The sequence below is a fragment of the Cydia strobilella genome, chromosome 23, assembly GCF_947568885.1.
Source record: "Cydia strobilella chromosome 23, ilCydStro3.1, whole genome shotgun sequence".
Classification (NCBI taxonomy): Eukaryota; Metazoa; Arthropoda; class Insecta; order Lepidoptera; family Tortricidae; genus Cydia; species Cydia strobilella.
Genome location: NC_086063.1, coordinates 7,603,528 through 7,667,652, shown reverse-complemented (window position 1 = coordinate 7,667,652; position 64,125 = coordinate 7,603,528). Strand labels below are relative to the sequence as shown.

Here is a 64,125-nt window from a genome sequence, read left to right as displayed (position 1 = left end):
CTCTATAGGAATGCTAGTTATATTGAATGTTGAATTTGTTTGATGTTTTCGCTGATCTAAATATTAAACACCTATATTATTACAAACCGATTAGTTTCAATCAAACTACACATTAGGCTTAGAACGCACTGCGGTTTTTTTGCTTGCGGTTTCAGTCTAATTTCTTGCGGTTTCAGTCTTTTAAGTGCGTGCGCTTATAAAGCATGCCGTACGTCACATGTTTGCGGTTGCGGAACTGCTTTTGAAAAAACCGGCCAATTGCGAGTCGGACTCGCGCACGGAGGGTTCCGTACCATTACGCAAAAAACGGCAAAAAAAATCACGTTTGTTGTATGGGAGCCCCAATTAAATATTTATTTTATTTCGTTTTTAGTATTTGTTGTTATAGCGGCAACAGAAATACATCATCTGTGAAAATTTCAACTATCTAGCTATCACGGTTGATGACATACAGCCTGGTAACAGACGGACAGATAGACGGACAGACAGACAGCGGAGTCGTAGTAATAGGGTCCCGTTTTTACCCTTTGGGTACGGAACCCTAAAAACCGCAGTGCGTTCTAAGCCATAGACCCATAATGACCCATATACCCTTACCCTTAACAAGCACTAACTATTCTGTAACTTACCCATTTATTTTTAGAGCACCATTGTCATTTGGTTTTACTCCATCATTACCGTTTGTATTTACCAGTTAGGTAGGGGAGACCGAGGTGAGTTGTGATTTTTTGGAACCTATTAACAGTTAGCGAGCTCGCAACAGTGCGCGTTTGTTAGCTAGTAACTTGAACTAACAAACGCGCGCTATTGCGAGCTTGTTATTAGCTATTAGTTAATAGATTCCGAAAAATCGACGATGTCACAACTCTCCTCTGTCACAACTCACCTCGGTCTCCCCTACCTACGTAAAGGGTAACGTCGTTTCAGCATCTTATTACTGGGTACGCGCATTTTCTGCGTTTAATCATAGAAAAAGTAATAGTAGTAGTACAGAAAGAAAACTTCCTACAAAACCGAAGTTTGACAGCGGTTCAGGGTCGAATCATGCTGTCCCTTTCTAATATATGGCACTATCCCTTTCGGCTATTTAGGGTTGTCAAAATTCAAGTCATTATCTTATCTGTGGTCGTGCACGCAGGGACGTCAAGTTGTGACAACCCTAATAATTACTCCGAGCAATGCTGAGCCGAACGGAGCCGAGTTTGCCCGAAGCGAGGAGTTTCGCACCCCTGGTTTAGTATGGTAATGTAATTGACAGATTTCCATATGATGTCGTCTGAATGAATTGACAGTTGTTTCATTACCGTTCGTTCTGAATACGTAAAGTGCGGCATTCGAACATAAAAAATATGATAATGCGAGTTTGGGAACAAAATTTGTTTATATAGGGTATTTATTATTTAATTATTTGTTTTGTGTTTTTTGAATAATTGCCAGTTTACCATTATGATGAAGATTTGATAATAATTTTGATTTACTATCAGTTCATCTCACTTGCAATAATATAAGTTTCTAAAAGCTTTATATTCGTAAACAGATACTCTTGAATCAATACGATTTTATTCTAATTGTAGAAGAACTCACCCTCTTTAAGCGTTAATTTAATTACACAAAACCCTTAAAAACCTGTTTATATTTTGACGCAAGAGAAAACGCCACTTTTAAGTGGTTCGGTGCTTTTTAAAGTACCGAACCTTGTCAAAAACACATCATTTAATAAAAGAAAAACGCCCGTCAAAAATTACCAGCAATAAAAAAGAACGTGTATTTCGAATTTCGAATCTCGTTAAAAATTCTAACGCATTTGAAGCACTCGTCACTTTTACGAGTAACGTCCGTGCGTTCGTTTAAAAATTTGAAATGGAACGCGACGTGGAAGTGGAATCGGGACACGTGGGTAACATGTATCTGCCTACTGTGACAGGATTGCTAGGTTAAATTTATTGTAATTATTGTATACAGGATGAAAAAATTAATGGACCCTGGAGGGAAAGTGCCTTAAAACTTTAAGCTAGCTCATTTTACTTAAAGAAAACATTTTTTTAGACAAATATATATAACCACAAACAAATTTTAGAAATAGCTAAAATTAGAATTAAACTAGGGAACAAATCAAATTATGTTATGAAATATTTTTTAATTTGTGTTTTTTTAAGTAGTCACACTATACTCGGAACTTGTGATTTGGAACTTTGGACAGACAAGAACATTTTTGATCGCGGGAAAGTCTGGTGAAGATGGTTCAACATTTCTCACAATCCTAGCTATCCTCCCAAATACATCCACGTCTAGCCATCAGGGGAGCGATCGGTAACCTAGCAACGCCGCACAGAGCAACCATTGGTTCAGATTAATTTAATTGGCGCGGTAATCGATGCGGTCAAAGGTTGACGACTCCTGCTGATTTGAATTTGGAGTTGGGAAAATCGTTTGCTAATCAAATGCTTTTGAATTCGAATTTTGTAGGTAATTGAAAATCACAACAGGAAATTCGCTTTTGCTGAAAAATCGGTAAGAACATCGAAAACCCAAAAATCGTACATAGATATTCATTATTATGTAACAGTATTATCTTTTGAAAATGTACCTATTTATGCATTTTATAGTCATAAAATTAGACGTAGTATGTAATACCATTTTAAATTACGAAAATCTGGGGCCCGTTTCTCAAAAGCTTGTAACTTGTAATACAAGCGGATGTCACTTTTTGACAGCTTTTGTTAGAAAGGGACTTCCACTTGTATTACAAGCTACAAGCTTTTGAGAAACGGGCCCCTGTTGTCACAAGTCACGATTTAGATGAAATATAGTACTAATATTTGAATCCTGAGAAAATTTGTTTTCTTTTTAGTTTCTACGTGGTACTTGCATTTAGTAATTTTAGTAAAAAAAACGATTGGTAGCTAAGCTATGCATTGTACCAAAATCCCAATTTCAAACAGTCCTTTATGAACCGAAAGTTCGAAAGCGATCTACTAGAGTGAGATGGTAATACCTATCAATATCAAGTTCTTGCTCTAGCACACTGTTGTCCCTTTGTTGTATGTAAGGTTGATAAAACTGTTTTGCCAAACCGCCGAAACGAGATCTAGTTTTTACAGTTAAAATATTTTTTTGTACTCTGCATCCTTGCCAGACATTGCGTCGCCACGGCTCCCCCGCCCGTACCACGAGACGCACCATGAACCTCGGCACCCTTTGGAAAGCAATAGATTTATGAAATGAACTTATCTTTTAGTAGGATATCATAATACCGGCCACACCCCGTACCACGACACGCGTCACGTCTAAGTCTGACCCGGCGCACCCTCTAAAAAACAAGAGAATGATGATAAGAATTTATCTGTTACGTGAGAATGCGTATATCGCAGTACCAGCCACACCCCGTACCACGAAACGGGCCGCAAACCCCGACAACCTCCACAGCCAATTGGAGCAATGAAAGAATGCGTCACGTATAAATAGGGATATCATAGTACCGGTCACACTCTGTACCACGCGCTCCAATCTCGCCATACTCTGGACTGGACAGACTAGAATATACGAATTGATGAAACAAACTTAGACACCACATAATAATATGTAGAAATATGGTACGAAGTGAAAGTGTTTTTTTATACGTCATAATTTCATAGAAGTTTTACGTTTAAAATAACGCACTGCGTGTGCTATCAAAATTGTTACACTTATCTTGGTCTAACTCTAGGTACTTTATCTTAAGGGGCCCACTGACTATCAGTCCGCCGGACGATATCGGCCTGTCAGTTGTTCGGAACTGTCAAATTTTTGTTCTAACTGACAGGCCGTTATCGTCCGGCGGACTGATAGTCAGTGGGCCCCTTTAGGCCCTTTATGGAATGTCTCACTTTAGGACTAGCGGCAGAAGTTTAAACTAATTTTACTACATAAGATTCTACGCATAAAAAAAGCACCAAATACAAAATGAATATGGGGATATTGGGGATATAGTGGTACAGACATACCTCCCCTATACGCTATACCCCTATACCGCGTACCACGAAATGCAAACATTATCTTCCTAACCTCGATGAAAGAACATTGTGCGTAAAATCTATCGCTATCGGAGTTTAGTGGTACAGGGCAGACGGGTAAACATACTTTTGTTACTTGAAGCGAAAGATGATAAATTTTATTACTATGTAATGTAAGTTTTTATGTGGTTTATTCTTTAAGTAATTAATTTGGTAGAGAGGAAATTCATAATCCTTAAAAGCTTTTGGCTCTTAACCGACTAACGAAATATGGAGGGTGTTTTTTTTATCAGAATTTCAAAAAAAGTACCTTTTAGCTATATGTATGACCACAGAATAAGTAATAGTATTATCATACAGGACGACCACGCACCGCCCCGCCCCGATTCGAATTACCTCGCCCCTCGACACCAGATTGATGGCCGTTTGCCGGCCGCTCAGTACTGTTTTTAAGAAACTTACTCACACAATGACGCAGGCCGCGTGTACAGACGTGCCGTTCACACATAGAAACGCAAGTGATTATTGATGTATAACGTGTCCGCCCTGTGGTTTGACTGTTGAGTCAACCTGGTGGCCATGGAGACTATATAAAGGAGCCAAATCTCTATGTATGAAAAGTGTCCATCAAAAGACAGTAATTAGGCGGCGCCACCATACACCGAAATACTACCAAAAACAACCTACGTAATTTGGTCGGGTTATTTGTTGCCTTATATGGTTCATGTTATACTCATGTCCCAGAGCCTAACTAGCGCCACCGGAGAGATTAGGAACTATTATTTAAAGCTGAAAGCAGTCACTTTTGCAACAATTCTGCCATAAGAGATTGGCATCCTTTCTATACCATCCATACTGGTGGCTAACAGTTGCGTGGTAGTATAAGAATGTCACATAGTCTGAAAATTATATGAACTTACAAATGTTAATATAGTTGCCATGGCATGCGCTGACATTACGTTTAGCTACAACGCAATTATTACGTAGTAAACTTATACCCACATGCAATTATAGCTACAGACAATTTTTATTAATAGAACATGCGTACAGATATGTCCTTCAGATGTGTCTGTCCGACAAATATGTCCATGTATGGCATAAAATAAGACACAGATAGTTCCTGCCATACATTAACAGACATAGATCTGACTGACATATCTTCACCCCGCAAAACTAGGCGACTTCTTGAAACAAAAACGTAACTTTTAAAACTGACATATCCGATCCATATCGTATTTTTAGCAAATTATTGACGTATCTTAAAGTTCGAATCAGGCCGTAAGGGTTAGAAAAACATCCTGTATGTACATCCCTAGACATTACATTTCGCTATAAATCAAGTGTGAATCATATTTCCAATATTAATAATAATTTATAGTGTAATTTTTATCCTGTAATAAATAAATCTAAATCTAAATCTAATAAAATAAAACATCACCAAGCTACTATCTCTTAAAGGGGCCCACTCACTATCAGTCCGCCGGACGATATCGGCCTGTCAGTTAGAACAAAAATTGGACAGTTCCGAACAACTGACAGGCAGATATCGTCCGGCGGACTGATAGTCAGTGGGCCCCTTTACGGTTCAAAAGATACAGCCTTTAATCTCTCAAGTGGACAATTCAGTGAAACATGAGTGATTTCCTCCTTTGATTTATTAACGGACTAGCAAAGAAAGGATCATGTTTTTGCACAAAATACAAGTAGGGTAGACCGAGGCGAATCGGATCACAGGGTGAATCAGATCAGACTAAAAGACGTTAACTAACATATTGCTTATGACTGACGTCGCAAGCTAAGAGAAGAGATGTTCGGTGCTATGTCAGTGCGCTCATATTAATGCAATATTTCAAATATTAACGGATTTTAAATTTAATCCAATTTGCCCTGTGATCCGATTCGCCTGGGTCTACTATAAGCGAACGATCCCAATTTAGAATCTTGAGCTTATTGAGGTCATTAGAAAATAAAAAAAACATTTAATAACTAATAGGAATATATAGTTTGTCAAAAGACTGTTTCATTTCAAACATAGACAGAAAGAATCATACTATATTTGTCTTACACTAGTAGTAGCACCCAGAAGAAAAGGATGAGTATAGTTTTTTTTTGTTCTTATTTACTGACAATTTCGTTAGACCAACTATAATACCTATGGTTTTTTTATTTATTAAGCTGTTAAGAAAAATGTAACCTACTTTTTTTAAGTTATAATTAGGCGTAAACAGATTATGATATGTATATTTATAATAGGAATTATCTACAAAATACGAAAAGACTATTTTCTAAGAGCAAAATTCAGTATACCTATAATTCAAATATTAATTATTTTACCATGATACTGATTGGATGTTTTCACGGCTGATATACGATTTCAGGAATTATACCCTTGATTGCATTAAAATTGGAAATATCTATATCTATATCTGTCGGTGTGTCCATTGAAGATATACAGGGTGGCTAAAAATAAGTGCATTCCCGTTGCCAGGGAGGTTTTGGGATTATACTGAGCAACTTTTACTATGGCAACAACCCCGAAATCGCGAAAAAAAAATTGGCTGTTTCATACATTTTGGCTGGTCCGTTTTCTATGAAATGAAATAAATATTCTTTAATTCAGACCATGTCCATATACAATTAAATTACATGTAAAATTAATATTAAATTATATAATAAATTTCATTTGTTAGTAGCAGTATTAAGCCTTACAACTAAGGGAGGGTACATTTTTTTTTCACGATTTCGGGGTTGGTCCCATAGTAAAAGTTGCTCAGTATAATCTCAAAACCTCCCTGGCAACGGGAATGCACTTATTTTTTTAGCCACTCTATAATTAGGTCCTTTATGATTTGAAATAAGTTAAAAACCAAAAAACACAAAAAGGGATAAGTTCGCCTTTGTACATCTTATTATTTGTACCATGTAATTTTTAATGTGTATATTTGTACAATAAAGAGTTTACTACTACTAAAACCTCCTTGTGGCTCTGTGAGCAAATATCCATGGCTCCGCCATTTTGAAAAAAATCCAGCGGTGTCAGCATGGTTCCATTTTTATTGCCTGTCACTATGCCTGTCACTTTCGCACTTGCATACTTGTTAGAACGTGGCAGGCATGGTGACAGGTGATAAAAATGCGACCGTGCTACGGCCGCAGAAACTTAATAGGCAAATTTTTTTAACGAACCTGCTCACCAAATTTCAAGTGAATCGGTTGAGAAATACGACATGTAGAGAACATCCGGACATACGAAAGTTTACCCAAGCTGAAACGGAGACCTTCGCTTTCGCTCGGTCAACTATAAAAATTACGACAGTCTTTTATGTTCTGTATATGTGTTTGTTCGCAATCCCACTCACCCTGTATATCCAATACACATTAACAAGTAATACACAGAGCAATATAGACAAAAGCAATACTCGTAAAAGATAAGATAAAGGCCAATGACCTCCGTCGCAGCGTAGAGGCGTAGCACAGTCTACGCACGTAGCGTAGCGAGGTCAAGAGCCAAGAGTAACTTGAAGGCATGTTCAGATTGTTAAAACTCAACTTGGTTATACAGGGTGGCCAACTTGGAGGTATACAACTTTTTTTTGTCGCCATTTTGTTTTGGCGGTAAATAATTATGACAGTTGTTGCATGAAAATTACTTTGTGTAGATACGGCAAATTTGTTATGAAGCGTTATACTATAACTGCCGGCCTTAAATACTATATTTAACAAGGAATACTAAATATTTTTTATTTTTCATAGAAAAAAAATTACAAAACTAAAGTGTATACCTGTTATATGGCCATCCTGTACTTAGGTCCACATGAACTCTAAGTGTAAGGCCTGAGTGGACGCTCGAAGCGGAGCGTTCGGCGGGGCGTGCAGCGTGGCGTCGGGCTCACAAGTGATGTGAGCAGCGTGCACTAAGGCCGCTCCTATACGTTTGCATTTGTTTAACATGCACGCCGCACGCCCCGCCCCGCTGCACGCTGAACTCGAGCGTCCACTCAGGCCTTACACTTAGTATGTACTAGAAATAAAGTAGAATTTTACTAATGCTGTAATTCCGTAATGCGACATGCTAATGACAGACCAAAAAATTAGAAGCGATAGAATAAAAGTATCACTTTAAAAACCGTGTTACATACACAACATTTTCTGTTATAATTCTTAATTCTTCCTTACAATACGTACAAATTTTCTTTACAATAGGATCATCCACAATTCTGTTCGTCTAAATGAATCAATGTTTTATTTTATTTTTGTGCTAATAAATATTTCTTATTCTTATTCTTATCCTGAAAAGTACACGGCCCATTTTTCCTATTAGTAAATTATTGGCTGACGGCATATTCATTATTATTTATTATTTATTGAATGTCGTCTATTTAAAACTAGGCCGAATTTATTTTACAAAACAAGCCATGTGAAAAACTTGTATGTGATAATGTCTTTAATTGAATTACCGAAAGCAATTATAAGGTTTATGTTTCGATAATTGATCTAACATGGCATTTCAGATTATCGACTTATTAAATAAAACTGAATTGTAAAGAAAATTACTCATTTCAAAATTATCGTAGACATTAATTAATTAGGGTTCTCAAATGTTTGTACAACCCTAGAGAACGCGTTAGGACGGGGCATCATATCGTGACCTTGAGCTGTCAAATATCAGTTTTGTTAGACAGTGAGACTTCTATCCTAAGTATAATTATTTATTCGGTGCTATTGAATGGATATTTAGTATTTTCGCTTTGTGTGGTAGGGCACAGCACAGCGAATGTCATTTCTGACCTAGATCAGAGCCTTAGTTTTTCGCCTTTATTTCAGTCTTTGGAGTGCCCTGTAGCCCGAACGATTTTAATAACTTTGTGACGAATATATTTATTGTTTCCTTTTTTCATTTCTTTTATTGCTATTTATTTACAGAATTGCAAACCTTAAGTGGCAGTGGGCGGGGCACATTGCTCGCAGAACTGATGGCCGGTGGGGCCGGAGTGTTCTGGAGTGGCGTCCGCGTACCGGAAGACGAACTGCCGGTAGGCCTCCAACGAGATGGAGTGACGACCTGGTGAAGGTCGCGGGAATTCGGTGGTTGCGAGTGGCACAGGATCGGTCGGAGTGGCGAGCCTTGGGGGAGGCCTATGTCCAGCAGTGGACGTCTATCGGCTGATATGATGATGATGATGATGATATTTATTTACTGGCATGGCTAACCATCAGACTAGACTATCTAAATCAATTTCTATCGTATATTACAGCCCATGTCACTATTGAATATCATCAGATCAAATCACGGAACCCCTCTTCCAAACCTCCGGCTTGACTAATCCACACACGCTATCAAATTATACCCAATTTCATACTTGTACCCGCTAACTATATAAGCTATGGCACGGAATACAGACACAGATCGTGCAATATGAAGTGCTTCATCTTCTTCGTGTGGCTAGCTGTGGCACTGGCGCTGCCAGCGGTAAGTTTTTTATCGGTTTTTGCTAGGGATGTGCACTTCGTGCATATTAACCGGTTTTTAATTTAAATTAGTAGCGGCTTGAAGTGGTTTATGAGTAACTATCGCGGTAACCGATACTATTGTGGTCGTTTTACTTAATTTTATACTTAATATAAATAAAATTTTATATGCATAAAATTAAAATATGAAAAAAAAAACAACAAATTGTATTATTTTTAAAACCTCAAACCAAAACTTGTAAAAAAAAAAAAAATAAATAAATAAATAAACGTTTATTCAAAGATCTTACTTACAACTAAATACCTATTTTCTTCTGCCAAACCACACAGTGGTTTGTTGGCAGACGAAAGGAATAGGGTTGGTGTAGGAATGATTTGTCATGAAAATTTCTACACTACAACTAAAAAAATCCTTTCTTTCTAGCCAAAACCAGATGATGACCATGACCACAATAACCCGGTAATAATCCTTAACATCATTACAAACTAAAATCCGTCTGTCTACACGCTTATAGCTACATTGTTAAAACTTGTGCCAGGTGTTTTATTAAGTAAGTCTTGGTGCTGTTAAGGATCTCCACCACCCCTAGTCTTCATATAATGATGTTTACTGTCAAAAGGTCAAAATTTCAGTAACCAAAAAGACTCCTGTATTTTGGCCCTTCATGCAACAAAACGAAAAAAAATGTATTATGCCAGATATGGTGCAGTACATATACATGTACTTTCAGGCGTATTCGAATTTGAGTTAGTCGTTCTGTTTCCGATATGATACTGATCTGTTAGTAACAAAATGACGTTTTTGGCTCAAGAAATTTCACTTTTATAATATAAAGTTAATATATTAACATTACATCAAATCGCGCATCGACATGTAGATAAATATGACTTTAATTTAAAATTCATCACAATTATCATAATTACGCAAACAGATTAATGTTAAATAATTAATATTTTCTTTAAATCATTATAAGCTTTTTTTGGTTGACTCGCTAGTGATATAAAAATCTATTTTATTTCGTTTTAGCAAAACCAGAACCAACCTGATAGTGTGAGTTATGTTTTGTAACAACTATTGACAAAAAATAAGTAATGTTGCTGTAAATTTGACAGATAAAGTAGGTGGCGTCGTCTATATCCCTGTTCATTGTGCTATCTCTAGGTCGTCAAGTAGCGTGTGACAATCCAATAAGTACCTAAACGACGCCATACCGTACAGTGTCATCTTTTACATCTGTCAAATTTCCTCCACTATTGTACGGATCTCAGTATCCCTTTCTGTATGCTGTTGATTTAATCTAAATATTTTAGCTGTTACTTAACCCTATTTTATTTATATCTCTTTAGGGCCCTCCACATTCATGCGCGAATCACGGCTCGAAGCCGCGAACGCGAGTGTGGAGTCGATTTCCCTGATTAGCGAACTAGACTCCACACTCGCGTTCGCGGCATCGTGCCGCGATTCGCGCACGAGTGTGAAGGGGGCTTTTTATCTATTCTAGCAGAATGATTCTGTTCCTTTTTTTACCAGTTCTGTTATTATTATTATTGATACGAAACGTCAGATACGTAAGTCCCGGCCGAAACCCTCCTATAATTACACTTACAATGATTCTGGTCAACTTTACTGCCCCACCTGCGATAGAGTTTTTAAAAATAAGTTCGGCTTTGCCAGCCATGTCAGAGCCCACGCTCGTAATTAGCTAGGGTCGCCGTTGCCGATTACGGCATGGAGCTATATATATAATAAGCTATGTTTATAAATAATAAACATTTTTACTAAACAATCGTATGATATAATTTTCAGCGCCGTAGTATGGTAAATACTTTTACCGATCTATTATTATGTTTAATTGCGTATTTGTTATTACATTAGCCTTACGAGATTCTAAAAATAGTGGACGACAGCTTCTCCAAACGTATTTCCCATTCTTCTCTTCAAAAATTGACATTTTGACAAAAGTTTTTATACGATATGATGTATTTTAACAAAAGCTATGCCCCTTCGTATGGCTTTTCGTTTCAGATTTTTTGAATATCATAAAAGTTAGGAGCGAAAAATAATTCCGTACACATTTTTAAATGCTCCTAACTCTAATAATAATTAAAAATTGAATAAATTAAACAAAGGGGCATAGCTGTGGGTTATTTACATTTAACTGTTTAAAAATATTTTCTACAATGTTAATATTCAGGAAGGAAAATGGGACAGGGCAAATGGGACTGCAGTTGTCCCCTTTCGTCTTAAGTACAATTGGCTAAGGCTCATAGTTGGGGCCGGTGGAAAAAATAGCATGTGAAAATGTTATTAATGTTATTATACAAATCTAATATTATTTTTCGTAGGTACCATTATTTAATTTGCAGAGATCAAGCGACAGGGAGGATGATGATGATGATAACTCGATTTATGAAGTAAGTATATCTTTGTAATTAATGGCCGCCTTTATGTCATGACACGATTTATCGGCACGACACACTCAGCGTGGGACCGAAGTGTATGAGATTATATGAAGTCGCTATTATACTATCGTCGACGATATCGTCCACGATTTACCGTTTACGTCCACGACAGTATAGAGGCGACTCCATACAATCTTAAACATTTTGGTCCCCCGCTGTGTCGTGACGACAAAATCGTGTCGTGACTCAAAGTGTAAAAGCTAAAAGAGGCCAATAGCAAATGAAACCGGTAAATATTTAAGTAGTATGAGAAATACCGGTAATTTAAATAAAAAACTTTACGGGTTTACATTTCCTAGTTATATTTTATACGTATTATGTCACCTAAAATTAATTTCGGCCTTACTCCGATTTAAATTATGGCTAAATTCTGTTCCCAAAAATATAAAATAAATTATCTAATAATTAATAGAGCTAAATAGTTTTAGTACAGCCCAGCTGGTTTTAGGCTCTTGAATCCTTATTTTTATAGAACAGATGAATAGCTTTTATTTATCTGCGTGTCTATGTATTTATTTTCCGTATGTCATTTATTGGTTTTAAATACGTCAACCTTACGAGTTGCTAAATGTAATAGGTCTCGTGCGTGCTGAATATATTTATACAGGATGGCTAAAAAACAAGTGCATTCCCGTTGCCAGGGAGTTTTTGGGATTATACTGAGTAACTTTTACTATGGGACTAACCGCGAAATCGCGAAAAAAATATTTACTCTTCCATAGAAAATGGACTAGCCAAAATGTATGAAACAGTCAAATTTGCCATTTTGCCATCCTGTATAGGTAATCTTTACAAACTTCATTCGTCTTTATAAAATATGATTACCCTTTTTACATAGCATTTAATTGTATTAGAAATATGGGAGGTCTAACAGCGACCGAGAAGATGATGATGACGACGACGATGACGAAGTAAGTCATTTATTATATTTAATTAAAAAGTTATTTCGTAGCCTGTATTCCCAATGACTAAGTAATCAACCAGTAATAGTCGTTATATGGAGCCAAATTTCTGCAATTAGAAAAAGTACCTATACCCTAATTTTACCGTAATGTATTATTTTTAACTGGCAAACTATGTAAAATAGTTTTCAAATATTTTTGCAATGAAATCAAAACATTCAGGCGTAGAACCGTAGCCATGACGCGACAGAACCATCTGGAAGATGTTTATGTTATTCGTTTTTAAAGTAAACTTAATAACAGTAATAACGAATAAAATCGTTATAGAAAAAAATACACGCAAAAAGTCAGCTTGCTCTAGTTCTGTACCAAGACCGATATATTAATTGGAAACAGTTTGTCAGGCTAGGAGGCCGATTCTGATTTAACAATCTATTAAGGCAGTGTTTTTCAACCTTTTTCATGACGCGACCCCCTTAGTATGTACAGTCGCCATCAGATATATCGGAGCGGCCGAGTTGCTCACAAATATCTGAACACGCCTCTATTGTCATGGCCAGGGGTCGGAAACCGGTATTTGCTCCATACAAAAATACCGTTATTATTACGTTCTTTTTCGTTCTTTTGTTTATAATTTCATTTTTAATGGGACATTTTAATAATGCAAAATTGTTTTCTAAATACGTGATTCCGTCCTACATAATGAGCATAGAATAATTCAAAATATTGGCCTATTTCAGGGTTTTTTTTTAAAACCGGTTCCGAGCCCTGGTCATGGCGCTAGGTGTGTGTTCAGATATTTTTGAGTCCCTCGGCCGCTCCGATATATCTGATGGCGACTGTACAAAATGTTTCGCTTATGTATTGCTTCATGACTGCCGGTAGAGGCTTCGCGAATGCTTCGCGACCAGGGGGTCGCGACCCACAGATTAAAAAACACTATATTATGCTTTTCTTGGGGCTCATTCAAAAATCACGTGATCGTTTATGGGGTGTGGTGGTCAAATATCACGAATGATAACATGGAGGTTGGGGGGAGGTGATCAAGAAGATATCACGTGTAATTTTTTTTAAACAGCGGGAAAGCCAAAAACAAAATTACTCAACACTTTTCTCATATCAAAATAATTCGCTCTTAGGCTATTTACCCAAATAAAAATTGGCCTTGACTAACACTAGGCCAAATTTGACAACATGATTTCTGGTCTGATTTAACAATCTATTAAGGTTTTCGTCATGTTTTGCTACGATCTTGAGTCCGAGTCCGGCCCTCATTAATTAATTTATTGTTATTTTCTAGTCACGATCAGACAGTACAGTGTTAAAATAATTAACATTGAAAACACTAGTATTAACATTAGGCAACCTGATTACACTATTATTGCGTGCACTGTGGTAGTTAAATTAGGACGTCTAGGTTTTTCCTTATTATATCTAAATTGATACCACCCAGAAATAAATAACACTTACCAATGCTGAACTTAGTTTGTTCTAACAGTTTTGAATGATTCACGGTTAGTTTCACTAGACTTATATCGACACCGTGAACAAGATGCATGTAACTGCGTCGAAATATCGGGAGCTCGAAAACAATACAAAAAGTAAACAGACTTACGGTCCATATAAGTCTTAGTTTGTTAGTTATAAAAAATCGTAATTGATGCCTATGCGTTTTTCCTTGTATCGTACATCTATGTATCCTTGTATCGTATGTAGGTATTTAAAGATACGAAGCCAAACAATAGGACTAGGCTATTTTTTACACAAGTACTTTTTTACAGAGTTACTCACGATCAAGCAGCAGCAAACGATCCCATAGCGATAGAGAAGATGACGATGAAAATTCAACCTATGAAGTAAGTTTTTATAGTTTGTCAAAGGACTGTCTCATTTCAGACATACAGAGAGAATCCATACTATCTTTGTCTTATACTAGTAGTAACACCCAAAAGAATAGGATGAGTATAGTTTTATTTGTTCTTATTTACTGACAACTTGGTTTGACCTTTTATAGTATTATTGCTACCTTTTTTCCGCGACATTCATTTATTTACTATCTTATCGTATACAAGCCAAATCCTGTATAAGCCGAAATTCACTATGAGTCATGTCATCAGGCACCTCGCTCGCACTTATTGGTGTATACAAGATGCACTGCGAACGTGTCATGTCACTCATGTCACAACAACTTAAAAACAAACTAATCATAAAATTTTAATACCACTTTTGGCCATAATATTCTTCAAATATCTTCACAGCCATTGTTCGTTTAATTAAACCCCTTCTCCAACAGTTCTTTAACCGGAGTTTAACACATTGACCGGCTTTTTCATCATATCAGCAACACGCGTCCACTATGTCCACCTGGTTTTCATACCCTCATCTCGATTCCCTGCACTTTTGACCCAAAATTTCGAATTAAAATAAAGTCCAGTCCGCGATAAAGCTTGTCAAAAGACTTTCGAAAAAAAAACTTATCTTAAGCAGTCTTGCATACAGCATTTAGCCATCATTTTAAAGTAAAGAAGGATTTTCAATGTCTGATAACAATAAAACGGCCCTCTTTAACTAATTTATTGTTATTTTCTAGTCACGATCAGACAGTAGCAGTTCTCATGTCGAAGTAAGTCAGTGTTAAACTAAATACCATTTAAAAGAGTAGTATTAACATTATTTGATTGTACAGTTGAAAATTTAAACCGGTTTATCATAAATTTATGTTCATAACCGGTTTTTCTACCAATATGTTTACAGTTACACTCAAGTGTGATTAAATCTGGTCAACTCTAGTCACATTGTACGATAAAACATGCCTGAAATGACATAATTGGTGACTAGACTATAATTGTAAAAGTTTTGACTGATTCACGGTTAATTTCACTAGACTTATATTGACAGGGATATAGACCGTGATTACCTTTTGTATTGTTTTTGAGCTCCCGATATTCACGGGATTAAGGATCACGGTCTATATCCGGGTCAATATAAGTAGTATAATTGTAAAATTACGAAGTAGTAAATGTAATGCCAAACTTGCAAGCGTTAACCAAAACCGGTGTTGTTTTACTAAAACCGGTAATTTTACAATCTTTTTCTACCGTTTCAGAGAAGTTACAAGGTATTTAATTTTTACGTACTTTTGCTTTAATATAAGTTTATGTGAAAAATAGGCATTCTATGCTATTTCTGCGGCTCTGCCCGCGAAAGATTCGTTCAGTTTCTATCAATTCTTTCTACCCCCAGGGCAATGAAAGTACTTAGTTTAGTACAAAGTCTCCTAAATTTTACTTGATTCCGCAGTTAAGTCGTGAATATGTAACAGACAGATTGAGTTATAATAGTATGGATTTGAATAAGGAATAATAATAATAAAGCATTTGTATTTCATTATAGTCGAGACAGCGCGTAGCTGAACTATCTTCTTATTTGGACTACCTCAATGATGTAAGTACCTACCTAGAGCCAGATACAGATTTAATAACTTATTATTTTGATACGACGAATTCCAATAAGTCGTACATAAAACGAACGCCAATCACTAAAACGGTCGTCAAGATCGTATCCAGTTCAAAAACAACAAATGTGCCACTCTCAATCAAAAGGGTACTTATTGTCGGTTGTCAGTAAGGCGCTATTTCCATTTAGCATTAATTTGAAATCAACCTTATCGACAAGCGATAATGTGGTACCTTTTGGTTGAAAACGTCACAAATTGTTAAATTAAAATCAACATCCTGTTATAACAACTCATATTATTTTTAATCTTAACTTATATACAGGGTGGCTAAAAAATAAGTGTATTTCCTTTGCCAGGAAGGTTTTGGGATTATACTGAGCAACTTTTACTTTGGGACCAATCACGAAATCGCGAAAAAAAATTACCCTCCCAGAAAATGGACCAGACAAAAAAAATGTATGAAACAGTCAAATTTTTTTCGCGATTTTGGGGTTGTTCCCATGGTAAAAGTTGCCGAGTATAATCCCAAAACCTCCCTAGCAACTGGAATGCACTTATTTTTTAGCCACCGTGTATTATAACAAAAAATTATCAGGAGTGAATAATATCTTTGAATTAAAAAAAAATTATTTCATGTATTTCGTTATGATAAATGTTTAATTTAATCATTTTTGTTTTCAGAAATACGAAGGCCAGGGTGTAAGTTATTTATTAGATTGAGTTGATTATTTTATAACATTCAAATCAGTGTTTACAATATTTTTATTTTTCAATAAGAGTATTTTTTGTCTTGGTCGTAAATATTCACTGTTTTTTTTTTCATACCTTGCAGGTTTTGAAAGTAGATTACGTAAGTGCCTAAACCCTAAATTTACTTTTGAAGCGTCAACTATTTCGTATCTCAAAAACATACGTATAAGTATAAATACTCAGATATTTTGTTTTTTTTTTTAACAGACCCCGTCATCAAAGAAGTTCAACGTAAGTGCAATGAAAACATTTCTTTTAAGAATTTTTCACGTTTATGAAATGACTTTTTTCTGATTTTTATATATGTGCCATTCTCAATCAAAAGGGTACTTATTGTCGGTTGTCAATAAGGCGCTATTTCCATATAGCATTAATTTGAAATCAACCTTATCGACAAGCGACAATGTGGTACCTTTTGGTTGAAAACGTCACATATAGTCGCGTCAAGCAGTTTTTAATATGAATTTCTAGTTTTTATAAAATTTAAAGACACAATAATATGTAACCCAAAGATTTGCACTTTTGTAAATAAACGTTCTTAGATATTTTGTATAAATAAATGGCACTTTTAAATACAACATAATGCAATCATATGGAATACTGTAGATACAAGATATTAAAATACTGTTTAAAAAGTTGGAGTTAAATAATCATTTAAAAGCCAGTAATTTTTACTTTCAGAAATTCACGAGAACCCACAACCTAGGGGTAAATATTTAAAATTACTTATATTAAAAAGTATTTTTGTAGCTTAACACACATTATAATATCTTTTAATAAAAACAATTGTCTTGTAAAATTATATAAGTAATTATTTTAAGTAAAAACCTTACTATATTACTCTTATAAAAGGCATATTAATCATGTGTATTTTGTTTGAATGAGTAACTCACGATGTGTGGAATGAGTAAATGGCATTATAAACAGTCCTGAAATGTCTGGATCTTATTAAAACGAATATACACGATAAGTTTTTGCAAGATAATAGTAATTTTAATGTTAAAAAACCATCGTAGTTTCAAAAAGTTTGTAATATACTCGTAGATTTAATGAGATAATATTTAATACTCATTCATTTATTTCTATTACAGTCTCTCCACTTCTCATATGTGAGTTATTAATTGTGAAATGTTTAATATATCAAAACATTAATTATTTCTCTATACATGAATCTGTGCTTTAATTATTTTTTTTTTTTTTTTTTCATTTTATTGGTTTCCTCGCACGTAAATTTAAATTGAATTGCGTAGCTTATGACATGCACAATAATGAAGAATATTTCAATAATTTCAACAGTATCCTCCGGATAAGGTATTCAAATATTAAAATATTATCAGTCTTGTCTTAGTAATAAATTATTTTAAGTAATAAATAAATAAACACACAATATTGGTTTGCTTCTAAATATTATTTATTAAAAGTTTACTATGATTATGAAAATAGTATTTCTTTCAGTCATACCGGGCGAATAACAACAAGGTGTGTAAAAATTGCTTAAGTACAGATTTAAACTGCCCTTCAATATACAAAAACCTAAAAGACATCCATTTTAGCAAAAGTGCTTAAAATTAAAATGTAGAAATAAAACTACAGCCTATTAAGCCTACCGGTAGAGCCCCTGATGGTTACAATTTGTAACTTTCAAAGCAGAAGGTCCCAGGTTCAATCCTGGTAAGAGTATTTATTTGATTATCAACAGAAACGTCACTTTTGACACTGACAGATCATATTCATAACATATCCAGATGAAATTCATTACCGGTCTTCCGGTTCGAGCGCCATCTTGATAGTTAGCATCGTGATTAATTACTTTGTTTTTTGCTTATTAATATTGTTTAAAGTGTAATATCGATAGCTTATTATACAGTAAACTAATGTGGTAGTGTGCAGTGAATGGAGAATTAATTTTGAAGCGCGTTTAACCACCATCTTGGAGTCAACGGCCGGTAGTCCACGTGCTTCTTGTAAAGACTAGCTATCGATTTACAAGAGCTAACAAATCACCGTACACTGTCTTGTACAACCGTACAATTTTTGTCGTTTGTAAACCTCTCAATACCTTGATACTGGCGAAATAGTCCCACTGGGCTGAAGCCATAATTTTAAAAGAAGAAGAAGAAGAAGAAATTCATTACCTGTTGTATAATCAGAATAAGCATCCTAATATATAATATAAGCTTAGGTACACAATCGGTTTTAGACCAAAACCGTTCATGTAAGCTATTTAATCTCAACAAGTCGTTCATACTTTACAGAATTATTTCGTCTATTCGCCAAGCGGAAATGTAAGTCCTACCACTCCTACCTGAATTCAGATAATCAATGATAAATTGATAATGAATGCCGTGTAGCATTAAGTCCGCCTTTTGTCACTGTATATTCTTACTGTGCAATAAAGTTTAAAAATAATAATAATGCATCATTCGTCTATTATCTAATAGACGTTAATCATGTTTTGAATTGTTTAATAAAAAAATATTTATTATAGTGATATAAATCAAACGTAGGTGATGCAGATGTGTAGAAATAAGTTAAAAAATTGTGACCTGATCTTATTACCAATAAATTATGTCTATGTCTATGTCTATGCATAGAATACGATTTTAGGGTTACGTACCCAAAGGGTAAAAACGGTACCCTATTACTAAGACTCCACTGTCCGTCTGTCTGTCTGTCACCAGGCTGTATCTCATGAACCGTGATAGCTAGACAGTTGAGACTTTCACAGATGATGTATTTCTGTTGCCGCTATAACAACAAATACTAAATATTTAAGTGGTGCTCTTATGCAGCAAACGTGATTTTTTGCCGTTTTTCCGTAATGGTACGAAACCCTTCGCGTGCGAGTCTGACTCGCACTTGGGCGGTTATTTAACTTTACAATGCATGTGCTCGAAAAGTGCGTTTTCTACGGAGCCATATCATGCGGAAAGTACTACTTTTCCGCACTAGTGCTTTTTGTTTTCAATTTTTTTTTTACAGTACATATGGTGCTACTTTCTCGCACTAGTGCGGCAAAGAGCACTTTTCCGCACTAGTGCTTTTTGTTTTCAATTTTTTAATAATTAAACTTATTTGCCATGATATGTTTTTTTATTTACTCGTACACCATTCTATGATACACGTGCGTAAAGATGATTTCCGCACTTGTTGCATAAATAGCTTTTATCATTCTGTTTTAGGTCCCCAGCAGCTACAGCTCAGGCTCGTTTAAATCAAAGTTCCAGGTTAATATTTATTTATTTAAACTTTATTGCACAAACTAAGAATAATGTAGTTTTAATTAGGGAATGCAAACCGGTTTTTAATTGTACGGGAAAACCGGTTTAAAACCGAAATTTCATACAAATAAAAAGCGGTTAAACAGGTAAAATATATAAAAATGTGTCAGTGACAACTTTAAATTATTTCTAGATACACATAAAAGTCCATATCGCATTATTAAATAGATTTGGAGATAATATTTAGACCAAGGCAAGTTGGCAGCGATTTTGATATCACAGACTGCGCAGGGGTTATTTAAACATCATAATTTCATAGAAGTTAGACGTTTCAAATAACACTTGCACAGTCTGGACTATCAAAATCGCTGTTAACTTAGCTTAGTCCTAACTCTAGTAGGTATACGGAGTTAGGTCTTAGTGTAGCTAGATCGTGTAGGCACTTTTAAAGTATACACAATACTCTTTAATTTCAGCCCTTCGACTCATATAAATCTGACGAGAGCTCATCATCAGAATATCAAGTATGTAAAAAAAAAAATTTTTCATTGTCTTCAGTCTCTGCAGTCCATTTTAGCTGGTAACGTGATATAGGATATTATTTAAGTTATAAGCTTTTTCTTTTGCTTGTACAATATAAAACTATTGAAAGAGTTCTCCCCGCTTAGGGTTACCAGACGTCATCTATTGTACCGTTTTATTTACATTAATCATTAATCCAAAACAAATTTAAACAATGTTAAAAAAATACAAATGAGATCAACTAACCTAATCAATAAGTTGGTTATTAATTAAAATATCTTAACTCAAACGAAACATCCGCAAATCAGGATTTTTGACAGTTTATTCAAAACTTGTATCTGGTAACCCTATCCCCGCTCAACCCCCGGTGCAAGGGTGGGCACTCTTCTTACTCACTCTCACTCGTTATGTTACCGCGTTGAATAGCAATGGACAGCCTTTGCACCAGGGATGACCCGGAGCGCGGATATAGTACTTACTGCCTATATAAATTAATAGTTTTCCCTTAAGCCCTATTTCAAATCGAACAACGATTTTAAGGTGCGTTAATGTATAGGAAAACGTAGTTAAAATTATTGAGAAAAGAGAGAATCTGACTCTGACCACACTCTGAAGCGTGAATATACTAATTTTACTATGGGGTCAACCCCGAAAACGTAAAAAAAATCTGTAAGTTCATACATTTCGGCGAATCATGTCAGTGTTTACTAACAGCTGATTTTTTTGGGGTTCCGTACCCTAAGGGTAAAAACGGGACCCTATTACTAAGATTTCGCTGTCCGTCTGTCTGTCTGTCTGTCACCAGGCTGTATCTCATGAACCGTGATAGCTAGACAGTTGAAATTTTCACAGATGATGTATTTTATGCTGCCGCTATAACAACAAATACTGAAAAGTACGGAACCCTCGGTGCGCGAGTCCGACTTTCACTTGGCCGGTTTTTTTGTGATTTCGGAGTGGGCTCAATAGTAAAAGTTACTCAGTATGACCTACATATTCACCCCTCAACCTGAAATCAACCTGTACATAATTTCATGATATACTTCATACCCAATATTCAAATTATGCAGGATAAACCGGTTTCAGAAACATTTAATAACCGGTTTTGAATTACATCCCTATGCAATGTTAATACATACTAACTAACTAGCTTGGTCTAACTTTAATAAGTTAGACCAAGCTAAGTTAGCAGCGATTTTGATAGCCCAGACTATGCACGGGCTATTTTAAACGTCATACTTCTTTAAAAAATGTTTGTTACTTGGTTAGAATTGTAATTTAGAGAATTAGTAATACAAATAAATAGTATATATTATAGTGAATAACATGTTTTGCCATACCCTTCCAGGGTCCATTATGTACCTAGTATGTAACATACTGCATGGTATGCAAATAAAGATCTCTATCTCTATCCCTAAATTATGACGTTTTAATAACACCTGTACAGTCTGGACTATCAAAATCGCTGCCAACTTAGCTTGGTCTACTCTACTGTCTAACCTAACCTAACCCATTATTTATTACTTTTTGCAGCCTTACTTTAACTCCTACAAATCAGATTACTCGGTATGTTTAACATTTTAATGAAAATAATTATTAATATTATAGGTAGATTTGGACCAAGCTAACTCTGCATGGCAGCAATGTTATTTTTTTATGAAAATATGTCGTTTGTAATGACACTGCCTCACTTTGTTCTATTCAAATGGGTCCACAGTTAGACAGAGTCTAAACAATATTCGTCATTAAGACGAGACCAGATCAAAGTGACTCGAAATATTATAGGTAGTAAAAATCTATTAAGAATAAATATTTATGTTACTTTATTGATTGACAAGAAAATAACAACTGCCGCAATTGTCACAAAACCTAATAAAACACCTTTGAATTTCAGCCCTACAAATCTTGGAAGCCTAGAAGCTTTAAGGTATGTTAAATTTTATAGTTTATTTATGCACCATATAGGGAGCGTGCATAAACTGTAGGGGCAGCACAGGAGACGTCAGATTTTTGGCGCGAGGCGTAAATGTGTAGTTTATGCTTCCAAAGTAGCCCACAAGATGGTAGCACTTGCGTTGGCGTGAAGTGTCAATGTACATATGATGTACATGTTTATGGTTCCGATTCAGGCCACAAGATGGCAGACCGTCCAACGCGCACAGTCCCTATACTCACCGTTTTGTTTGTCGATAATAACTTAAAGTGGCTTTGTGAGCTGTAGACCTCGCGATAAGCTTCATAAGCTCAAAAAATGTAAAACTAAAAATACTTCATATTGTCTTCGGTTACCGCGATAGTTACTCATGAAATAAAACTATGAAAACGGCTTTACAGCTGTAAAGAGTTCGAAACGTCGGGATGTATTATAAATTCAATATACGCGATATAATCCGTTTTCATAGTTTTAAAAATACGTCGTTGAGTCATTATCACAGCGAACTCACAATGGTCTTAATTGCCATACTGGCACTTAAATCCTTGCCAATATCCGCCATTTAGAACATTTTACAAAAAACGAAACGAGAGAAATACGATTTGCAGAGAACATCCGGCCGGACATACGAAAATTTGTTGCCCAAGCTGAAAAGGAGACATTGGACTACAATGTGTAAAAATCGTGAAAGTTAAAATTATTTTTTTTCTTTACTTCCAGAAATCCCTATTCAGCAAAAGCAACAGTCAGGACGACTTCGCGGATGACAGCAATTAAACAAATATTAATTAGTTAACAGACGGCGCTCAAGTACTCATGGATGCAGGAATTTTATTTAAATAGCAAATAAAATGCCAATAAAGGCGATGTTGCAGCAACCTTTGTGGTCTTTTTTTTTAACCTACGTTTTCTGCTAACGCATTCACTGCCAACGTTATTGTAGCGCTACGCTCGTAGCCGATCCCAGCGTTTTCCCGCTTTGTGTAGGAAAGCGACTACGAACACAGAACCCGCCGAGTGGGCTCCCGGGACTCAATGTGTTAAAAGAAGATAGTAAATCATGTTAACCAAATTAGACCATCGAACTTCAAAAGTTCTTGTATTAATGACCAGAAACACGCATGTGACACCTCTGGATTTTCCATTAGGTGACCATTAGGGAACCCTTTGCGTTTGTTTGTTCCCAAATGGAACTGACAAGTAAAACCACACATTATAAGGACATAAAAGATTGGTAACGTGCATATGACTCTCTTGGAGTTCCGAGCATCCATAAGATACGGTAACCGCTTATTATTCAGGTGGGGTGGGGGGGGTTACTTGTAGAGTAATGTAAAGTCGACTTGAATATTAAACTATCTTTGTCTTATCTTTGTCGGACCAATCTAACCCTCCAAGTGTGGGAATGTGACAACTTATAATGACACTCCTCTCTTTGTTATATTCAAATCGAAGCAATGTTAGTTTAGGCAGACTAAATTTAGACAGAGTAAAAGTAATTTAGTAAAGATAGGTCAGTTATCACATAACAGAGGCCTGCCCTGTAAAGACGAAAATGTTTAAAATAAATATCAGAAAAAAATTAATAAATAATCATTTTTTATCATATACTACCTATATAATAATATTTATATATTTATGATTTCTAAAACCATTACACTTTTCTGCCAAAATAGTCTTTTCCTCAAATTAATTTTAATAAAATTCTCTACGATAAAATTATTTTAAATATTTGATCCTTTCGTACTAAAATATTTTATTTATATAAAGATAGAAACCAACCTGGCTTACACCGGTTTCAACTCGGATCTAGACTCGACTTTAGCCCTAATATTCTATCACTTGTCACAGTTCCAAAATAGCAAGAGCTCCTTACTTCCATTGTACCACTGGAAGGTACCGCTGAATGGTATTTATATTGAGAACATTATATTATTTTAGTGCGATTTACATATTATATACTTCACGATTTTTACTCATTGCTATTCACAACGACGGGACTTAATCGCGTAAAATAAGTTTTAAATTTACCTCCGACGTTTCGAGGTCGGCTTTGTCCCCGTGGTCTCGGAGTCTCGGGTCTTCTCCGACACCACGGGGACAACGCCATTCTCGAAACGTCGGAGGTAAATTTAAAACCTCTTTTACTTTATCGTAAGTTTGTGTTTTGCTCATTGTATATAAAAAAATATTTAAAAATTAAATTTATGTTTCACAAGAAAATGATTAATAGGGGATATTACTACACAACAACACAACACAATGTTCTGCCACCAGCCACCAGAGTGCAGCACTAGCCTTTTTAGTAAACCATAGAGTAACTTATACATATTGTACCTTTAACAGGTTTTTAACAAGTTTTCAGAGATAATAAAATATGACATTGATGCATCAAGGCGGTTTGTTTACAGAGGACCTACCGGGAAAGGAAATGCTCGCGTTATCGCTCGAATATGCAAAGAGTGACAGAGATGTTAGATAACGAAATTTCGATTTTTTTGTTTCGCAGTAGACCCTTAGATTGTGGTAGTGGCGCCCCCTGCGCAGAGTTTCGCGTAATATTTCCTATTTACAAATTCTTTTCGGTTAATCGGTAATAAAGTAATTTACCGGTTTATTACATTTACGCGCACGTCACTAAACCGATGTCAAAACGTCAAATGCAAACGAAACGTCAACTACGTCAAGTGTTCGTTGTTGATCGCTTGTTGTGAAACTGTAATTCATTTTATTTTACAAACTATTTTTGACTTGAATAAGTGGAAAAAAATGGCTGCTAAGATCGACCAGAAAGCTTATTTACAGAAATATTTAACTGGCTCGTCGGGTGACAAAAAGAAAAAGAAGAAAAAAGTCATGAAAGGCAAAGGGTAAATGAACGTAATTCTTCCAAGTTTATTTTCTATTTTCTCGAATATATGTTACACAATTATTCTTTATAATGGAATTTATACTATTATTAAGTCGTTCAAAAGCGTTTGTCTGTATAAAAGTGAACATTTGTTAGTATACAGTTCGACTTTAAAGGCATAACCTCAAAAACAAGTTTCTTCCCTTTTAAGGAAAAAATTAGACGTAATTAATTTTTTTACTTGAATAAATTGTTTATTAGGGTTGACGTATAAAGTTGACTGCATCAAATAGCACTTACGTCAGTTATTTTATAAGAAATCTCGTAAAGTTTGCCCATGTTGATATATCATCGTTACTCGTAATTCCGTCAGATATATTCCGTAAGCATAAACAAACGAGACAGTACAAAATATAAAAGAAAACATCGATTAAGAATTAAGTGCCACGAAATGGCCTCATCTCAGCATGTTGCTTGTGGCTTCCAGTGCTGATCTTCCAATGAGACCGATAGAATACAACAGAAAACTATTTATTTGGCATAAAAACAACAATGTGATTATTTAGTTTAATTACAGATGCACCAAATCGGATGCCAGTGGCATCCTGTCTATACACAGCACTGGTTTTAAGGGAACTCAGGAAAACCTGAAATAAAAAATTAAAAACAAAAAAAGAACATATGTAACAATACCGAACTAAGAAAGAGACAGAGAGAGAGAGAGAGTTCACTGGTTTATACAAAACAGGTTAACTCACTATAAATTCACTAAATGTGTTCACTTGCTTATTAAAAACTGGTTTTTCGGTTATGAGTAACTGTTTAAGATTGTACTTAAAATAAGTAATGAATAGCATAATCTTGACTTAACTTAAAACATTATCTACAGGATCAAATTAATTGATGATGACATAGACTTGTCGAAGCTCCGTCCGCTAGATGGTGATGAGTTTATTTTGGACGGGGGTGAGGATGCCCCGCAGATCGCCGGCATCATCGATGAGAGGCCCGAGGAGGTGCAGAAGATGGAGCAGTTTAAGACTAGTTCCAAGTGGAAAGTTGTTAATCAGGTATGTTGATTAATATTGTCTTCGGTTACCGCGATAGTTACTCATGAAATAAAACTATGAAAATGGATTATATTATATTATATTATATTTTATTGTTTAATACACTAGCAGCTGAAAGCTGATGCGTGTATATCACTGCACTTGTTTTTTTTTATACTATTAGGTCTATTAGTGTTCATTTTGTTAGTTGTTTTAGTTGTATTATATAGCGTATATTAAATTTATAATACATCCCGACGTTTCGAACCCTTTACAGCGTATAAATGTGTGTTGTGTGTGGGATGTATTATAAATTCGATATGCGCGATATAATCTGTTTTTATAGTTTTATTTCACAGGTATGTTGATTCTTTTTTAGGGTTCCGTACCCAAAGGGTAAAAACGGGACCCTATTACTAAGACTCCTCTGTCCGTCTGTCTGTCACCAGGCTGTATCTCATGAACCGTAATAGATAGTTGAAATTTATACAGATGATGTATTTCTGTTGTCGCTATAACAACAAATACTAAAAAGTATGAAGGATGGGTCAGTTATAAAACTGAGAGACATTATACTTGTTGTGTTGCTACAGTATTTGAAATACTTCAACCCAACAGCTTTTGCATAAAAATACCTGCGTCAAAGGTGGTTATATTATAAATGTGGCCTATGTCGACCCTGTCATACAAATCCTTATCACAATAGTCGGTTAATTTTGATGCTATTGTAAAACACACGACATAAATATAAGCATACCTTAACTTATTACAAAATGAGTCAAAAATCTTGAACTTACACACTATAACTGTTATTTTAATTGTAAATTTGATGCTATTAAGTATTAGAACAAATTAAATTATTTTTCAGAAAATATTTTAATTTGTTTTTACACACAAACACTACTATATAAATTATAAACTGAAATAAATGTCATATACTAAGAAAAAAGTATTTGTTTCATTTTGTAAATTTGATGTTATTTTAACCAGAATCTCAACCATTTCAGGATGATGGTTTCAACAGTAGACTACAAGTACAAGAAATAAAAAAGGACATCAAAGAGAAAGAGAAGGAAAATGAACTTGTATTCGGGAAAATGTACAGTGATTCCGAAGATGAATCAGAAAAAGACAACTCAAAGAATAAAAACAAAGATAAGAGTTCTAAAAAGGCTCAAAATAGTGATAGTGATATTAGTCCACCAAGGCAAAGTTCACCTCAAAAAGATAAAAAATATGATTCAGATCAGTCTCCTCCTAGAAAAAATAGTCAAAAAAGAGATAAGAGAAGAGGTCATGACTCTGACGAGTCACCACCAAGAAGGAAAGACCAAAGAAGTAGAAAGAATTATGATTCTGACCAATCACCCCCAAGAAGAGGTCAAGAAAGGATTAATTACGATTCTGACCAGTCACCTCCAAGAAAATCTCAAAAAGAACAAAAAAGATCAGACTTATCGTCTTCTAGAAAAGGTCAGAAAGATTATGACTCTGATGCATCGCCTCCAAGAAAGAATCAAAGTAAGTATGGTTCCGATCAATCGCCGGCAAGGAAAAAGGAAAATAGACCTAAAGAAAGAAGGAAACCGAGTCGTTGGGGAGACTGGGAGAAAGAACAAGATTATGATATGTCACCGCAAAGAAAATCAAGTAAAAGCTCAAAATCTCCAAAAAGATATTCAAGATCACCACAAAGAAAAGCCAAGCACTCGCGCAGTTCAACCTCACCAAGAAGGAACGATAAGAATGAAAGGAAAAGGAAATCACCAAGGAGGGGTTCAGATTCTGACTTGTCACCACCAAGAAAACAAAAGAATAAAGATAAACGGAGAAAATCTTCAGATTCTGACTTGTCACCACCTAGAAAGAATGGTACTAAGAATAGAAGGTAAGTTAATATTTCTTGTTTTGCAGCATGATTGTCTGTTTTATTTCTTTGGCACCCTTTTTAGAATAAACTAACAACAAGAATTTAACATTCATCTTGCTAGAGTAAAATAGCGAATTTTAATAACAAAACTTCTGTGAGACACAGACATATTAATAACGGGTCACTCACGGACGGACGGACTAACGGGTACAGAGTGAAACATGTCTAGCGTTTTCGACTTTAAATACGTGAGTGACCCGTTATTAATATATTTAATATAGCAAATAGTGACTTTGATCTTAAACAACCATGACCTAACCAAATGTAAATGTAATCATTTGATATTTACCACTTTCTTTTAAATGAAGGAAAACTGATTTTCGGCCTTGTTTTCATTAAAAAGTCAGAGAAAATTTCAACAAGTATCAGCATTTAATTCTTAATATTAGGTTGCTAAAAAGCGGACCCGTATTTCCTCTAGCATATACATTACAACTATTGTATTAATACATAATTGTTTTTTTTTTCTTCCCTAGAAACAGTGACTCAGACCAGTCACCACCCCGAAGAAAGAATGACAGTCCACCGCCAACCCACAAGAAAATGGCTCGGACACTCGAAGGGAAGCTAGCGGGTCTACAAGATGCCGGACAACTGAGGCAGGAGAATGAAGCGTTCAGGAGGAGAGAGGAGGAAGCCTTTAGTAGGATGAATGATGAAGTCTCGGGGAGAAATGCTACAGTAGTATCTAGGAAAAGTGAGTAACTTACATTTTATTAGACTTTTACAGCCTTTTTTTTCCTTCAAATGTGATCTTTCGGCTGATACGACTGATTGAATGAGTGAATGAACGCTCGAAGGAAAGCTAGCCGGATGGCAAGATGCCGTTCAGGAGGAGAGGAGGAAGCCTCTAGTAGGATGCATGATGAAGTTTTTGGGAGAAATGCTAAGGTGGTCTCTAGAAAAAGTACCTAAGTAAGTAGTCTATTCTACTAGGCCTTTAGAGCTTTTTCATTTCGTTTGATATGAATGATTGAATGAGTGAATGAATGGTAAGGGAATGTTAGCTGGACTACAAGATGGCAGTCAATTGCGGCACAGAAATGAAGCGTTCAGGAGGGGAGAGGAGGAAGCCTTTAGTAGGATGAATGATGAAGTGTCTGGGAGAAATGCTAAAGTAGTTTCTAGAAAAGTAAGTAACTTCTATTCTACTAGACTTTTATTAGGTACCTTTTTACCCGATTGTCAAAGGAGGATTATTGTTTTTCAAGCGTATGTATCTATGTATGATTGTCAAATTTTTTGGCATGGACTATACAACCTACAATAAAGTTTATGTGGATTATTATGTATAAGGACTACGAGGTGTTATTAGATTCGTATCAGTTGTAGGAGTGAGATAGCCTATAATTAAATTCAACACAGTCGTGCTTTTGATTTGTAATTTAAAGGAATTGCGGAAAAAATCCGCCTACACTATCATAATTCAAACTTACTTCCTTTGGACACCGGCCCTTCGCTCTACCAATAGAGAGTATTACTGCAATGTTCTGCCGCCAGAGTGCAGCACTAACACAAACTGTAAACCATAGATTAACTTATTTATACTATGCCATAATCAGATTTTTGACAAGTTTTACAGATTATTTGTTACGAATACATATGACATTGATGCATCAAGGCTGTTTGTGGTAGTGGCGCCACCTACGCAAAGTTTTGCCTAATATTCCGTAATTTTTTTTTTCTACATGAACTTTATATAATTATATGACATTGATTTTGGATAATTTGCATAGTAATTTTTAATGAAATGTTTTTTTTCTGAATTTAGGTAAAAGAGATACATCAGAAGAGAGACAGAAGCAGAAAGAAAAAGCAGAAAGGCAAAAGGAGCTTGACGAAAAATACAAAAAATGGAGCAGAGGGTAAGTTTATATTGAAAAAAACCGGACAAGTGCGAGTCGGACTCGCCCACCGAGGTTCCGTACAAATTTAATTTTTATTATGTTGTTATAGCGGCAACAGAAATACATCATCTGTGAACATTTCAACTGTCTAGCTATCACAATTCATGAGACACCCAGCCAGCCTGCCAGTCAGCCTGGTGACAGACCGACGGACAGCGGAGTTTTAGTAATAGGGTCCCGATTACCCTTTGGGTACGGAGCCCTAAAAATATCGTTTTAATCTGAATTCCAACAAGGAAACTACCTAACTACTAAGAATTCTATTATCTAATTAAAATTATCTTTCAGCCTGAAACAAATTCAAGACCAAGAATCCCGCGTCCAAGATTTCGTGCACGAGTCATCCAAGCCATTAGCCAGACATAAGGACGACGTAGATTTAGAAAGCAGGCTTAAAGACATCGAGAGAGAGGGAGATCCTATGCTCGCTTACATGAGAGAGAAGAAGAGAGAACGAGGGGAACTGCCTCCAGGTATGAATAGTTTAGTTTAAAAAATCCCGGGGTTATTCCGGGAAATCCCGGACCGGAATTACTGTGGTCTAATTCTTGGATGATTTTATACTAGTGCTTTATTATAGATAAAATTATAATGGGTTGCTCTGACACTTCTAACTGAACTCATTATACAACGATTCAGAAAACTATAATAACCATAATACAACGATGTACTGAACTATAATATTCATTTCAGAACGTCCCACCTACAAAGGCAGTTTCCCGCCAAACCGCTTCAACATTCGTCCCGGTTACCGCTGGGACGGCGTCGATCGTTCCAATGGCTACGAAAAAAGCTTCTTCGAACACCAGAGTAAAAGGCGAGCGCAAGAAGAAGAGGCGTATAAATGGAGTACTGAAGACCTATAAGCGACCTTATGGTTAGAGCCATTGAGTGCATTTTGTATTGACATGATTTACACATTTGTGGCAGTTTGAAGTTCGATTTGTTTGAAGATGAGGTTTGTAAATGGAACACTGATGATCTATAAGCGACCTTATGGTTAGGGTTATTAAGTGCATATTAGATTGACTTGGTTTATACACTTATGGCTGTTTTTAAATTCGACCATTACCTAAGAGCACTGTCGTTCTCTAATCAATCTTATGTTTAAAGATATAGAGTTAATTTTCACGTACAAGGGCAATTTATCGAAGCCCTGACGCAAGAAGAGGAGGCATATAAACGGAGTACCGACCTATAAGCGACCTTATGGTTAGAGATATTGACTGCATTTTGTATTGACTTGATTTACACATTTGTGGCAGTTTGAAGTTCGATTTGTTTGAAGCTGTTTGTAAATGGAACACTAAATATCTATAAGCGACCTTATGGTTAGAGACATTAAGTGTATTTTAGATTGATTTGTTATACACTTATGGCTGTTTTAAAATTCGATCGTTACCTGAGAGCAGTGTCGTTCTCTAATCAATCTTACGTTTAAAGATATAGAGTTCATTTTCACGTACAAGGGCAATTTATCGAAGCCCTGACGCAAGAAGAGGAGGCATATAAATGGAGTACCAAACTATAAGCGACCTCATGGTTTATAATTAGCAAGATTATGACTAGTGGCTCTGAGCTGTAGACCTCGCCGCCTGAGCCGGTCCGTCACCGTCGACGCAAGCTCCTGATGACGCTCCTCGGTACGGAGTGAAACATGTCGAGCGTTTTCGACTTAAAAGACGTGAGTGACCCGTTATTAATATATTTAATACCTCGCGATACATTCATAAGCTTAAAATCATTTTTTAAGCTTATGAAGCTTTTTGTTTTTCATTAAAACAAAAAAAAACTTCGTTGAGTCATTATCACAGCGTACTCACGATGGTCTTAAGTAAGGCCCTAGACCCTAATGACAATTTCCACTGTTTTGAACATTTTCCAAAAAACGAAACGAAAGAAAAATTCTATCTAACTACTAAACCTGCTCATAAAATTTCACGAGAATCTGTTGAGAATTGCGTAGGTTCTACTCTACGCATACGAAATCAGTTTGCCCGAGTCAAAATGGAGACCTTCGCTAACGCTTCGGTCAACATACATACATACATACATACATATAATCACGCCTATTTCCCGGAGGGGTAGGCAGAGACCACGGATTTCCACTTGCTACGATCCTGACATACCTCTTTCGCTTCCTTCACTTTCATAACATTCCTCATACACGCTCGCCGGTTTAGGGTGCTCTTAACCTGGCCTTTCTTCAGGATTTCCCCGATCTGATCAGAGAAAGTCCGCCGAGGTCTGCCCCTTCCAACTCCCGTTTCTACCTCTCCCTTATACACTCTCTTTGTTAGCCTTCTTTCACTCATTCTTTCCACGTGTCCAAACCATCTCAACATACCTTTCTCAATTTTTGTCACTACATCTTCGCTCAGTCCACACTTTTCCCTTATCACACTGTTCCTAATTCTATCTTGTAATCTCACACCACACACACTTCTCAACGCTCTCATTTCCACTGCATTCACTTGGCTCTGATGCCTCTTCTGCCATACCCAACTTTCGCTACCATACAACAGTGTAGGTACCAGCACCCCTCTATGCACAGCCAACCGTGCCCTTTGCGACACCTTCTGGCTGCTCATAAAAGCGTTAAGTGCCCCATTCACGCGATTTCCAGCACTCACTCTCCTTTCAATATCTTTATCATGCTTACCGTTCCTAGTGAATATTTTTAATTAATTTCGCTTCGGTCAAAAAGGGGATTATTATACTTCGAATGGCCTATGAACGAACTGAAAGTTTCTAAATATACGAAAAATTTTTGATATGGAAAGTGTTTTCTACATAAAACATAAAATTATACTTGGACTAATTTGCGATCTTTGTGCACGCTATTAATTGATTTGAATTTTCGGGCTAGTAATAGTATACACTATTTTGAATATGATCTAGTAATTCTAGTGTAAACATGCCCTTAAGACTATTGTTACCAAAGATACATTGATTGAGTAAGATACGTAAAATCTAAGACAATTTCGTGCTTCGAATTTGACAGGTAAACGAGATGGCGCTGTACAGCTCCATACATTTTGCGGTAACTGTCAAAAATTGACGTTTGACCATTCAGTGACCGCAAAACATTTTTATTTATTTATATATCACAATGTACACAACAATTTTCTTACAATTATATTCATTCATTCGTTCATTTTTACATTTTAAACATTTATTTATGCTATGCACTAAAAACTAAACTTAGATACTATCCGAAAAGTGAACATGCAATATGCATGAATGCGGATATGGCACAGTACAGCGCCATTTGTTTAGTATGTCAAACTAAGGGGCACGTTTTTTTTCTTATATTTTACCTCTCTATTACAATCAATTCTCTTTGCTACTGGATAAAATAAATCGGTGTTCGATGTTAAATGTTTGTGTTTGTGCAAGTAGACTGGGACCACTGTCAGATAATTTGCTGACAAACTTACAAATTAAGTTTAGACAAGTATGTCAGTTGGTTACTAACAGTGTGAAATAGAAGATAAATGTCGTATATCGATGTTAGTATACTGGTGACCTTCCGAAAACTATCAAATTAGCTAGTTTAAATACTATGGTTTATGGTTTAAGAACATTTCTCCAAAAGAATATTACAATTCACTTACATAGAGAAATACAAACAAACATTACATACATTATTTACAGAGTGCACGAATAGCACAAAATATATTCTAAAACAGAACAAAGTAACTTATTTATTTTTGCAAGAAAAAAATGGGTATGTTGTACAGTGGGTAAATACTTGGGTAAATATTGTGAAGTTTTTTTACCTAAATGTTATAGAAGACAAATCTTATACTAAATTTTAGTGTCAGCCAGGAGACACCTTAAATAACAAAAAAAAATACTTATTTATTAATTTCTTATGATATGATATTTTAGATCCGGTTGCATAATACCTTTTATTCGTAATCTTTCACATTCATTATTATCTTTGTTAAAAAATATGTATGTAATTGTAATTATAATTATTTCAGTAGATTTCGGGAGGTAACCCATTTGACCGTAGTGCCCCATAATACCAAAAACTGTACGATATTACAGTCTTCCAAAAGTCCTGTAACGTCTTTATTTGCTTTTCTACTTGGTGAGACATTCAAAATTATTTGGAAGACAATTTTAAGAACTTGAATTTTACCTAAAACTATTGGTTACTGTCAATTTTTGTAGTAAAACTAAGATACTTGCGTCAATTTCTTCACTTAGTTACTCCATGATTTCTAAATTTCCATAGTTTTTTTTTAACACCTTTTATAGCACACAATTCTATTAAGTAGCTATCACCTAAAAAAAGCACAGGTCTGTGTTTTTTTTTTTTTTTTATTATATGACATCAGAAAGAAACTGGATTCTTACACAAATAAAAAAATATAGATCTCGGACAGAACAGGTGGAAAATTCTAGGATAAAAAGTAATAGTAGTAAAAACGAGAAAAGACTACTCTAAATTTGGAAAGTTACCTCATCTGGGGATGGAAATCACAAACCCAATCCCACGCGCAAGAAGTAAGTTGTCAACATCCGTCTCGTGCGAGACCTTTATTTTGCATATTTTTTTTGGATCAATCAAATTTTTCGTGACCCAGGAGACAACTCAAAGGTACCTATAGTTTCTTAACAAATTTTCATCTCTAGGTAACATTCTAATGAAATGTCAAATGTATGACCTAACTGTAGTAATAGTTTTGTGATCAAAAATAATGTAGAGTGAGCCAGGAGACAATAAACTAAACTAAAAATTTGATTGACTCATTAAAGAAAAACAACCCGAAAACTATGTTAACTAAGTTTACAGTAACTAACAGGTCAATTCGAACGTACACTGACATATATCTGAAAGATGTCATTAAGTGGTCTTGCGTCTCGCTTGCGCCAATACATTGTACGGACGAGTACGAGCGAAATGCACGATAACTTAATGACATCATAATTAAATCTCAATCTGATGCCAGTGTACGCTCAAATTGGCCTGTAAAAAAAATTGTCTTATGAAAGCCTAAGTCCAATGATTTGAAATTGAACCTTATACACGATATATAAAGATAGTTTTTGATTGATATTTTTGAAATAATCACTTTGTATGTCGACTGACTTTCGCAAGGTCTTAGACGCTTTTGCGTTTCTAAGGTGGACTTTATGTTGAAGATATAAGGTTGGAAATAGAAGAGTTTGCGAAAGGCAGTTAAATTATGTATTGATGTTAGCTACACAAATAAACAGGGAATATGATGTTGAGTAAATAAATGGAAGTTTAAATGTGAATGTTTTTTTCTGATAAAACCTTTAATAACTTTTTGTTTTTATTACGATTTAATGATAGAATCCTCACCTCGTGTAGTATAATAGCACCTAAACACAGTGGAGAATAGACGTAACGCAGTAGAACAAGGTAAAAGTATCGATTTTTGGATTGGATTATTTTAGATAAAAACTCACATACATATACAAACATGAACGCTGAAAATATTACACTCTTTTTTGGGCAGTCGTGTAAATATGGTCTAATCTGCATTATTATGGTCTTACTACTATAGGCTAGATGACAATTTTTTCATAAATGGGATCAATCGATCAGGTTTATTTTTAGGATCAAATGTCTATATGGGGCCCACTGCATTAACGCAATACAAAAGTCAGAAATGATAGTCAAAGTCAGACAGTTCGTACTTCACTCGCGAAACGCTCCTAACAAAACGATAAGTGAACGTGACGTCAAGGTCACAAAGCCCATTTTGAATCTATGGACAAAACAAGAAAATTGTGTTTTTGTCGGTGAAATATTGCGTTTATGTATAAAGTTGTTATACAATCTTTTTTTGGATAAAATGTAAGGATACGAATGGTATCCTTACTTTTTCCTTTTTGGAAGTTAAAAAATTACTTAAATTTTGAAACTTTCAAGTCCTGTATTTTTGTATTATTTCCATATATTATTTTAATATCTACATTATTGTGATTTCATTTGCTATCTATGTTACTAGATTTTGTTATAAAATTCAACATGTGTCATCATCGACATCATCCCTATTGACCTATGGAACTTAAAAGGCCTCTACAGACCTTGAAACTAATCGCATGATGCGATTTTACTAAAATCGTTTTAGAAATTAGCCAGTAGCCGGCTAAGTAGATGCAACGAATTCATGATCGATGAAATGCCGAAATGTAACGTATATATCAACACAGAATAAATAATAGTACTACCGTACAGAAAGGAAACTTCCTACAAAACCGAAGTTTGACAGCGGTTCAGGGTCGAATCATGCTGTCCCTTTCTAATATACCACTATCCCTATCCCTTTACATCTGTATTTTTGTCTTTATTTGGCACTATCCCTTTAGGGTTGTCAAAATTCAAGTCATTATCTTATCTGTGGTCGTGCATGCAAAGGGACGTCAAGTTGTGTCAATCCTAATAATTGCTCGGAGCAATGCTGAGCCGAACGGAGCAGTTTGCACGAAGCAAGGAGTTTCGCACCTCTGGTATCAGTAAGGTGTGTAGAGGGCCTAATGACTGAAAAAATCTACTTTCTTCAATTCATTTATTTAACTTCAAACTTGGCCGGGCACACTACCGTGTGTATTATAGACGGTTGAAATAAAATACGAACACAGTTTGCAGTCTTTTATTTTATATATAAAAAAAAACAATACATACAACAAAGTATGTTCTATTGAGTTGTACATAATTATACATATATTATGTGTATATATATATATGTATATTTCTATTGTAATCATTTATTGCTGATTTAAGGCAAATTGTAAACTCATAATAGTCATAATGGCTAGTTTCCATACAAATTTCATATATTCTTTGCTATTTTGGTATATTTTATGTGGCTAAAAATTTTTCTAAATTGCGCTTTCGATAAATTCTAGCTTAATAATGACTAAACAATTTTGAGATTTATATTATTGATTTAATAATGATGAAGGTTTTAAATTAGTATAATTAGGTTATAAAGGCATTTGATAGCAAAGTAGATTATATATTTTATGACTACATATTTACCCCTCAGTTTGGTCAGTGATAACAAAAGCACCCTGTATTTCTGCTGACAAACCTAGGGCACGATTTCTACTTAGACTTTGTATCCAGAGGCCGTGAGTTCAAGTCTCACCCAAGGCAGTAATTTTTCCACTTTTAAATTTATTCTAAGCTTAATAGCAGCAAAAAATAATTTAGACTTTGTATGTTTTCAATAAGCAAGTAATATCAAATCGATTCTAATAGGATTTTTAAAATTTTGCATGCAGTTCAAAACCACCGAACACCAAAACAGCAAAGTAGTGAATTTTAACCCCCTTATTCATAAAACTTTAAGGGCCTGATTTAGTTAAATTATGTTTTATCCCTTTCTTACAAATACATAAGTCAAAATGATAGATAAAGACAAACGATTCATAGCTAATTCAGGTATGTAACGCGTTTATGAATAACGCCATAAGGCAGAGGGAATATATTTCCCACTTGATTTCGAACATTATTTCATAGTGATACGGTTCAATTTTGCATAATCTGAAAAGTTCTTATACAACTTAAAAAAAACAGTAAGGTAACGGTTGCTATCAAACACCTTACAGTTAACTCTAACGTCGTCCCCTCCCCCCGTAGCCTCCCCTCCCTCCACCTCCCCCTCCTCCCCCTCTCCTCTCGGTGCGGTCGTCATGTTCGTTCTGGTACCCCCTCCCCTGGTACCCCTGGTTCTGGTACGATTGGGTTTGGTAGGTTTTGTAGCCGCCACCACCACCTGTGGATTAAATTTTTCATTTATAGATAAACTAGCGACCCGCCCCGGCTTCGCACGGGTGCCATGGTGATGTATTATACATATAAACTTTTCTCTTGAATCACTCGATCTATTAAAAGAAACCGCATCAAAATCCGTTGCGTAGTTTTAAAGATCTAAGCATACATAGGGACAGACAGACAGCAGGAAGCGACTTTGTTTTATACTATGGGACAATCTTACACAGATCGAATTAGTCGCACGGTAAGCTAAAATATATATTTATATATTTTGGGGATCTCGGAAACGGCTCTAATAATTTCGATGCAATTTGCTTTATGGGGATTTTGGGGGGCGAAAAATCTAGCTAGGTCTTATCTCTGGGAAAACGCGCATTTTTGAGTTTTTATATATTTTCCGAGCAAAGCTACTGGGTAGGCAACATTCGGAAGATTGTAAGTCACTTCTGGATAAAATTATCTCAGGATTGGGACATGTAGTGTAAGACCTGAAAAACTACAAATCTTTTTTTTTTTTTTATCTGGTTTTTATGGAGGCTTTGGACACTAGGTGAACATGTCAGCCTCATGGGTGCTATCATAGTTCCCTACTCAAGGGAGAGGTCAATAAAGTGGTAAACACTGATTGCTTTGTCCTATATAGGCTCTGCCAACCAACAATTGATCTGTCCATTGTGCATGGCGCCCAGACTACCAAAAATTCTTTTTCTCAAGTCCGAATTCCGGACGCATTCCAACAACACGTGAGACAAGTCATCAGTCTTCTGACAGTTTGCACACAGTGGTGACGATTTAACACCCATCATGCACAGAAATTTGTTTGTAGGGATGTGTCCGGACCGGACTCGGAAAGCTGAGACTAACACTTTTCTAGAGAGGTTGGCAGAATCAAACCAGGGTATCCACAAGGGTCTATCTTGAATTGTTCTGTACCAGATTCCAACACCCCTTGATAAAGCTTGTTCTCCAAAATGGTATTCCCATTTCTGTAAACATCTTTTTTTAATTCTGGGAATTACTTCACTTGAATATGGTATAGAATCGAGTACAGAGCCATCCATTACAGCGGTTTTAGCAAGCTTATCTACTGCCTCGTTTCCTACTAACCCTACGTGGGAAGGAATCCACTGTATTTTAACAACTCTATAACTACAAATCTTAAAAGCAATATTAAAACCCTAGACCCCTATAGTGGGAAGATTTGCTGACTATGGATGAGGTCTTGATGGCTCAGTTGGCAGAGCGCTGGAGTATCGATCCAGAGGCCGTGAGTTCAAGTCTCGCTCAAGGCAGTAATTTTTCCACATTTAAATTTATTCTAAGCTTAATATTAAATCGTTATAAAACTTATATATAATCCAGTGCAAATTTGAAATATAATACCATACCTTGATTCTGGTATCCGCCCTGGCTCTGATAACCACCGCCACCGGCACCACCTCGGCTATCATAACCCCTCTGGTTGTCATATCCCCTGCTCTGGTTATCGTAGCCGGCTTGATGGTTTCCTTGGTAACCCTGGTTGCTCTGAAAACATAATACATTACTATAAAGGCCAGGAAATAACCGGGTATGAAAGGCACCCATCTCTGTCGAGGTAGTTTGGCGCTCGAACGCAGTGAGAGTGCCAATAGTCCGAGGCAGAAATGATGCCTTTCACCCGAGTTAAACACTCTACTTTTCATTTCGAATACGAGGAAAGTAAAATGCATGTTTAAACATGACTAAGTATACATTTTTATAATATTTCCTGTGGGTAGGTACTTTCAATTAACAATTCAGGCAAAAGTATCGTTATTTATGGAATAGAGAGTCAAATGTTTAAATTTAAATTGTAAAACAAATCCATTTAAACTCAAATTTCAATTTCTTATCGTAAAAAAAAATAAAAGATCGTACTTCGAACGTAAAATGCTCTAGTGCAGACACGTATCATTTTCTGCACACCTTTTAGAACAACAATGACCCTCTTTCAGAGCATGGGAAATGAAATAGTAGATTGTTAACCAAGGGATGAAAGGCACTCATTTCTGCCGAGGTATTTTAGTTGCTCGAACGCAGTGAGAGCGCCAATAGCCCGAGGCTGAAATGATGCCTTTCACCCGAGTTAAACACTCTACTTTTCATTTCGAATACGAGGTAAGTAAAATGCATGTGTTATTTTAAAAACATGACTAAGTATACATTTTTATAGTATTTCTTGAGGGTACTTTCAAATAACAATTTAGGCAAAAGTATCGTTATTTATGGAATATGGATATTTATATCAGAATGGAAATTTTATAACTAATTCATTTAAACCCAAAATTTCAATTGCTTATTGTGAAAAAATAGAAAAAATCGTACTTGGAACGTAAAATGCTCTAGTGCAGACACGTATCATTTTCTGCACACCTTTTAGAACAACAATGACCCTCTTTCAGAGCATGAGAAATGAAAAATAATATACTATACCTGATACTGGTTGGTCTGGTAGTTTTGATTGTTGTTATAACCGCCTGGAGGGACCTCGTAGGTTTGGTAGTTGCGGCTTGGGTTCTGATTGAAGGGTGCTGGGCTCGTTTGAGGTCTGAAAATAATATAAGTTTTCAAACCACAAAAAATAAGGACATATAATTATAGGGAGTAAATAAATAAACATTTAATAAACAAGTTGTATAGGTACTATTTGATTTGATTTGTTTTTAAGTTTAAACGATGTTTACTTTTGTAATTTTATTTTATGTATTCTGGACGTGTAATTAGCTTTATCAATAAATATATGAATATGAATGATGATGCTCTCTTGACCGATTTCGGCCACAGCGACTGTGTGCTCTGGAGTAGGCAATTTTTAATTCGCGTTATTAGCGTGTAGCTGATCCGCTCTCTGGTGCGCCCTTAGGTGGCTCACGTACCCTATCTTCTTGCTAAATACTCGAGCACATTTTGGGCACGTCAGCGCACCACCTACATAGTTGTAGCAAATCGAGGTTGGCGGCCGAGCCTTAAGCTCATCTCGTTTCCTGTCGAGCTCACTGCAGCGTTCAGTCTCGAAATCAGTGACTCGATCGTGAATGAGGCGCCGCCACTCGGGCCGCTGCGCTGCCTTCCGCTCCCAGACCGAGGGTTGTAGTTTGCATCTCTTCATATGTCTTTTCAGAACATCCTTGTATCGCAAGTGCTGGCCACCACTTTTACGCTTACCATTCTGGAGTTCTGAAAAGAAGATGCGCTTCGCCACTCTGTCTTCTGACATCCGAGACACGTGCCCACACCACCACAGCTGCCGCCTCATCAGATACACCTCAATGCCTCCGACATTTGCGCGCCTCAGGACGTTTGTATTTCTGACCAGGTCCATCCATTTGATGTTCATGATGTCTCGGAGACATTTAAGGTGGAATCTGTCGAGTGTACGTATATGCTTACGGTAAAGGACCCATGTCTCAGACGAGTACAGCAGATTCGGCAGCACTGCTGTCATGTAAACACTAATTTTAGTGGAGAGCTTCAGGTCATGAGAGCGAAATACCTTTGGCCGGAGTTTCCCGAACGCCATAGCTGCAGCACCAATTCTTGCATTTATTTCAGCATCCAGGTCGTACTTTGCTGTTATCGTGCTACCAAGATACCTGAACCTCTCCACCTGCTTCAACATCTCGTCACTGATACATACACTCGCATTTGGCGCGTTATCAGGGACGTTAGTCATGACTTCCGTCTTTTTGGCATTTATTTTAAGGCCAAATGTAGTGCAAGCATCATGAAGACTTGACATTAACCTTTGCAGACCTTCCGCAGAATTCGAAACAAAGCACAGATCATCCGCGTACATAATTTCTGTCATGACAGCATGGGATACTTTGGTACGGGACCTAAATCTTGAAATGTTGAAAAGTCCTCCATCCATGCGGAACCGAATGCCTATGCCTTCTGACAAGTTTTCGTAGACTCCCGAACAACAAATGCGAAATAAAGTGCAAATAGAGTCGGTGCAAGAACGCACCCCTGCTTGACTCCGCATGAAACGGAGAAAAGCTCAGACTGGTCACCGTTGATTGCAATGCAGCACTTCATTTCATCATGTAGGAGTCGCAGCAGTTTCACAAACTTGTCAGGGCAGCCAAGCTTCATCAAAATTGTCCAGAGTGCTTCGCGGGGGACACTGTCGAAGGCTTTCTCAAGATCTACGAAACACAGGAACATAGGTTGGTGTTGCTCTCTGCTTTTCTCAAGCAGTTGGCGAACTGAGAAGATGGCTTAGGGGGACATCCCCCTATCCGGTCTGAACCCAAATTGGGTTTCGGGAAGTATAGTTTCCGACAACGGCAATAGGCGATTGAGGAGTATTCTCGCGAACACTTTTCCCGGGGTTGAAAGTAACGATATGCCCCTATAGGAGTTACAGTCGGAACGGTCTCCTTTGCTTTTGTACAGGGAACAGATTCGAGAGATTTTAAAACTTTCTGGTACATGCTTCTGACAAGTTTTCGTAGACTCCCGAACAACAAATGCGAAATAAAGTGCAAATAGAGTCGGTGCAAGAACGCACCCCTGCTTGACTCCGCATGAAACGGAGAAAAGCTCAGACTGGTCACCGTTGATTGCAATGCAGCACTTCATTTCATCATGTAGGAGTCGCAGCAGTTTCACAAACTTGTCAGGGCAGCCAAGCTTCATCAAAATTGTCCAGAGTGCTTCGCGGGGGACACTGTCGAAGGCTTTCTCAAGATCTACGAAACACAGGAACATAGGTTGGTGTTGCTCTCTGCTTTTCTCAAGCAGTTGGCGAACTGAGAAGATGGCTTAGGGGGACATCCCCCTATCCGGTCTGAACCCAAATTGGGTTTCGGGAAGTATAGTTTCCGACAACGGCAATAGGCGATTGAGGAGTATTCTCGCGAACACTTTTCCCGGGGTTGAAAGTAACGATATGCCCCTATAGGAGTTACAGTCGGAACGGTCTCCTTTGCTTTTGTACAGGGAACAGATTCGAGAGATTTTAAAACTTTCTGGTACATGCTCCTCATCCCACATACGCACAAAGTATTTCCATAAGGTGCTATGCAGATTGTCACCTCCGTACTTAAGCAACTCTCCGCAGATATTATCAACACCCACTGCCCTTTTGTTTTTCAATTGCTTTATAGCTACTTTAGTCTCCTCGAGCGTCGGCGAATCGGCAAGCTCTGTTTGTAGCGGCGACTGCGGTAGTGAGTTAATAAATTCAAGATCTGCTTGTCGATCAACGTTAAGTAAGTGACTATAATGCTGTACCCAACGATTCATTATGCCCGCCTTGTCGGTGAGTGAAACGCCATCAATCGACTTTATGGGAACAGAGCAGTGGCTTGCTGGTCGTATCAGCTTTCGTACTTCGTCATAAAAAGCTCCCAACTGGTTGGTATCCGTCAGCCATTGCAGATGCTGAGACTTTTCTTGCCACCATTTATCTTTGGCATCCCTGGTAAGTTTTCGAATTCTAGCGCTGCTCTCTTTAATGCTATCCGACACTCCTATTTGTCCGGTACCAAAACTTTGCCTTTTGAGAAGCTCTCTGTGTTTGTTAAAGGCCTCAGTGAACGTCTCGTCATTCTCATCGAACCAGTCCTCCTGTTTATAGGGTTTAAGGCCCAATACCTGAGAACTAATTTCAATGAGATTTGTGGACAGATTCTGCCAGGATGAATATGAATATGAATACTATGGGTATAGAAGAACCTAAATGTCATGAGAATTTTGTCCACTTCACTAACTGACAGGCCGATAACGTCCGGCGGACTGATAGTCAGTGAGCCCCTTTAACTTATGAATAAGTATGAGTATTGTAGTGCTTAGTATATTCTTATTAAACTTTAAAAATCTTCAAAAAGGTCGTATAAAAAATTATGGCTACTACATAAAATATACCTGATTTTATATATTTCATACAAGTACGTAATTTAAATTGTATTTTTTGACGCAATTGAGCGTTTCTTTAAAAAAACGTTATGTTTATGGCAACAATATTATGTACCGGCCAATCTTTACGTTCCACAGATTGTAAAACAATAAAATCGAACAGGATACATTATAGATACAGCAAGTATTTTGTCGGTATAAAAAACGCTTTTGATGTTATATTGGTTCTTATCAATAAAGTATTTATTGATAAACACAATACACAATGATTCATATGCCTTGTTTGTTGATGCATATGAATCATTGTTTATCAGTAAACCATTTTAGTATAGTCTACGCCAACTTCCGCGCGTTGTCCCGGCATTTTGCCACGGCTCGGGGGAGCCTGGGGTCCGCTTGGCAACTAATCCCAAGAATTGGCGTAGGCACTAGTTTTTAAGAAAGCGACTGCCATCTGACCTTCCGACCAAGAGGGGAAACTAGGCCTTATTGGGATTAATCCGGTTTCCTCACGATGTTTTCCTTCACCGAAAAGCGACTGGTAAATATCAAATGATATTTCGTACATAAGTTCCGAAAAACTCATTGGTACGAGCCAGGGTTTGAACCCGCGACCTTCGGATTGCAAGTCGCACGCTCTTACCGTTAGGCTACCAGCGCTTATTAGTATAGTCTACGCCAAAAATATGTTTACACTCGTGTATATTACGCCTTTGTAATAAGGCGAAAAATTTAAACATATATTTGAGGTAGACTGACCTGCCTCCTTCTTTTAATAGGGAATATTATGCGAAACTCTGCGTAGGGGGCGCCACTACCACACTCTTGAGGGTCTATTGCGAAACAAGAAAATCGAAATTTCGGTATCTAACATCTCTGTCACTCTTGCATATTCGAGCGATATAGTCAGATAGCGAAATTTCGGATTCGCGTTTCCCGGTAGGTCCTCTGTAAGCAAACCGCCTTGATGCATCAATGTCATATTTTATTATCTCTGAAAACTTGTCAAAAACCTGTAAAAGGTACAGCATGTATAAGTTACTCTATGGTTTACTGAAGCGTCTAGTACTGCACTCTGGTGGCAGAACATTGCAGTAACACCCCCTATTATTAACCCTTAAAATATTGGGATTAAAATAAATAAGTACAAAAGATATAAATTCATTTATTAATCTTACCGTTGATCGCCCTGCCCCTGGTTGTACCCGCCCTGCACGCGGCCCCCGCCCCCGCCCCCGCGTCCGCCCCCGCCCATGCCCCCGCCCCCACGCCCGCCCACGCCCCCGCCCCCGCGCCCGCCCACGCCCCCGCGCCCGCCCCCCATACCGCCGCCGCGGCCGCCACCACCCTGATAAACAAATAAATGGGTAAAACAACTGTTTCTCAAACTTGCAATGAAATGTTGACATGACTTACTTCGAATTAGATCCGGAAATACCATGTATCCGGTGCGATGAGTGAAGATGGTATAAATTAAATAACATTTATTACAAAGATAGATATAACTCCGTAATAGATAGATACAGTCTAAGGAAAAAACGTGCCTCGAAAATCAAGAAAATTTGATTCTCGTTGAGAGGGCGCTACTAGTTTTGGCCTACAGTCGAATAGATGGCGTTGACGGTTTCGTTTGTTATTTAACAATTTTAACGCATATCAGTGAAAGAACATGGGTCATAATCATAAAAATAATTAATGCAAATAAAAAAAAAAACATTTATCTATATTTAAACACATTCTATCGTATTTTTATAAATCTTCATTTTTAGTTTTAAAGTGTGTCGACAGATGGCAGTGAATTTACTGGGGTTACAAAATTTACTATGACAGTACCGCTCTAGTATAAGTTACTCTATGTTTATTATTAGGCACCTAAGGCCCATAGATACATACCTTACAAACTAACATACATACAATAATAAAAATATTACAAGCTAAAAAAAATTTCGGCGACACGGAGCCCTGTAAAGCGACCTTCTTTTGTTTTGAACAGTATCCGCGGCCCGCGCGCCACGCGGGTCAACGACACCTTCTCGTAACTCATGAGGCCCTGGTACTTACAATATCGAAATTCGAAAGCTATGAAATTACTATTTAAATTATGATAGTTTTTTCTTCTTTTTTTATTTATAGTATCACATTAATATTAGTATTAGTATAGTATCCATGGGGTGAAGAGCGTCCTCAAAATAGACCCCAGATGCGCTGGGACGACGACATTAAGAAGACTGTGGGGAAACAGTGGCTCCAAGTCGCACAGAACCGCGACGAATGGCGCAAAATGAAGGAGGCCTACACCCAAAGGGTAGAAAAAGGCTAAAGAGAGAAAGAGAGAAAGAGAGAGTATCACATTATAAATAACCGAGTAAAGTTTGATTAAAAGTCCGAGTTAGAGGTTACTACTTGTGGAATTAATTGTATCGAGCGAAGTGTCATAATTCGTGTATCGAAAACTATGATATTAAAGATAATATAGTCAAGAACTAGATATATTTTTTCCATGCCTACGAATACCAACGCCTCTTAGAAAAACATGATCATATAAGGAGATTTTTCGCCTTCTAGCTCAGGGAACCGCAAATATGCATTTTAATTTGTCCGATCCCACAACTCGAAAACTATTTTTGTCGTTGTCTCCCAAGGCCATATAAGGTTTTCAAGGTCGCGGGAGATCTGGAAATTTTATTTACGTCACATATTTAGGCCCTTGGGATCGGACAGGTACCTGTTTAGGGCTGTACCATAATGGGTCATCTACTATGCATGTTAGTTGGACGTGATAGAATAATTCTTGTAACAAACTTTCTTTGCGACGTCGTACTGTTGTAAGGCACTGTGTTTACCAGGGATGTTGCGAATATTCGCATCCGCATCCGCAACCGCGGAACATCCGCATTATTTTCAACATCCGCATCCGCATAAAATCGATGCGGAGCTTAATGCGGATGCGGATGTGAAACAGGTAGGTACAGGAACGTCTTAGCGGCGGCGTAAGTGCTAGGTAATTTCGTAATGACGAAATTACCTAGCACTTACGCCGCCGCTAAGACGTCCTACTGGCTAATGAGCCAGTAGGAATCTCGTTTCGTTTTTCTGATTCGTCGATCGGGCACTTTAGCCTATGACGGACAGCGAAAAGAAATGAAAAGTTTGATTTATTTGGACTTTAGTGTAGTAATGCGATTGTGGGGCACCTATATTCTTGTTCAAAGACTGTCTCGTTTTTTTTTAAATAAAAATTAGTCAAGTGTAATATTTGACGTTTTTAAGTGCCTAATCTCAACATCCGCATCCGCATCCGCGGATGTGAGCCTTCAAAAATCCGCATCCGCATCCGCGTGCGCGGATGTCAAAAAATCGGCATCCGCAACATCCCTGCTGTTTACCTGCGGCCCGGCGCCGGCGGAGCGCTGCTGCCACGACGGCATCTCGGGCGCCGGGTCCGGCACCTGCAACATCCCTGCTGTTTACCTGCGGCCCGGCGCCGGCGGAGCGCTGCTGCCACGACGGCATCTCGGGCGCCGGGTCCGGCACCTGCAACATCCCTGGTGTTTACCTGCGGCCCGGCGCCGGCGGAGCGCTGCTGCCACGACGGCATCTCGGGCGCCGGGTCCGGCACCTGCAACATCCCTGCTGTTTACCTGCGGCCCGGCGCCGGCGGAGCGCTGCTGCCACGACGGCATCTCGGGCGGCGGGTCCGGCACCTGCAACATCCCTGCTGTTTACCTGCGGCCCGGCGCCGGCGGAGCGCTGCTGCCACGACGGCATCTCGGGCGCCGGGTCCGGCACCTGCAACATCCCTGCTGTTTACCTGCGGCCCGGCGCCGGCGGAGCGCTGCTGCCACGACGGCATCTCGGGCGCCGGGTCCGGCACCTGCAACATCCCTGCTGTTTACCTGCGGCCCGGCGCCGGCGGAGCGCTGCTGCCACGACGGCATCTCGGGCGCCGGGTCCGGCACCTGCAACATCCCTGCTGTTTACCTGCGGCCCGGCGCCGGCGGAGCGCTGCTGCCACGACGGCATCTCGGGCGCCGGGTCCGGCACCTGCAACATCCCTGCTGTTTACCTGCGGCCCGGCGCCGGCGGAGCGCTGCTGCCACGACGGCATCTCGGGCGCCGGGTCCGGCACCTGCAACATCCCTGCTGTTTACCTGCGGCCCGGCGCCGGCGGAGCGCTGCTGCCACGACGGCATCTCGGGCGCCGGGTCCGGCACCTGCAACATCCCTGCTGTTTACCTGCGGCCCGGCGCCGGCGGAGCGCTGCTGCCACGACGGCATCTCGGGCGCCGGGTCCGGCACCTGCAACATCCCTGCTGTTTACCTGCGGCCCGGCGCCGGCGGAGCGCTGCTGCCACGACGGCATCTCGGGCGCCGGGTCCGGCACCTGCAACATCCCTGCTGTTTACCTGCGGCCCGGCGCCGGCGGAGCGCTGCTGCCACGACGGCATCTCGGGCGCCGGGTCCGGCACCTGCAACATCCCTGCTGTTTACCTGCGGCCCGGCGCCGGCGGAGCGCTGCTGCCACGACGGCATCTCGGGCGCCGGGTCCGGCACCTGCAACATCCCTGCTGTTTACCTGCGGCCCGGCGCCGGCGGAGCGCTGCTGCCACGACGGCATCTCGGGCGCCGGGTCCGGCACCTGCAACATCCCTGCTGTTTACCTGCGGCCCGGCGCCGGCGGAGCGCTGCTGCCACGACGGCATCTCGGGCGCCGGGTCCGGCACCTGCAACATCCCTGCTGTTTACCTGCGGCCCGGCGCCGGCGGAGCGCTGCTGCCACGACGGCATCTCGGGCGCCGGGTCCGGCACCTGCAACATCCCTGCTGTTTACCTGCGGCCCGGCGCCGGCGGAGCGCTGCTGCCACGACGGCATCTCGGGCGCCGGGTCCGGCACCTGCAACATCCCTGCTGTTTACCTGCGGCCCGGCGCCGGCGGAGCGCTGCTGCCACGACGGCATCTCGGGCGCCGGGTCCGGCACCTGCAACATCCCTGCTGTTTACCTGCGGCCCGGCGCCGGCGGAGCGCTGCTGCCACGACGGCATCTCGGGCGCCGGGTCCGGCACCTGCAACATCCCTGCTGTTTACCTGCGGCCCGGCGCCGGCGGAGCGCTGCTGCCACGACGGCATCTCGGGCGCCGGGTCCGGCACCTGCAACATCCCTGCTGTTTACCTGCGGCCCGGCGCCGGCGGAGCGCTGCTGCCACGACGGCATCTCGGGCGCCGGGTCCGGCACCTGCAACATCCCTGCTGTTTACCTGCGGCCCGGCGCCGGCGGAGCGCTGCTGCCACGACGGCATCTCGGGCGCCGGGTCCGGCACCTGCAACATCCCTGCTGTTTACCTGCGGCCCGGCGCCGGCGGAGCGCTGCTGCCACGACGGCATCTCGGGCGCCGGGTCCGGCACCTGCAACATCCCTGCTGTTTACCTGCGGCCCGGCGCCGGCGGAGCGCTGCTGCCACGACGGCATCTCGGGCGCCGGGTCCGGCACCTGCAACATCCCTGCTGTTTACCTGCGGCCCGGCGCCGGCGGAGCGCTGCTGCCACGACGGCATCTCGGGCGCCGGGTCCGGCACCTGCAACATCCCTGCTGTTTACCTGCGGCCCGGCGCCGGCGGAGCGCTGCTGCCACGACGGCATCTCGGGCGCCGGGTCCGGCACCTGCAACATCCCTGCTGTTTACCTGCGGCCCGGCGCCGGCGGAGCGCTGCTGCCACGACGGCATCTCGGGCGCCGGGTCCGGCACCTGCAACATCCCTGCTGTTTACCTGCGGCCCGGCGCCGGCGGAGCGCTGCTGCCACGACGGCATCTCGGGCGCCGGGTCCGGCACCTGCAACATCCCTGCTGTTTACCTGCGGCCCGGCGCCGGCGGAGCGCTGCTGCCACGACGGCATCTCGGGCGCCGGGTCCGGCACCTGCAACATCCCTGCTGTTTACCTGCGGCCCGGCGCCGGCGGAGCGCTGCTGCCACGACGGCATCTCGGGCGCCGGGTCCGGCACCTGCAACATCCCTGCTGTTTACCTGCGGCCCGGCGCCGGCGGAGCGCTGCTGCCACGACGGCATCTCGGGCGCCGGGTCCGGCACCTGCAACATCCCTGCTGTTTACCTGCGGCCCGGCGCCGGCGGAGCGCTGCTGCCACGACGGCATCTCGGGCGCCGGGTCCGGCACCTGCAACATCCCTGCTGTTTACCTGCGGCCCGGCGCCGGCGGAGCGCTGCTGCCACGACGGCATCTCGGGCGCCGGGTCCGGCACCTGCAACATCCCTGCTGTTTACCTGCGGCCCGGCGCCGGCGGAGCGCTGCTGCCACGACGGCATCTCGGGCGCCGGGTCCGGCACCTGCAACATCCCTGCTGTTTACCTGCGGCCCGGCGCCGGCGGAGCGCTGCTGCCACGACGGCATCTCGGGCGCCGGGTCCGGCACCTGCAACATCCCTGCTGTTTACCTGCGGCCCGGCGCCGGCGGAGCGCTGCTGCCACGACGGCATCTCGGGCGCCGGGTCCGGCACCTGCAACATCCCTGCTGTTTACCTGCGGCCCGGCGCCGGCGGAGCGCTGCTGCCACGACGGCATCTCGGGCGCCGGGTCCGGCACCTGCAACATCCCTGCTGTTTACCTGCGGCCCGGCGCCGGCGGAGCGCTGCTGCCACGACGGCATCTCGGGCGCCGGGTCCGGCACCTGCAACATCCCTGCTGTTTACCTGCGGCCCGGCGCCGGCGGAGCGCTGCTGCCACGACGGCATCTCGGGCGCCGGGTCCGGCACCTGCAACATCCCTGCTGTTTACCTGCGGCCCGGCGCCGGCGGAGCGCTGCTGCCACGACGGCATCTCGGGCGCCGGGTCCGGCACCTGCAACATCCCTGCTGTTTACCTGCGGCCCGGCGCCGGCGGAGCGCTGCTGCCACGACGGCATCTCGGGCGCCGGGTCCGGCACCTGCAACATCCCTGCTGTTTACCTGCGGCCCGGCGCCGGCGGAGCGCTGCTGCCACGACGGCATCTCGGGCGCCGAGTCCGGCACCTGCAACATCCCTGCTGTTTACCTGCGGCCCGGCGCCGGCGGAGCGCTGCTGCCACGACGGCATCTCGGGCGCCGGGTCCGGCACCTGCAACATCCCTGCTGTTTACCTGCGGCCCGGCGCCGGCGGAGCGCTGCTGCCACGACGGCATCTCGGGCGCCGGGTCCGGCACCTGCAACATCCCTGCTGTTTACCTGCGGCCCGGCGCCGGCGGAGCGCTGCTGCCACGACGGCATCTCGGGCGCCGGGTCCGGCACCTGCAACATCCCTGCTGTTTACCTGCGGCCCGGCGCCGGCGGAGCGCTGCTGCCACGACGGCATCTCGGGCGCCGGGTCCGGCACCTGCAACATCCCTGCTGTTTACCTGCGGCCCGGCGCCGGCGGAGCGCTGCTGCCACGACGGCATCTCGGGCGCCGGGTCCGGCACCTGCAACATCCCTGCTGTTTACCTGCGGCCCGGCGCCGGCGGAGCGCTGCTGCCACGACGGCATCTCGGGCGCCGGGTCCGGCACCTGCAACATCCCTGCTGTTTACCTGCGGCCCGGCGCCGGCGGAGCGCTGCTGCCACGACGGCATCTCGGGCGGCGGGTCCGGCACCTGCAACATCCCTGCTGTTTACCTGCGGCCCGGCGCCGGCGGAGCGCTGCTGCCACGACGGCATCTCGGGCGCCGGGTCCGGCACCTGCAACATCCCTGCTGTTTACCTGCGGCCCGGCGCCGGCGGAGCGCTGCTGCCACGACGGCATCTCGGGCGCCGGGTCCGGCACCTGCAACATCCCTGCTGTTTACCTGCGGCCCGGCGCCGGCGGAGCGCTGCTGCCACGACGGCATCTCGGGCGGCGGGTCCGGCACCTGCAACATCCCTGCTGTTTACCTGCGGCCCGGCGCCGGCGGAGCGCTGCTGCCACGACGGCATCTCGGGCGCCGGGTCCGGCACCTGCAACATCCCTGCTGTTTACCTGCGGCCCGGCGCCGGCGGAGCGCTGCTGCCACGACGGCATCTCGGGCGCCGGGTCCGGCACCTGCAACATCCCTGCTGTTTACCTGCGGCCCGGCGCCGGCGGAGCGCTGCTGCCACGACGGCATCTCGGGCGCCGGGTCCGGCACCTGCAACATCCCTGCTGTTTACCTGCGGCCCGGCGCCGGCGGAGCGCTGCTGCCACGACGGCATCTCGGGCGCCGGGTCCGGCACCTGCAACATCCCTGCTGTTTACCTGCGGCCCGGCGCCGGCGGAGCGCTGCTGCCACGACGGCATCTCGGGCGCCGGGTCCGGCACCTGCAACATCCCTGCTGTTTACCTGCGGCCCGGCGCCGGCGGAGCGCTGCTGCCACGACGGCATCTCGGGCGCCGGGTCCGGCACCTGCAACATCCCTGCTGTTTACCTGCGGCCCGGCGCCGGCGGAGCGCTGCTGCCACGACGGCATCTCGGGCGCCGGGTCCGGCACCTGCAACATCCCTGCTGTTTACCTGCGGCCCGGCGCCGGCGGAGCGCTGCTGCCACGACGGCATCTCGGGCGCCGGGTCCGGCACCTGCAACATCCCTGCTGTTTACCTGCGGCCCGGCGCCGGCGGAGCGCTGCTGCCACGACGGCATCTCGGGCGCCGGGTCCGGCACCTGCAACATCCCTGCTGTTTACCTGCGGCCCGGCGCCGGCGGAGCGCTGCTGCCACGACGGCATCTCGGGCGGCGGGTCCGGCACCTGCAACATCCCTGCTGTTTACCTGCGGCCCGGCGCCGGCGGAGCGCTGCTGCCACGACGGCATCTCGGGCGCCGGGTCCGGCACCTGCAACATCCCTGCTGTTTACCTGCGGCCCGGCGCCGGCGGAGCGCTGCTGCCACGACGGCATCTCGGGCGCCGGGTCCGGCACCTGCAACATCCCTGCTGTTTACCTGCGGCCCGGCGCCGGCGGAGCGCTGCTGCCACGACGGCATCTCGGGCGCCGGGTCCGGCACCTGCAACATCCCTGCTGTTTACCTGCGGCCCGGCGCCGGCGGAGCGCTGCTGCCACGACGGCATCTCGGGCGCCGGGTCCGGCACCTGCAACATCCCTGCTGTTTACCTGCGGCCCGGCGCCGGCGGAGCGCTGCTGCCACGACGGCATCTCGGGCGCCGGGTCCGGCACCTGCAACATCCCTGCTGTTTACCTGCGGCCCGGCGCCGGCGGAGCGCTGCTGCCACGACGGCATCTCGGGCGCCGGGTCCGGCACCTGCAACATCCCTGCTGTTTACCTGCGGCCCGGCGCCGGCGGAGCGCTGCTGCCACGACGGCATCTCGGGCGCCGGGTCCGGCACCTGCAACATCCCTGCTGTTTACCTGCGGCCCGGCGCCGGCGGAGCGCTGCTGCCACGACGGCATCTCGGGCGCCGGGTCCGGCACCTGCAACATCCCTGCTGTTTACCTGCGGCCCGGCGCCGGCGGAGCGCTGCTGCCACGACGGCATCTCGGGCGCCGGGTCCGGCACCTGCAACATCCCTGCTGTTTACCTGCGGCCCGGCGCCGGCGGAGCGCTGCTGCCACGACGGCATCTCGGGCGCCGGGTCCGGCACCTGCAACATCCCTGCTGTTTACCTGCGGCCCGGCGCCGGCGGAGCGCTGCTGCCACGACGGCATCTCGGGCGCCGGGTCCGGCACCTGCAACATCCCTGCTGTTTACCTGCGGCCCGGCGCCGGCGGAGCGCTGCTGCCACGACGGCATCTCGGGCGCCGGGTCCGGCACCTGCAACATCCCTGCTGTTTACCTGCGGCCCGGCGCCGGCGGAGCGCTGCTGCCACGACGGCATCTCGGGCGGCGGGGGCTGCGCCTCGTTAGGGCGCCCGCCGCGGTCCGGCACCTGCAACAGAAGCGAACTTGTCACGTGTTCAATTCTATAACTAAATCTAGGTAAATAGATAGAAAATTAACTTTTTATCACAATAAATTGGAAACTTAAAAAATACATCGAAATAATAAAAAACTGGCCAAGTGCGAGTCGGACTCGCGCACGAAGGGTTCCGTACCATTACGCAAAAAACGGCAAAAAATCACGTTTGTTGTATGGGAGCCCCCCTTAATTATTTATTTTATTCTATTTTTAGTATTTGTTGTTATAGCGGCAACAGAAATACATCATCTGTGAAAATTTCAACTGTCTAGCTATCACGGTACATGAGATACAGCCTGGTGACAGACGTACAGACAGCGAAGTCTTAGTAATAGGGTCCCGTTTTTACCCTTTGGGTACGGAACCCTAAAAATACAATACCTCAGTTTCGAAACGCAACATTTCACCGACAAACTCGCAATTTCCTTGTCTTCTATACATTGAAACGGCTTCTAAGCAAAGTGACACAGTGACGTCACGATGTGCTGCCATTTAGTTAGAGCGTTTGCTCAGTAAAGTGCGGGTGCCAGACTTTGACCATCATTTGTAACTTTTGTATTGCTTTAATACAATGGGTCCCATACAGACATTTGATCCTCAAAATAAACCTGGTCGACTGATACCGTAAAAATGCCAACTAGCCTATTATTATTGTTATAAGCAACATATCCCCTTTAACGGGCATAAAGGTGTCAGAAATTATGCAATATTGAACCCTATCACCTTTTGATAAAGTTTAAAATCATATATTCGGAAATATATTCCATCTGCCTTATTAATGAGTCAGTATTTTATGTACAATTCTTCCAGAAATCGATTTTTGCTCATGTCATCCCGGATATGGGTACTTGGGTAGGTATAGTATCAAATGCATTAGTATGATGCCCTGAACAAAAGATGCCTAGATGGACCTAAGAATGAATGGATGGATAGATTGATCGAATGATGGATGGAATGATGGCTGGAAAGAATGATGGTTGGATGGATCTAAAATTGGATATAGATCACGGTCTGATAATACTCGAATTCTGGATAGATGGATCGATAGCAGGGCTCAGAACCGGTTTTTTTTAACACGAAATAGCCTAATATTTTTAATTATTTTATGCTCTTTACGTAAGACTGAATCATTAATTTAGGTGACAACTTCGTATTATTAGATTGTCCAATTAAAATTAAATAATAAACCAAAGAACGTAATAATATCGGTATTTTTGGTATGAAGAAAAAATCGGTTCCGAGCCTTGATTGATGGATGGATAGATGGAATGATGTATGCGTTGATCAAGGAATAGTTGGATGTAATGATGGAAAGATGGAAGGAATGATGAATGATTGAATGGAATGATGGATGGATGAATGGGAGAAAAGACTTTAAACATACCTGTCCAATAATAACTTTGTTGACGTCGCTCTGCGTGTTCTTTCTGACGCTCGCGCTTGACGTTTTTTCTACTTGCAACAACGAAGTCCTGGCAGCTAAGAAGTCTGAGAGTTTGACGTCGGGTTTGATTCTCATTTGGTCACGTGTCGGCCGGTATGCGGATTGGATGACGTCTTTCTTCGTTTTGAGGCGTTCGGACCACTGAAAAAAGGGTTTCAATATATTTTGCGTACCTGCCTACTAGATGATTTTTGTCTATTTTCCTCACACTCGAAGAAAAAAGTGCAACTTAAATAGCCATTTAATCCTCGACTTTTATCAGCCCTCGCCTCACTCGTAACCCTAATTTGCCTCGTTTTTTACATGCCTTTAGATTTCTGTCTATTTTACTCGCAATCGTAATGAAAAGTGCAGCATAAATAGCTATTTTATCCTCGACTTTTATGAGCCCTCGTCTTACTCGGCCTCTTAAACTGTCTGTGATAAAATTTCTTTGTCCATTGTAAACTATATTTGTAATAACATCTTACCTCAAAACTCTGCACCGTGCACTCCAACCTAGTGATCAATGTTTCCCTCCTCAGCCTGTATTCGTCATACATCTCCGAGAAAGCTGTCTCGAGTGCCTTCCAGTCTTTCTCCGTCATAGCTTTGTTGTATAAAGGCTTGCCTACTAGCTGTTGACCTGTGAACAGAAAAAAATATAAGGCAATCTTACATAATCTTGGCTCGTACCAATGAGCTTAACTTATGTACGAAATGTCATTTGATATTTAAAAATAGCTTTTCTTAGCTGAAATATGATAAAATCTTACTTTTATTAAGTTTCTCAGCCACTTTCGCCATTATTGCTTTGTAGGGATCCGCGTCGGGTGCTTTTCGGTGAAGAAAACATCGTGAGGAAACATGCATCTTCGAAGAAATTAAAAGGTACGTGAAGTGAGGTCCCCAATCCATTTGACATATAATACCTAATAATAGTTATTTGTGCAACAAGAGAGGAAAGTTGGTTTTTCTTGCGAGTGTTTATTTTGAGTCCGAGAAAGCGAAAGATTCTATAATTGAATCACGAGCCAAGCGAGTGATTCTAACTTAGAATCTTGAGCATAGCGAGGGACTCAAAAACACGAGATGTAAAATAACTTTGCTCTCGTGTTGCACACATAATTAATAATTTTTCACCTCAGTAGTGAGAACATATTAAAGGTTAAAATTTATTTCAAATTACACAGAATAATACAGAGAAAAAAAAAAAAAAATGTAATAAAAGTATGAAGTGGCAGTTCATGGCCTTCACTAAATTAAAAAGCTACTTTGTTTCACTCCCTGGAGTGACGAAAGTAGGCTTGTTCGAGCTGCTGAGGTGAAAATAAAATAATACCTTCTTTCTGTATTGTGTCCTTGAGTTTTGACTCCAACTTGGAGAAGAGCATCTCAGCAGTAATGTTGGGTGGCGGTTTGTTGAACTTTAGCGCTATCAGGATCTCCTTCAGGTCCTTGGCGGTGGGAGATTCTTGCTGTAAAGAGAGAAACACATTAAACATTTGCAAGACAATCGTTGGGCACCCTTACAAATTTATTTAAACTGGCTTGGTTGCATAAAAACACAAAATAAATTCAAGAGCAAGGAATATGATTAAAAAACCGGCCAAGTGCGAGTCGGACTCGCGCACGAAGGGTTCCGTACCATTACGCAAAAAACGGCAAAAAAATCACGTTTGTTGTATGGGAGCCCTACTTAAATATTTATTTTATTCTGTTTTTAGTATTTGTTGTTATAGAGGCAACAGAAATACATCATCTGTGAAAATTTCAACTGTCTAGCTAACACGGTTCATGAGATACAGCCTGGTGACAGATGGACAGACGTATGGATAGACAGACAGACAGGACTGGGACATCTCACTGGGACACATCAATGAATAAAAATTAGGTCAATATACAGATTAATTCTGAAAGTCTAGAAAATTAAGTACTTAATGTGTATTTTCGAAAATAAACTGACAACTTACCATGACTATTTCCATCCCCGGTTTCTCCTTAGGCCGGTCTACCCCCACAATCCTAGCTGCCATCAGCTCTGAGATCATGTAGTCGAGTAATAAGATCTTGTCTTCCTTCGTCTCCAGGCGGGAGGACATGTGACCTGGACAGTATTAAATAAATTTAATAGCTATTTCCATACACCGGACCCAAACTTTTTGAGTGGAAACCAATTTGCAGGGCAAAAATATCCATTATTATAACAAATTACAAAATAGTGGGCACTATGACCTCAAGGATTTTCAAGAGATGTTCAAGCGCAACAACAACAATCGTCTGAGAGGTCATCACTTTAAGCTAGAAAGGCATAGGTCTTACAAACACTTTCTGAGCAACCGAGTAGTAAGGGCTTGGAACAAACTTCCAGAAGACGTGGTTTCAGCACAAAATGTGAACCAGTTTAAAAATAAATTAGACAAGCATAACACTACATCTAATACTCGTTCATGATAACTCTATATGTCTTATGCCTGCCTGCTTATTAAATAATAACGATAATAATAAGTTCCTTAAGAAACATTGCGGCTGTAAATGTAATTGCTTCACCCAAGGCACATCTACACAGAACTGTTCCGCGCTATTTCTGCAGTTTGCCCTTTGGGCATCTGACAAAATATGTCCTACCTATCTATTAGTTTAATGTGACTATCATTAAAACTGTACACAGGAACGTTACAATCAGCCTGATTTGGTCGCCGCCAACATGTATATCAATTAAAAATACCTGTAACTAGATTCTTATAAGGACACCCTAGCTCCTTTAAAAAGGAACTAAGCTCCAGCAGGAAAGAACTGGACTCATCCGGATCATTCATCATGTTCACGGTCTCTTCAAGGTTACATAGCTTCTTTAGTTCTTCAGCGAGGATGTGGATCAGTTTGGTGTACTCCAAGGACTTGGGGCCTCCGTCAAGAGCTTTGGCAAAGGCAGCTTCATCGGTAAGTGGGCCGGTGTAGCTGGAAAGTTAACGCAATTATTAGGATACAAGTTCAAGTGCTAAGATTTCTGCTATGCCCTACAGGATATGTGACATGTATATTTTGTGTAATAGCATATATCAATGAAATTATATGAAATGGCACTAAGAACACTTTTAAGATGAAGATGTTTAGTAGATATAATGCACTTTAGCAAAAGTGTTTTTATACCACATCGGTGGTGTTATGTATAGACAATGGGGGTAGGTTTATATTAGGTGGCAAACAAGCATACGGCCCGCCTGATGGTAAGCAGTCATTATAACCTATGCACGCCTGCAACACCAAAAGTGTTACATGCGGTGTGCTGCCGACGTTTTAAAAACCTGTACACTCCTTTTCTAACACATTTACTGCCACACAAAAAACGGCACACTACCCCAGAAACCGGTTGTCTATAGCTGCATATAAAACAACCCACCCAGCGGCATCTGAGCAAAGTTCACGAGCGCCCATCAGGTGGGTTCCTGGCAGTGAATGTGTTTAAGAAACCCATGCTATAGACCCTCGGAAGGGAGTTCATTCCACAGCCGGAAATTTGTTGTTGTTTGAAATGTTTGATGTGTGCAATAAAGAATGATTGCATTTTGTAATTAGATATGCAGAATTTAGTTTCTTATTCATCTTTTCTGTATCACAAAATTGGGAAAACAATTGTCCACAAGTTTGGTACAACTGGGAACTGTTGGAATTGCTCCTTAATCCTTTTGGGAGAGAGAGATAACTTTGTTTACCAGTTTGTTTAAATTAAATTATTTGAGTTATTATTGGAGTGCTGTATTAACACACCATATGCAGTTTGGCAGATAAGTAGCAACAATTATTGTACTTCTCTTTTTAATAATAAATAAATAAATAAATATATATATATATATATATATATATATATATATATATATATATATATATAATTATTATAACAACAAAAATTAACGGTACGAAATTAACTGTAAATGTAACAACTGAAGTATAAATTGAAAGTGCAGGTATGAATATTATTCATATTTTAACCTATTTTCAGCGATAAAGATAGATCACATACACAGAAAATCGGCAAAAATGGATCAATGTTTTATAACCTATACGATTTACAGATACAAAAATTCTAGAACACTTTGTGCTTGTGTGCAAAAACTTTTGCATCAATTATAAATGAGAGAATGTAATTAAATACATAACAAACGGGCTAAAACTCACCCCAAATCGTTAAGAGAGTCCAATATGTCATTATCCATCTTTACGACGGGTTACACTTACAAACAAGCTAGATATTTCTGTAGATATTTGCAATTACGTGTTAAGACTAAAAATAAAACCTAATACTAATGATCAGCAGAGATATTCTAGGACTTTCATCCGAGTTTCCATCGGCTAATTTTGTGCTGCTGATGCTGTAGGCTTTTCTTTTACGTTCACACTTTTCTTTCTGATTTCCTGCAGTCAAACTAAGTATTGCCAGGCTAAAAAAAACTATTTCGTTTACGGTACAGTTTGGCAAAAAAGAGTAGAAATTAAAAAGTGGGCAACACTGTAGTGTCGTCCTGTTTTTTTAGATTCATAAGAAAGGGACGACACTACAGACTACTTTTTTGCCAGACTGTACTCTTGTTACAACTACAGTAATATAGTTTGTCAAGGGACTGTCTCATTTCAAACATAGACAGAGAGAATCATACTATCTTTATCTTACACTAGTACTAGCATCCAAAAGAAAAGGATGAGTATAGTTTTTTTTGTTCCTATTTACTGACAAGATTTGCTTGACCAACTATATAAGTTTATCGTTATGATCACAAGTCTGTAAATAGCTGTTTCATCATACAATATATAGCGCTATTTTTAATTTCTTCCAATATTTTCGCTTTATGAATGTGAATAAAAATTAAGGAATTTGACTGTAGTTGGTCAAACCAAATTGTCAGTAAATAAGAACAAAAAAAACTATACTTATCCTTTTCTTTTGTGTGCTAGTACTAGTGTGAGACAAAGATAGTATGATTCTCTCTGTCTATGTTTGAAATGAGACAGTCCTTTGACAAACAATTATTTCAATTTTAAAACTGGCAATATTAATCAACTGTCATAGAAAAACCCGCAATTTGTGTAGAATTTGAAAAATGTTCAACTTGCCGAAAAGATTAGTTTTTTAGGGTTCCGTACCTAAGGATAAAAACGGGACGCTATTACCAAATATCTATCTTTACTATTACTAAGAACTATTACTAAGGACCGCTGTCCTTCTGTCTGTCACCAGGCTGTATCTCATGAACCGTGATAGCTAGTTAGCTAACAGTTGAAATTTTCACAGATGATGTATTTATGTTGCCCCTATAACAACAAATACTAAAAAGTACGGAACCCTCGGTGGGCGAGTCCGACTCGCATTTGCGCGGTTTTTTAAGTTGTAACGCGAACTTTTCCAAATACATTAATACGCTATGTTTAGTTCACATTGAGTCCACTAGATGACGCTAGTAGTCCTCGATTTCGCCGTAAATATTGGCGATATTTTGCCTTTGTTATGTGTTGACTAGACTTTTTTATGTATTCAGAATTAGCGCCGACTCCTAATATACTGACCTCTGTCATAAACGCCGTGTTTCACTCCACCTTCCATCCAGCTTCACTGCACGCCCGACCAGGCCACCACTCCCGAAGTACCTAACTTCTTCACAAAGTTTATTTCTTTGAGTTCTAAGTTGATAATTCTACTCTAAAACTTAACAGAATATATTTTTTTTATATTTCAATTACATATCTCAGTGAGAATAAAACCTACCAATATAATAAATATTCGATGCTGCACCAAAACTAGTTTGACTTGTTATTGATAGATTTTATAGCATTTTTAGTATTAAATAGTCATGTTTTTATATTACTGCCAGTTATTTACAGCTCCTAATGGCGTAGCCGACGAATTGTTGATCAACAATTTTGTAGCCAAGCGTGAATCAGTTTAATAAACACGATGGTTTGATCAGTACTATTAGTTATTCTGTGGTTTGATGTAGTATCAGAGAATAACTAATAGTACGTAAGATAGTCGAGTCGGTTGATAGCTGTTTCAATAATTTTAAAACACAACTTCATCGACGATTCGACGATAAGGCATTTGCTTATTTGCTTAGGTAAAGGTCATTTAGGAAACTAGATAGAATAGATAGATACTTTGTCACTTGTGCAGTATCCTACATGCCTAAAATAACCAGATAGAGGTGTGCCATATACCACAACATTTAAACATATGATCAGATATAAAGTATAAATAAATAGGGAATATTCCGCGAAACTGCGTAGGTGGCGCCACTACCACAATCTAAAGGTCTATCGCGAAACAAGAAAATCGAAATTTCGTTATATGACATCTTGCATATTCGAGCGATAAGGAGGCAGATAGCGAAATTTCGGATTCGCGTTTCCCGGTAGGTCCTCTGTAAACAAACCGCCTTGATGCATCAAATTCATATTTTATTATCTCTGAAAACTTGTCAAAAACCTGTTAAAGGTACCGTAGGTATGTATGTTACTCTATGGTTTACTAAAAAGGCTAGTGCTGCACTCTGGTGGCAGAACATTGCAGTAATATCCCCTATTAACATCAAGGTACTATATAGGTGCCTATGCATAGTTATAGTTGCATACGATTGATACGATATACGATAGTACGATACGCCTATGGTGCGCCTATGTGGGTTAAGTACCCACATAATTATTAGAGAGCGGTACTGTCATAGTAAATTTTGTAACCCCAGTAAATTCACTGCCATCTGTCGACACACTTTAAAACTAAAAATAAATATTTTTAAAAATACGATAAAATGTATTTAAATATGGATAAATGATTTTTTTATTTGCATTAATTATTTTTATATGATTTTGACCCATGTTCTTTCACTGGTATGCGTTAAAATTATAAATAACAAACTAAACAGTCAACGCCCTCTATACGAGTGTAGGCCAAAACTAGTGGCGCCCTCTGATCGAGAATCAAATTTTCGTGATTTTCGAGGCACGTTTTTTCTTTAGACTGTATCCATCTATTACGGAGTTATATCTATCTTATATCTATCTTTGTTATTAGGTACTATCGGGGACATAACTCCGCCTCCCATAGAGATAACCAATTAATAGTATTAGAACGATGCATTTAGGATTATTTATGTTAATAATGAAAAGGGTAAAAACAGGTAATGATACAAACTATTGATTGTCTCATAGTAGAGAGTAGAGACAGTCTATTAGTTGTTGTTGATTAGGCTAAGATTCGCCTCCTAAGACAATTAGGATGCATTTTGGGTTCCTTATCTTATTTTGCAAATGCCGGCCGTCACAAAGACTGAACGGCAATAAACACTAACTGAGCTAACCCTTTTTTTCAACACCCACTTTTTTAAGTGCCATACCGGTCATCACTTTTATGATATCGCCTGACCGTCTGCAAGACGTTTAAACCATTTTTGCCCTTATGGTGGTTCACCGGGAATGTCTCTAATTGTACCTACATATACGAAGGAACCCTAAAACACGCACTTGACTATTCATTGTAGAGTAGTCATGAATACCTACTATCTATCGCCCAAGCCTTTTACCTGTTCTGTATTCGAGTCTAATTTAAAAAATATTAATATTAATTTAAATACCAATCCTTAATGTGTACGTCAGTGATAGTATAGAATACCAAATTAATATTACCAACGTTAAAACTCTTATTTGTAATACATAAGGTTTAGTTTTGCTTAATGCTTATGCATAGATGTTTGGAAGCTGTGTGTAAACAAGTGTGCATGTGTGCGTATGTTACCTGCGCTTGAGTTGTACAGGTGTGGATACTCGTTAAGTCAGCAGGTCCAGAAATATATGCGAAAGGCCTACTAAAAATGTTACCTATTGGAAATATTGGAATTAGGCTGTCAAACACTAGTAGGATAATTACAGTTTATTTTAAAGGTAATCTAATATTCTAGAAGCAACTAATAGTAGGTAAGACAGTTATCAAGACACAAACCTTATCCAATCGGAACCTGTCAGAATTCAATGCAATCATCAATCATTTCGCTTCTATTTGTATGTTATACAAAGGTATCGGTGTGGTGACGTAAATATTTAACTAGTATGTATATTTATCTAAATACATACTATCCTAAACATCATAGTACAATTCTAAAATTGATATAAGAATTTGCTGTGATTAAATACTCTATCAAAGATAATAATATATGCATATTTTCCTGTATTATGATATCTAATGTACGGAGGTACGGATATTGTTATCGCAAATGTTGTCATCTTTTTTAATGCAATAGGTTCATACAATAAATTAAAGCACTAAATGAATTATCGAGTTAGACCAAGTAGTTGGCAGCGATTTTGATAGCCCAGAATTTCCCCCGTCATATTATCTCAAAAGAACGTAGGATAATAATATATTATACATACACCATTACTTTTATTTGTAAACATTGTATCTCATAAAATGTTACTTTTTCCTGTAAACACAACTCATTCCATAGATAGATAGATAGATAGATAAAAGATTTATTTGTACAGCTGCAATTACACACAATATTTATACAAACACAACAGAAGAAAAAAAAACTAATTACTACTTACACTAACAAAGAAATAAAATTATAACGAGAATACCCTAATAAAAATGAAACAGAAATGGTGTAAAATTATGTGCAAACTGTGTGCGTTGCAGCAGGACAAAAGGGTCACGGCTCAGTGATACGCTTCGCTCTT

General features: G+C 40.3%; 2 protein-coding genes and 2 long non-coding RNA genes across 5 annotated transcripts; 3 read left to right on the top strand and 1 right to left on the bottom strand.

Moving 5' to 3' along the window:
- The first annotated feature begins 11,821 nt into the window (after positions 1 to 11,821).
- LOC134751749 (uncharacterized) lies at positions 11,822 to 14,670 on the top strand. The gene is made up of 3 exons (XR_010128685.1): positions 11,822 to 11,876; positions 12,779 to 12,835; positions 14,608 to 14,670. It is a non-coding gene; the product is annotated as an uncharacterized LOC134751749 (long non-coding RNA).
- A 746-nt stretch (positions 14,671 to 15,416) lies between these two features.
- Positions 15,417 to 17,129, top strand: LOC134751721 (uncharacterized). Of its 2 annotated transcripts, none has more exons than XR_010128683.1 (4): positions 15,417 to 15,449; positions 16,220 to 16,270; positions 16,965 to 16,982; positions 17,116 to 17,129. It is a non-coding gene; the product is annotated as an uncharacterized LOC134751721 (long non-coding RNA). The 2 variants fall into 2 exon arrangements; XR_010128682.1 differs by lacking the exon at positions 15,417 to 15,449 and adding an exon at positions 15,865 to 15,944.
- Positions 17,130 to 25,397: 8,268 nt separating this feature from the next.
- On the top strand, positions 25,398 to 35,720 carry LOC134751881 (BUD13 homolog). Its single transcript, XM_063687425.1, has 7 exons — positions 25,398 to 25,579; positions 26,450 to 26,630; positions 27,617 to 28,497; positions 29,016 to 29,236; positions 30,311 to 30,404; positions 30,735 to 30,919; positions 31,140 to 35,720. Exons 1-7 carry the CDS (start codon positions 25,479 to 25,481, stop codon positions 31,310 to 31,312), a joined length of 1,836 nt encoding a protein of 611 aa, XP_063543495.1. The 5' UTR covers positions 25,398 to 25,478; the 3' UTR covers positions 31,313 to 35,720.
- Positions 35,721 to 37,070: 1,350 nt separating this feature from the next.
- LOC134751911 (protein FAM98A-like) lies at positions 37,071 to 59,815 on the bottom strand. Its single transcript, XM_063687464.1, has 11 exons — positions 59,581 to 59,815; positions 58,130 to 58,362; positions 57,375 to 57,508; positions 56,744 to 56,879; positions 55,893 to 56,047; positions 55,363 to 55,563; positions 53,856 to 53,948; positions 45,273 to 45,442; positions 40,666 to 40,780; positions 39,600 to 39,738; positions 37,071 to 38,212 (listed from the first exon to the last, which is right to left on the bottom strand). Exons 1-11 carry the CDS (start codon positions 59,616 to 59,618, stop codon positions 38,052 to 38,054), a joined length of 1,575 nt encoding a protein of 524 aa, XP_063543534.1. The 5' UTR covers positions 59,619 to 59,815; the 3' UTR covers positions 37,071 to 38,051.
- Between the last annotated feature and the right edge of the window lie 4,310 nt (positions 59,816 to 64,125).

Bases quoted from the DNA above. Each gene is read 5' to 3' on its own strand.
- LOC134751911 (XM_063687464.1), bottom strand. From the start codon at position 59,618: ATGGATAATGACATATTGGACTCTCTTAACGATTTGGG. The intron at 57,509-58,129 runs GTATTTTTAATT...AATACTGTCCAG, and splicing joins TTATAAGAATCTAGTTACAG to GTCACATGTCCTCCCGCCTG. The intron at 38,213-39,599 runs GTATGGTATTAT...TTTAATCCACAG, and splicing joins GGGCGGATACCAGAATCAAG to GTGGTGGTGGCGGCTACAAA.
- LOC134751881 (XM_063687425.1), top strand. From the start codon at position 25,479: ATGGCTGCTAAGATCGACCAGAAAGCTTATTTACAGAAATATTTAACT. The intron at 25,580-26,449 runs GTAAATGAACGT...CATTATCTACAG, and splicing joins AAAGTCATGAAAGGCAAAGG to GATCAAATTAATTGATGATG. The intron at 26,631-27,616 runs GTATGTTGATTA...CAACCATTTCAG, and splicing joins AGTGGAAAGTTGTTAATCAG to GATGATGGTTTCAACAGTAG.